Source organism: Saccoglossus kowalevskii, chromosome 5, assembly GCF_978046115.1.
Source record: "Saccoglossus kowalevskii chromosome 5, keSacKowa6.1, whole genome shotgun sequence".
Classification (NCBI taxonomy): Eukaryota; Metazoa; Hemichordata; class Enteropneusta; family Harrimaniidae; genus Saccoglossus; species Saccoglossus kowalevskii.
In genome coordinates, this window is record NC_140645.1 from 33,603,956 (window position 1) to 33,676,044 (window position 72,089).

Sequence of the window (72,089 nt, forward strand, 5' to 3'; positions counted from 1 at the left end):
GGTAAGGCTGCATGTTGACCTAATTTGCGAAAATTCGTGTCATAGTACTTCCAATCTCCTCCTCCAGTTGCTATTTCCCTGACAGTATCCATGTATTTCATAAGACCAGGTGTATCAGAATTAAACTTAGCTGAATAAATTGCTATGAAAATTTGAAAAGCAGATGACCATTTTGCAATTAAGTCAATGGGTATCTGCTTTTCAGTAGGAATCAGGCGGAAAGATGGACTGTCACTCTGAGAAGGGTTCATAACTGATAATGTATACTGATCCTTGTCAAATTTTGACAACAAACTACCCAAATCAACAAACTCATTACACCAAATGTTGTTTTTAACTTTGTCTGGCACCCAAGCGCCCAATGGAACAGTTACACTTGTAAAATGACTAACTTTCCCTCCTTCCACCTGCTCCTGTACCAAATATTGTGGACAGGAACCTGTTATTACGTTAACTGTATTCAGAACAGCATTTTCAACCACTGTTGTAGTAGCTGGGATGCTCGTACAAGTTGTTGGTGTTGCAATAACCGATTACCCATGTGTGTTAGCTTGACTTGTTTGCATCGAGTTTGCTAGGTTGGTAAATGTCTCAATACCCTTGAGTAATGCTGAAGTAGACTGTTGAATAAGTGCTGCTGTTTCTGCTAATGCTTGTGATGTGCTTGGTTGACTCACTAGTGCACTAGGAGAAGGCTGTGCTGGCACATCCTGTGTTGATAGTGGTGTTACACCAACATCATATATGGCCGCTGTTGTTTCCATGGGAACAGGTTGCTTGGTTTTCCCTCTCCTGGTTGCCATGGTACGCTTCCGTGGTGGTGACACAACTTTTTTCAGTGTGTTACGCTTTCGCGCAGGTGCCATGATCTATGATAAAGATACTAAGCAGCATTACTGTTACAAAACATACTCTATGAATCTGTGCAGAGATGCACATAAACAGATGATACTATTTAGTGAACAATTATTAAGGCAGAAACTAGAGCAAGATGTTGAATCAACTGCCTACTTGTACTGAGCTAGGATCAAGCAAAACATTTTAATATTAAAGCACTCATGAAATAGAAATAGGATCAAAAGTCTGCAACATTTACAATATCAGTCTGTAAAATATAAAATAAAAGCAGAAACTCCCACGTGTGATCAAGATAGGATCAAAATTCAGCAAAAATTTAAAATAAAAGCAGAAAACTCCACACTCATGTAATAGAGATAGGATCAAAAGTCTGCAACCTTTACAATAAAAGCAGAAACTCCACCCTCATGTAATAGAGATAGGATCAAAAGTCTGCAACCTTTAAAATAAAAGCAGAAACTCCACCCTCATGTAATAGAGATAGGATCAACAGTCTGCAAAATATAAAATAAAGCAGAAACTCCACACTCATGTAATAGAGATAGGATCAAAAGTCTGCAAAATATAAAATAAAGCAGAAACTCCACACTCATGTAATAAAGATAGGATCAACAGTCTGCGAAATTTTAAATAAAAACAAAAACAAAAATCACACTCAAGTAATAGAGATAGTATCCACAGTCCAATAAATAAAAATAAAAACAGAAATTCAACCCTTAATTGCAATAGAGATAATATCAACAGTCTGCAAAATTTAAAATAAAAGCAGAAACTCATTCATGTAATAGTCTGCATTTAGCAACTACCTAACCACCACCAGTTAAACCTGTGCTGCCTTTAAAAACCTCCATGCCTGCAAGAGTGCCCCACGAACACTTCGATAATATCCATAATTACCCAATTTGTTCAAGTGAATGCCATCTGGTAACATTATAGTTAGAGAAGAATTCCATAAGCCAATATGCTTCCAAAACATGGCAAATGAAAGTTCCTCCAAGGCAGAATTTAACGCGTGATTTAAAATATCTACCCTAGCATTGTAAATATGAAACTTATGAAATGGTCTCATCCTGTACATGACTTGACTGACAATTATTTGTTTTACCCTGAATTCCCTATGCATTTGATGAACGAGGTCTACCATTTTGCATGTGATTTGCAATGGCTCCACGCAAAAGTCACACAGATCATTGGACCCTAACTCTAAGACCATAATATAACCCGGCTCACCACACCAAGGTCAAAGTTTACCAGCGACGATACCATTCATCGACCAACACCATGGACATAAATAACCATTTGACTCAAATCGAAAGTTGGTGACACATTATATTGCTGTTGGTCCTCATGCACAAAAGTTTTGAGTCGCCTTACAAACGAGTGTCCTAAAATAAGAACCGTTGGTTTTTTTTTGCCGCACACATCCTTCACCTTACACGTAATAAAATGGCGGTCGAATTAAGCAAAGGAAACCGCCGCAGACTACAAATTCAAAACGCTTCTAGGAATGAAATTCAAATGATATACCATACCAAACCACCTTCATTCAAATCTTGGATGTATTAAGGTTGATAAATATACCAAGTGAAGCGGAGATCAATAGAAAATGAATATTATTTCCACAATTTACCACACTAAGAAAGACCACTTACATTTCTGTTGTGACGCCTTGAAGATGGAGTGACGTCACACCTCGCGCAACAAGAAGTGACATCACATTACGCACATCAGCTCCGTTGATGGCGCACTATCGCTTGCGTTCCAGACACAAAGCCTATTGCTTCCGCAATACGTTATTTCTAGCTATACAACAAGAAATACGCGCATACAATTATACAAAATAAACATATTGAATAAATTCCGTAACACTTTGAAGTATAAAGCAGATTTTTACAAATCAGTAATGTACTTTCCTCTAAGCTTGTGTCAATTCTTTATATTATATTCTTGAATATCATAATATGTGTGTTGTTTGGGATTGTCACTTCCTGAAAACAATTTACCGTGTGTTGCCCGTTGTTGAATCGTCAAATTTTCATTGGTCAGTATGTACCACGTGCAGTCATATTATTTGACTTGCCAGTGATTTAGATTAATGTATGAACATATAAACAGTTTTGTATGTGACTCAGCCATGTCCAATGTTTACCCACATTTCTACAGTACATTTTTCACGAAAATTACGTACCGGAATGTTTGGCATGTGATTCACCAGGAACGTTGTACACGCAGCCGAAATACCACCGTTATGACACACATTCCACATTGCCGATTTAATATTTAAGCTACAACTGCATATCGTTTATTCTGTTCTTGCAGGACACTACACTATACTTGAAATAAAAAAAACGCACTACCCATTAATTTATGAAAATGGCACTGGGACAGGGATATTTATTTGAATACCACCTCGACTTAGCATTGCAATAGACAATAATATGCATCAACAATCTGTTGGCCTGTAACGTACCTCTGTTGGTCATCAAATGATCAAAAAGTCAAAATATGAAGACGTTGCAGCATTCATAACATGTTCTGCTGTAATGCAACTATATTAGAATATGCACAGCGACAATATCTCTATTAAAAACATTGCTCACCGAAATCCTACCAGTAGCACTGAAAAGCAGTTTACATAAATTTCCAAAATTTCTCAAAACACAATTCGCGAAAGTTTTTGTCTTCAAATTTTCAAATACATGTAGTAGATCAGTATTATTAAGGATTATAATGTGTTCAGATTGTACTAGTTTTCGCATGCAACTTCGATAGATTAAATATACCATAGTAGTAACAAAATTGCATTATTATTATTATTATTGTTACTAAAACTCTTTCATAAATTAATTAATTAATTATTGTTTTGAAAACCAATGAACATATCTAAAAATTTGTTTCTATCATATGTGTTATTATATAGTGATGAGTATTACTGATATATCCCGAGATTTGATTACACATTTGAAATGGAAATGGCAACTTTGATTGAATTGAAAATTGTAATGATGAAACTCTACACTAAGCTCGTTCTTATTCTGTTATACCTTATTATACTACCAAAGTGAACAAAAATAATCATGTAAGCATCAATCGTTCAGTCCTGAAACTTTCCATAATATAGGACAATATGATACCATCTAAATGTCACAATTTGTGTGCAGGAATCAAGCAAACTTAGCGATTTTCTCTTCCAGGAAACCTATAGTTTTAAAATGTAACTAGTCAAATACTAGTCAAATATGTTACAGAGCAGGGGTCGGCAAGGTTTGTTTGTGTCAAAACACTTAGTAAGGTTAATACTAAAATGTTAAAACCGATACATTGTGGGTGACCAAATAAGACATTTTTGGGGGCATTGTTGAGCATGTCGAGTGACCACCATAGTTGTCTTTGATCTCCCAAAATACGTAGATTATATATTCATTAATTCATATTTTTGTCTCGCCTCACAATGTTTTTTGTATGACCAGTTGTTGTATAAACATTTTGCATGTGTACTCGTTTTCCTATTCTAGTGTATTGTAGCGGCTTTTCAAAGTAATACAGTTGCTGTATGATGTACATTGAAATGCATGTTCAATTAACAGTTTTTCTTATGATAATACCCAAACAATACTTTCTATGGTGGTAAAAAATCAAATAAATAACAAAATTAAAATTAAAAAAGCCAACAAACCCTCATCAAAGAGACAAAGTATTTATATCTACTAATACGTCTACCTTATTAATATTCATTTTTAACATAATCGCTTGGTCTATGTTTGTCTCAAAGCAAAAACGGCAAACACAGATTCTCGTTGGTGGAATACTATTTATAATTCAATATTATAAATTATTTTACTAATTTTCACTGAAGTAAGAACTTTATTATTTTAAAAACAAAACAACACAACCATACATTTTGGTAAGGATGCACATATCATTTCAAGCCATGAGATTATCTTTCTGATATTAATAGACATTGAATAAATTTTAATCCTGCAATAACTCACAAAATATATTGAAATAACCAATTATTGTATCAATTAAAAAACTAAATTTTCTAATCACAAGATATAGAATGTTATATCTGTTTATATCTGCAATATTCGAAATTCAATAAAAATTGTAGCACCATGCGTATTGTCGTAAATTTACAAATCCTGTGATGTATTCAAATTTATCAGGGTGGTTGGAGCATGCATTTACATATGAACTTTGACCAGGTCAGGCACCTCCGCAAACTGCGTGCAGTATGAGGCTCCCACTTATAACGAGAACGGGATGCGAATACAGAACGTTTACACTCTACCACACTGGCACACCATGAAACCACGCACACACTGGTAATCAGAGTGTAATGCCGTTGCCATAAGCACTCGAATCTCAAGATTTATTAACAAATCCGTGGAGTAACACACGTACACACAGATGAAGGAGATTAGGGTCAGCTCTCTGTATGCATGTAATGGAGTTGTACATCTACGTGTATGTTTAAACTTCGAAAATACTCGCTCAATTGCTACCTCGGAAATAAAACTGAATGAGTGTAAAACTAAACGCTGATAAATGCTACGTGGCAACGCGTAGACTGACGAAACTCTGCTCAATTACACACAAAATCCCGCGTTATGCGGGGAGCGCACTATAGGAACTATGTAAACATCCATTTCCTGTTATACTGCGTACCGTCCGTATTGAGTGCTACACAACATATTACTTTGACAAGATTTTGCTGTGACAACCATAGATTATCAATATTTAAAAGTTTTAAAATAACAAATTATGTATTACAAGTAAGTCGTAATTGTATTTAACTATCAACATCTCATTTATGTGAACATTTTTCTTTTCTTTTTTGAATTATTATTTAACAGTATTCACTCATCTTTACAGTTCTGACAAATGATATAACATTAACATTATTTTCATTATTATTAGTATTGCACTTTTTTCTATTATAAATTTTAAAACATTTTTACTTGGTGAGAGCTTTGCGCGGGGTAATATTGATGGGGGGAAATAAGTTCGGTTTGTGACATATGTCGAACAGGTAAAATAAAAAACAATACGAATCACAACTGTTCTACGTCGTACTATGGTGATTCGCACGTTATGCATGTGGTATTTTGTGGGATTATAGTTGTGTTATTATTGAATTATTGGGAAGTGTAATAATCACATAGCCAAGTGTACATTCTGGTGGCGATTGTGAACTTGACCAAACCGAGGACAATAGCTATACTACAGAAACCCTTACTGAAATACAAGAAATTGTCTGTCACATGGTATATTTTAATTTGTTTCTTGAGAACTAAGCAAAATAATGACGTTCCAAATCTGATAAAACATTCAATCTGAAAACAAGCATGTTGGGAGCAAACCCCAATGAATACAGTCCGCTCCGATCATTGAGTGAAATATAAATTTAAACAGACTGTTTTAAGGTAAAAATGCAGTTTACCTGACATGTATTTTAATTGTCCAAAAAACTATATCATTTCGGAAAGCTTATTGTATGCATTTTACAATTTTGTTGGTATTTTTTTTATTGACACTGTAGTTTGAAATATGCACAAAAATGTGCTTTTTTGGTCAAAAGTGATTTATTCATTTTTCTTCCACATAGACAGATGTGATGGCATCATAATATATATATTCAAGATTATTCGAAAATGGTAAAGCACAAATTAGGATCTGCTTATCTACAGGCAAGTGTACATTAATGCTTGCAAATCACATGTAGAACGGAATGTTGAGTTAAATGCGCGTACGTTATTACGGGGATTACCTGGTGGATCACAGTATATAATTGCTTGCATTGGTCGTTTTGACCATGAGACACATCAAGCAAATAACTAGGACAAGTCTAGTCACGTAATCACTGATAAAATCTCTATAGCTCATTTAAATATTGCTGGTTGGACTGAACATAACAGTTTTTGAGAATTGAAATATTATTGAACAGCAATGCAGATATTATTTCCATAAATGACACACAATTCTGGTAGCATTGATATTACAATTAATGGATACAGACGGTATGGGTTTAACAGGTCGCATTCTCATATCGATGCACACCGGTGTTTTTTTTTGGGGGGGTATATTTGTCAAAACAACCAATATCACCCTTTGATAAAGAATATGAATTAATATTAGCATTGAAGTTTTAAATAAGTGTACTAATTATGCCTTTTTAATCTTTTCTTGTTACTTAGCCCTTGGAAATTTGCCATGGGGTAGAGCCGCAGTTATCTCGCTCAGTCGATTGTATTCCTTAGATGATATTGATAGTGTTGTTATGTGTGGATATCTCAATACACGCATAGGTAATTTGAATGACTATATAGTAGAGGTTGATGACATAAGCACAAAACAAGTGTTGGACAAAACAATATATCAACTCGGTCGCTCTTTCATTGAATTTTAATCGATTCAAAACTATGTATATTGAATGGTAGAATATATCCTGAAAGTGATAATTTTACTTCGATATCTACAAAGGGAAGAGCGATTGTAGATTACATTATTATTCCCCACGATTGTCTAGATCAGTGCGAAAATTTTAAAGTTAAAACTATGTCGTCGTGGATGGAAGAATACAATTTAATACCATTGTTAAATAGTACTTGTAAGGTGCCGGACCATTCTCTTGTCTTGTTTGATTTTGTACCTCGAATAGAGGTGAGCGATCATTATTTGAATAGAAAAGAAAACATAAATCACCCGAGTAAATTTGACATAGAAAATATAAATTAAAATATATTACTTCTGATTTTTTTGTGTTCGGAATTGAGTATACGTACAACAGATTTAATAAGCGGTGAAATAAGGAAATGTCGACTAGGACAGGAGAGTGTTGATGCGGTTTACAACCAACTCTGAAATTGTATTATGAATGGTTGAATACTAATGTGCCATACATGGAATGTAACGTGAAATCGCGTAAACGCCTACGTCATCATAAACCAAATTTAAAATGAAGAGTTAAATAATTTGTGGAAAAAGATGCACGATTACGTAATGATTTTAAAGCTGCTCAACGTGTTTTTGATAAAAGATTGTGGTACTATAATCGCCGTTACTGGAAAGATAAACTTTATGAAATTGAGACAGTGTGTACTCGTGATTCTAGCATTTTCTAGAATCACGTTAAAAATTTAGAACCTCCTAAACATAAAATATAATTATGGACGTTTTTGATGATGAAGGTGGTATTGTATCAGATTTTAATGAGGCTTTGGATACTTGGCGAAATCAGTTCTCTTCACTGTATAATAGTAATGGAGAGGATTATAATCTTGAATTTCGGAATCGAATGATGTACGGAAAGATATTTTAGAACAAAGATTGAGTGAATCTGATTACATATGAAACCCAGTATTAAATGGTATTATTACATATGACGAGATCCGTAAATTTTAGTAAGTAATACAAACATGAGGAAAAGTCCTGGGATTGATGGAATTTCTTATAAGGTTCTTATGTTATTTCAATTCTCAAAGATAGAAAGTCTGATATAAGTATTCCTACGAATTACCGGTGTATCAGATTGCAGAGTACGATCTCTAAATTATATAGTACATTTTTGAACTACCGACTGGTACAATATTTAGAAAATAATAATATTTTAGCCGATGAACAAAATGGGTTTAGGAAGCATAGATCTTGCCAAGATCATATTTATGTTCTAACATAGATTAAATGAAAAGTCACCTCCTTTTGCAGCATTCTAGGATTCACGTAAGGCATTCGATTTAGTTGATGGAAATGCACTGTTATAACAACAATTTATTAATGGAGTTGATGGCAAGGTATATTCTTCTATAAAATCTATTTATAACGAGATGAATGCGTCAATCAGTCTTAATAATAATCTGACTGCTAGCTTTAGGACGACAATAGGGGTTAAACAATGTGATAACCTGTCCCCAGCCTTATTTTCATTATGTATAACGATCTCGTGCAAGATTGTTGTATGCAGACGATGTAGTTAACTCTTCAGATCCTGAAAGTAGTTTGCAAAACATGTTAGACCAGTTTAATACATGGTGTTATTAATGGAGACTAACGGTTAATTTTGTTAAATCAAAAGTATATATAACAATACATAATGTAGTCAATATACGATTAGAATAGATGATAACATTATCAGTTACGCTCGGCGTTATAAATATCTGGGGATATTATTGGATGAAAACCTATATTTGTCGGGGAATGCAGATGCTTTTAAATTGGCTGATGCTGCACATAGGGTTATGTGTGCTCTTATGTCGAAATTTAAATTCTTAAATAATATGGGGTTCAAAACATATACTAAAATATACAATTCTACAGTTGTCCCAATTATAGATCATTGTTTCGTATCTTGGGTTATGATAGCTGCCAATGTTGCGATGCAATTCAAAACAAGGCACTTAGATTCTTCTTAGGAGTGCATAAATACGCTCCAACTCACAGGAAATACGGGTTGGTCTACGTGTAGTTGGATATTGATGACATGTTCTTATGCAATGTTGAGGCATTAAAGAAAAGAAAATTGAGATTTCCATTTAAAACTGGCATACACATGTTAATAATAAACCCAAATTACGTAATTTTATTAAATTTAAATCTGAATTTGGAGAAGAAAGTTACTTATCATTAAACTTGTCTAGGGTTGAAAGATTCATTTCGGTATACGTTATTTGTAAATTATGTTCTTAAAATGTAACAGAGGATGAAATACAATTCATACTGTATTGTCCATTGTACACATTTGTTAAGTGATATAGAAATAATAAGTTATTTTATAGTGAACCATGTTAGATAGACAGCAAAATATATTACAAGATCATTTCAGAAGAGACGAGATAACCTGTTTGTGTAGTACATTAGTTTATATTATATTTCAAAAGCAATAATGCATACAATATGTTTATTTGACACACACCCTCTATAAGTGAGTACATATACGTGACTCCAGTGACTTATAAGCCCACTGGGCTGGCTGACAGATTTTTATTTTCAAGTTATGTATGTATTGAATATGTTATTGTTGTCACACGTTACTTTAATAAACAATACTGCTACTATAGTGTATTATAATATTGTTTATTATCACATCTCACTGTTGTTACGCATGCTGTGATTGGTTGAGACTCGGTCACATGACATTGGAAAAAGATTGATATTACATGGTATATTGCCCGCCAAGCGGATATTACATGGTATATCACATGGGTGACGTCACTTAAATGACTGCCCATCCCCACTGCACATAACAAATTGTCGTTCGATGATTTCGTTTTTGTTCGCCGTCGCTGTTATTTTTTGGTCGTAATGGCTTCGAAGAGACATGCAGAACTTTCACCCTCTGAATTGGACAATATTCTGTTAGAGAATGACGGTAAAAGGACCAGGATGGCAACAAGTAATGCCATTTCCACATTTAAACAATATCTGGGAAGCAAATTTGGGTACGGCGAAGGCGTCCTGGAAACGTTTACAACAACGACGCTCGACACTGCACTGAGAACGTTTTACGCCGAGGTACGAACGCAGAAGGGAGAAGTATACACGACAAAATCATTACAGTCACTTAGATATTGAATACAAAGGTATTTTAACCAACCTCCAATGCGCCGAAATTTTGATTTAGTTAACGGAGATGAATTTGCCGATAGCCGAAAGATGTTCACAGCCGTAAGTAAGCAGCTTAAAAGTCAAGGCAAAGGGAACGTTTGCCTCAAGCCAGCAATTCTTCCCGGCGATCTAAGCAAACTAACAACATACTTCAGTAGATATAGCACAAGTGCTCCCGTCCTTCAGCACAAAGTATGGTTTAGCATTATGCTATATTTTTGTCGCAGAGAAAGAGAAGGTCAGCGTGACTTACGAGGAAGTCATTTTATGGTGAAGTCGGACGATAACGGTAGCAAGTACGTTATTCAGGTGGGGAGCGAAGTGAGCAAAAATCACCAATGCGACGACGATGGTGTGTCTGGTGGCATCATGTATGCAAACAACAGCAACCCTCGACACTGTCCTGTACGTGCTTTTGAGCTGTACCTTTCCAAAGCCAACAGACGATGTGATGCTCTCTTCCAACGACCCCGTGATAACTACTCTGCTGATGACGATGTATGGTTTGAAAACAAACCTATTGGGAAAAACACCTTGTCAGAAATGATGGCTCTGATATCCAAGCGCGCCAGTTTAAGCCAGCGGTACACCAATCACTGTATTCATGCTACATCAATCACGATTCATAGCGAAGCTGGATTTAATAATCGTCATATCATGAGTGTCAGTCGTCATCGTAATGAAGGTAGCATCAGGAGCTACGTGCGGGATACATCAATTGAACAAAAAAAAAGAAATGGCAGAGACATTAGCATCTGCAACAACAACGACTACATCAAGCGCCAATGCCATCGGTTGCACAAATGTCCTTAACCAATCCGCGATAGAAAACGTTACCACAGCCAAGACCCCGAGAGAACGCCGAGAAACTGACTGCTTGCTACCAACATTACCACCACCACAAGGTGATCAGTTAAACAGCGATCTACGTCTACAGCAATGCATCAATATGCCATGTTCGTCAGCTACATCACTGTTTAGCAATGCAACTATAACTGGAGGGAACTTTCACATTTTTATGGGACAAAAACAGTGAGTTTGAATTGAGACGACGTGCTCCCCCGGCGAAGTGTTATTTTAGTACTTAAACATTTTTTAATAAACTTTTATCATAAAGTTCACATAATATTGTTGTTATTAAGAACGTGGCGAGAAACTATGCATGTTCTTGTTTAATGTAGTTATACAGTTGATACCGTGGCGATATTTTAAAATGTTAAAAGTCATGTAGTTATTTATTTCATAAACAGAACGAGCATGCATCTAAACTATGGTTCTATTAAATAAAAAATTATATCAAATATAGTTAATATTGCGCATGGGTGATTTGAGTGTTCGATGTATTTGTATTGTATAGGGTTTCTGTTCGATGTGATAAAATAAATAACACATGTTCGTGAGGGCAATATCACGATTTGTTTCGGCGAGGGCATCATCAATATTATGGTCATGACCACCAGCCCGAGGGCAGGCAACAAATCGTGGTATTACCCTCACGAACATGTGTTATTATTTAACTATTCCCGATGCATTCGGTGCATAATTTCTGTTTATTTTCATGAACCCAGCTATGGGTAAACACTTCCTTCGTACATACTACGTTTAGTGACAAAGGTTTTTATTTGCATACTGATTTGCTGATTATCCAACTTGATTATATCATGTACGATCGCATTCCAAGCACAATCAAACATTTTCACTATACGGTATTTAGAATTCAAATCATGTCAATTTGTTTTCATTCACCAGAGACTGGCAAATATTCTTGTTCGCACGCTCCGAACGCGACGTGTTATGTGGTATCGATGCGTACATATTTCAAAGCCTCTATGTGGAATGATAATTTCGGAACAGAAATCGTGACAGTGGCATTGTATACATGTATGCATGAACATGATTCATATAACGACATCGCTTACGTACAAAAAACTGTAATACAGAGTGTAACACACGCTAGTAAACTCTCTCCACATACTACATAACAAAACAATAAAACACGTGAATCTTTGTTTAGGATCGCTAAATCAATTCCTGACTTTCCAGTTGTCTTGTTCACCAGAACACCACTAGAAGACGTAAGAAAGTACTCGGATGACAGTGGCTTTCGGAGCTTTGATTGGTGTTGAAATAATACAAGCATTATTTGCAGATTCGGACCTACTGGCATATACAATGGTTAACTGGTATTGCATTGGTATTGGTGTTCTTCCAGTACAATAAAAACAAATCTGGCGAAATATCCTGACTTTCGGACGTTACTCTGGCAAGGAAAATATTTTTTTTTTAAACTTGCTTCGCACATTCACTGTTCGTTAAGTCTGCCTCACCAGGGATAAAATCGCAAAACACAAAATTGTCACAATTAGTGATAATTGTAGAAGGAAAATGAAATTCGTAAAAGTGCCTGTTCATCTAGAAACAGTTCTGTCAGTTCACGCAAGACTTAACATTGTTCTATTTTTATAGAAGAACCTTCCCAAATAAAAAAAATCTAAAATTTAAAAAGTGAGGAAAGTAGAAGCAACTTCATTAAAACGAAATTATTGAAGCTAGAAGGATCGCTGACCGCAGAATTTATGTTGAGATAGTGGATAACAAATTTTCAGATGATGGGCCATATTCTACCTTTGTCTATGAAATCAGTTACCAATGTTTAGGCACCTTTATTGTAATGCGAGTATGAATATAACATAATGAAAATAGAAAACATTGATCAGAGTTTGTTTTTGTAACAGTAGAAGATTTACAAACTGAGAATATTTTACATATAGTTTGTATTTTTACACACATAAGTATTATTAGTGATGTTTTTTTTTTCAATTCCTGGTAATTTGTGAAAACTGTACGTATAACGGTTTTGAAAAGTGGGGCGGGGCTTACTCGTTATTTCAATATTGTCAGGCTCCAATGAACGATTATTTAGTTTATCTGCATGTTCTACAAGTTCAATAAGCTTAGCCTTTCGTTTATTACTGCAAGTTGGTGAATTACGAAACTCTGAAACTTTCGTCGAACCCCACTCGCAGTGCGCCCACACACGTCCAGACCCTGGAATGGTTATGTAAATGAGAAGCCATTAGGAACTCGAAAGTCAGGCATTCAATTTGTTTATTTGGGAGACAAACATTTCTGGCAAAACAAATTTCATAAAAGTACCCTCTCCATAGGCATAAGGTAAGACTTGTATATCCCTTAGCAAACAAATGTTGTCACGATGATTTTATTGTTGCAGCTATTTAACATAACAAAAGGACTTAATTAATTCAGTTGTGTGATACCCTATGTTTTGTCAATTTCTAGGAGATAGTCCACAAATTCGTCACGTTATAACAATTTTCGTAGATCAGATCACAACAACGAGTGTGAACAATTCTTTTGTGATTCACATAGAAATGGTCTCAGCTCGACTGGTAATGTTGGTGGTTTTGATCACACTAGGCATATTTTGTGCACATATGGTAGAACCAGCTATTAGCAGTTCTGTAAGGAGTTCACACGAAAAGAGATCTATAAGAAGAAACACTGATGACAGTGGCAGCTGGGATGAATGGGAGGAACCATCGTTTTAGGAAGCACCGGAAAAAAAGACATGGATGCGCATATATGTATTGAACATGATATGAGTTATTATGTGAAAGCGAGGGAGCAAGATAGATAAATACGTCATAATCAGGCATCGTATATTTTACTCAAACGAAATATAGTATGTTGAGCGCTATTTTGATACTGCATATCATCTCTTAACATTGTAGTAATTCATATGAAACTATGAATGAATATCATCAAATGAAATCCATTCAATTGATCATTGTTGTTTTCAATGTAAAATGAGACATAGCGTTGCCTCAGGAAATTCGCCTTTAATACACCAGTTGAAGTCCAAATGACTTTGAGACGTCTTGTTAAAGCTCTGGTTAATTATTGGGTTTGAATATACTTAATGCAACAAGTTAACATTGTTATTATAATCGCAGGGTGTTTATTTTCAACTACGAAGTGAATACATGACAATTACAAACACATATCATGATAGTATATCCTGGATTTGGTTGAACATTACTATCTATCCTGAATGGATTCGTGTTTTGTAGTACAGCAGTGCGTTTTGTCGACTATTGCACTCATTAATTGCCAGTTTCGTTTTTGTTAACAGATTATAGTACATGTAGAAGTGCATTCATATGCATAATATATATAGATACAATTCAAAGATATAATGCATTATTATGCCCTGACAAACTAGATTAGATCTGAATTGATCACATGATGTGTAAATATGACTGATGCTATAATTTGCACTGATTAAAAATTAGAATATGTGAGGGATAAGCATTCAATGTCATATAATTTAAAAATCATATTTCTGAATTTGATAGTCATTCCATCACATTTTGTGAAATATTGTAAGATTAAAATTTACTCTAATATCTATTTTTACTACAATCGGATAATCTTCTAGGTTTGAATGGTATGTGCATCCGTATTAGTATTTATAGATGTGTGTTTGTGTTTAAAAATGTAAGATTAATGAATAATGATGTCTTTTTAGTGAAAATTATCAAAACAGTTATATGACTATTTATTATTATTTTCCTGTTGGACTGTTGGTTTGTTTGTGGTAATTTTTATGACACCAAGCGATTATAATAACAGTGCATACTAATAGGGTAGAGGTATTAGTGAAGATAAATACACTGAGACGTGGGTGTGCGATAGTGTGACATTGAGGCCAAAATTCGGGATGTGACCACCAATATTTTAATATTTTCGGTGTAATACTTTCAAATTATCGAAACATTTTAATTTCACATGTATTTCAATGATTCATGTACTAATATAAAAAGACATTACACTCAATACACTCGAATGGGAAAACGAATAATCAGGCACAATGTTACTAAAGCCCCTTTCACAATTGGTGCCAAACAGACTACAACGGCTTGCGACTCGAAATTTTCCCCGTTGTCCGACTTGTTGTAGCCGTTGTACCACTTATTGTACGATCCAGATGCGACAAAATTGTCGCATCTCGGTCGGGAGAAAAACCCTGCTGCTCCGATATTTTGAGCGACTGACGCGATGAAAAATAATTGCACGACAGGCAGTACGAGTGTTGTGCGACTTTGCACGCACTCGTAGGACCCCGACCGAGTGTTGCACGAGTATTTTCATGTCGTACGATGATGCGTCCCGTTGTACCACCCTAAGACTATTGGAAGACCTTCTTGCCCCCTTTGCAACGTTGTACGATTTTTTTTCACCCCAATATAAGCTCGAGAACTCCTGAGCTTTCATCCCAAATGTCTGGACCATCCATACTGTAAACATGGCTGCTGCTCGACCAAAAGCTCCTGGGCTTCACCAAATTCATCACCCTCGTCACCAGCTATGACCGAAGCAGTAGCTTTCTCCTCGGCCACGGGTATAGGCTGGGGCCCTTCCTCCTTATCAGGCTGATTTTTCCTCTTTTTCCTTGACTTATTTGGGGCCATGCCGATGCTTGTATTTTGGTTGTGTCTTGTTCACAGTAGCAGCGTCTCGTCAGGCATCAGCAGTTGTAATGAAGAAAGTCGCATCGCGTATCGTATTTATAGGCCAACATCTCGCGCGACAGGTGGTGCGGTGTGTCGCACACTGGGTCGTAGCCTTGTACGATCGGTTGTAGTAGTCGTACGATATATTGAAGATAATATTAGGTAATCGTAGTCCTAAATAACTATTAAAAATAGCTAGACGTTTCGAGCAATGGCTCTTTATCGATAGCATAGAAGCAAGTGTGATAACGTACAGGTAGAACATAGGAACGTAAGAACGCGCATGAACTATAAGTTAGAATCACAAAAAATTCCACAATAGAACAAATAACGCGCCTTAGGTAGTGAGCTCAACAAATGAGTTGAACTGTTTGTTAATACCATGGGGTTCTTTAGTTCCAAGGCGGAATATAGTTTCCTCCTCGACACGCCTGAGCTGATTTTCGTCGCCATTGACAACACATACACCAGAAATAGACATATCTGTAATATTATGTCCACTAGAATTAAAATGAAGTGAAACCGGATAATAACGATTTTTCTGTCTAGTTTGCCGTAGATGCTCAGCAAACCGATCACCCAGTCGACGAACTGTAGAACCAATATAAAGTTTCCCGCATCTAATACATGAAATGCAATATACAACATTCATAGTGATACTGGTCGTAATGATACTCTGGATCATTATATAAGTGTGTGTAGACGAGAAATACATACTATTAAGTTTAATAATCAGAAATGGCAAAATAGCAATATAACTCGTCAGGAACGTGACGCTCTTAATTCTCTTAAGTCACGACGTGATGAGATTGTTATTAAGCCAGCTGACAAGGGTGGAGCAGTGGTGGTTTGGCGTAGAGATTTGTATCTGGTTGAGGCAGAGAGGCAGTTATCGGATACAGACTCCTACCGGGCACTTGATGTGGATCTTACGAATGAAATACAACGGGAAATAGGTGATGTGGTTAATGGCTATATTGCTAAAGGTGATTTGCCGATAGAGGCCAAAAATCTTATAGTGCGCAGACCACGGACATCAGTCTTTTATCTATTACCTAAGATTCACAAGGTAAACAACCCTGGTAGACCCATTGTCTCAGCATGTAATTGTCCGACTGAGCACATAGCTCGATACTTGGATTCAATGTTGAGACCTATTGTTGCGTCACAGCCTACGTATGTTCAGGATACAAATGATGCACTTAGGAAACTAGAGTTATTTCGTTTCACACCGGATATACCCAGATTTTTGTTTTCTATGGATGTAAAATCCCTTTATACATCTATCCCGCACACTGATGGACTGTTGGCTTTACAGCATTTTCTGAATAAAAGGACAGTTAAGGATCCTCCTACGTTTGTGTTGGTGCGCTTAGCGGAATTAGTTTTGAACGGGAATTGCTTTTCTTTTAATGGTAAACATTATATACAGAAACGAGGTGTGGCTATGGGCAGTTGTTTTGGTCCGAGCTATGCATGTTTATTCATGTCATATCAAGAGGAGTTAATTTTTTCGTCCTTTCAAGGCACTAAACCTGAATTTTATGTCAGGTACATTGATGATGGATTTGGTGCCATGTCTGGCAGTCGGGATGAGTTATTACAGTTCATTGACTTTGTGAAGAACTTTAATCCCGCCATACAATACACACATGAGATATCAGAAATAACACTACCATTTCTCGATATTTCTACTAAGGTAGATGGTGATCGCATTTCTACATCTATCTACACAAAACCTACTGATTCACATTGTTATTTACAGTATGAATCATCACATCCTACTAGAATGAAGGACTCCATACCTTACTCGCAGTTACTCCGGGTACGTCGTATTTGCAGCGATGATACTGATTTCCGTAACCAGGCGAGGATTTTATGTGATTATTTCAGAAAACGGGGTTATCCTCGTAATGTCACTGGGAAAGCATTGGCCAAGGTTGTGTCAATGTCAAGAACTGATTGTATTGGTTCTACGGTTTCCCGTGACAATCAGGATCGTGTAATTTTGGCACTTACGTACCATCCTTTAAATGTCAGGATTAAAAACATTATGTACAAACATTTTCACATTTTACAGACCAGTGAGGAGACAAGTTCTACGTTTCCACTAATGCCTACTACTGCCTGGCGCCGTGACACTAATTTAAGGAGGTTATTGGTGCATACGGGTGAAAGGGGAGACCCTGAGAAATATGGTTCTGTCCCGTGTAATCGTCCTAGGTGTAATACTTGTCCTTTTATTACAGACACTAATCGTATATTTGGTCCCAAGGGAGATGTTGAGGTCAAATATCCGTTCAGTTGTATCACTATGAATGTTGTATATTGCATTTCATGTATTAGATGCGGGAAACTTTATATTGGTTCTACATTTCGTCGACTGGGTGATCGGTTTGCTGAGCATCTACGGCAAACTAGACAGAAAAATCGTTATTATCCGGTTTCACTTCATTTTAATTCTAGTGGACATAATATTACAGATATGTCTATTTCTGGTGTATGTGTTGTCAATGGCGACGAAAATCAGCTCAGGCGTGTCGAGGAGGAAACTATATTCCGCCTTGGAACTAAAGAACCCCATGGTATTAACAAACAGTTCAACTCATTTGTTGAGCTCACTACCTAAGGCGCGTTATTTGTTCTATTGTGGAATTTTTTGTGATTCTAACTTATAGTTCATGCGCGTTCTTACGTTCCTATGTTCTACCTGTACGTTATCACACTTGCTTCTATGCTATCGATAAAGAGCCATTGCTCGAAACGTCTAGCTATTTTTAATAGTTATTTAGGACTACGATTACCTAATATTATCTTCAATATATCATACTTATCAGTCCGAGCAGCGTTTATTTATTTATAAACTACTATTACGATTTTTCTATTTGCTGCTATCTTACTAATGTCATCGGGTAAGAATTTCCATCAACGCCATGCACATCGTTTGTTTGTGGAGAGTACTAGGGGTCTGCCGGAAAATGTAAGAACTGTCGCGGTCAGATTTTGCAAGGCGACTTTTGGGAAGACTAGATGTACCAGCCACATATTTTTCATTGATGCTTGCCTTCGGAAAAAAGTGATTCCTGTTGGATTTAGACTTAACTTCAGAGCGGCAAGTAGCAGTGTATCTAACGCTTTTCTACGACACTGTAATCAACGCCTTAATAGGTGTTCGCGCAGCCTGATGAATTCTACTATTCGGGACAATGTTTTTAAATGTAAGCTTCACCATAAACAGCGTCTCGATTCATTGGATTCATTATATTACCTGTGCCGACCAACCCAGATAAGTGCAATTTTTACGGCTGTTCATTCTCTGAATATGCGTTTATACCATGCTTTGCGGAGACGCAAATTAATGAAATTGAACAGACTCTGTGCAGGTAAGTTTGAAGAAAAGGGTGAGTACAGGTTGCCTTTTGCTGAGCGCGAAAATGTTCGCCGGGTGGTCACTATCCCTGAGGACCTCCCTCTTAGTGTATCCGAACGTAGCGTATTGAGTCGGGGACTGAATTTCATTCCGGTTAAATCTAGAGTAAATGAATTTCAGGTGAAACGCGACGCTGACAGTTTTTTTCGCCGACTTAGACTGAAGGAGTACCATGCGCAGGACGCTGATCGCGATCGCGATGAAGCTAGCCAGGACATGGATACTATTCACAACGCTCGTTTATTTGGAGCACCACCATCTGTGTCCTATTGGACACCACCACCTGGTCGTAATGATACTCTGGATCATTATATAAGTGTGTGTAGACGAGAAATACATACTATTAAGTTTAATAATCAGAAATGGCAAAATAGCAATATAACTCGTCAGGAACGTGACGCTCTTAATTCTCTTAAGTCACGACGTGATGAGATTGTTATTAAGCCAGCTGACAAGGGTGGAGCAGTGGTGGTTTGGCGTAGAGATTTGTATCTGGTTGAGGCAGAGAGGCAGTTATCGGATACAGACTCCTACCGGGCACTTGATGTGGATCTTACGAATGAAATACAACGGGAAATAGGTGATGTGGTTAATGGCTATATTGCTAAAGGTGATTTGCCGATAGAGGCCAAAAATCTTATAGTGCGCAGACCACGGACATCAGTCTTTTATCTATTACCTAAGATTCACAAGGTAAACAACCCTGGTAGACCCATTGTCTCAGCATGTAATTGTCCGACTGAGCACATAGCTCGATACTTGGATTCAATGTTGAGACCTATTGTTGCGTCACAGCCTACGTATGTTCAGGATACAAATGATGCACTTAGGAAACTAGAGTTATTTCGTTTCACACCGGATATACCCAGATTTTTGTTTTCTATGGATGTAAAATCCCTTTATACATCTATCCCGCACACTGATGGACTGTTGGCTTTACAGCATTTTCTGAATAAAAGGACAGTTAAGGATCCTCCTACGTTTGTGTTGGTGCGCTTAGCGGAATTAGTTTTGAACGGGAATTGCTTTTCTTTTAATGGTAAACATTATATACAGAAACGAGGTGTGGCTATGGGCAGTTGTTTTGGTCCGAGCTATGCATGTTTATTCATGTCATATCAAGAGGAGTTAATTTTTTCGTCCTTTCAAGGCACTAAACCTGAATTTTATGTCAGGTACATTGATGATGGATTTGGTGCCATGTCTGGCAGTCGGGATGAGTTATTACAGTTCATTGACTTTGTGAAGAACTTTAATCCCGCCATACAATACACACATGAGATATCAGAAATAACACTACCATTTCTCGATATTTCTACTAAGGTAGATGGTGATCGCATTTCTACATCTATCTACACAAAACCTACTGATTCACATTGTTATTTACAGTATGAATCATCACATCCTACTAGAATGAAGGACTCCATACCTTACTCGCAGTTACTCCGGGTACGTCGTATTTGCAGCGATGATACTGATTTCCGTAACCAGGCGAGGATTTTATGTGATTATTTCAGAAAACGGGGTTATCCTCGTAATGTCACTGGGAAAGCATTGGCCAAGGTTGTGTCAATGTCAAGAACTGATTGTATTGGTTCTACGGTTTCCCGTGACAATCAGGATCGTGTAATTTTGGCACTTACGTACCATCCTTTAAATGTCAGGATTAAAAACATTATGTACAAACATTTTCACATTTTACAGACCAGTGAGGAGACAAGTTCTACGTTTCCACTAATGCCTACTACTGCCTGGCGCCGTGACACTAATTTAAGGAGGTTATTGGTGCATACGGGTGAAAGGGGAGACCCTGAGAAATATGGTTCTGTCCCGTGTAATCGTCCTAGGTGTAATACTTGTCCTTTTATTACAGACACTAATCGTATATTTGGTCCCAAGGGAGATGTTGAGGTCAAATATCCGTTCAGTTGTATCACTATGAATGTTGTATATTGCATTTCATGTATTAGATGCGGGAAACTTTATATTGGTTCTACAGTTCGTCGACTGGGTGATCGGTTTGCTGAGCATCTACGGCAAACTAGACAGAAAAATCGTTATTATCCGGTTTCACTTCATTTTAATTCTAGTGGACATAATATTACAGATATGTCTATTTCTGGTGTATGTGTTGTCAATGGCGACGAAAATCAGCTCAGGCGTGTCGAGGAGGAAACTATATTCCGCCTTGGAACTAAAGAACCCCATGGTATTAACAAACAGTTCAACTCATTTGTTGAGCTCACTACCTAAGGCGCGTTATTTGTTCTATTGTGGAATTTTTTGTGATTCTAACTTATAGTTCATGCGCGTTCTTACGTTCCTATGTTCTACCTGTACGTTATCACACTTGCTTCTATGCTATCGATAAAGAGCCATTGCTCGAAACGTCTAGCTATTTTTAATAGTTATTTAGGACTACGATTACCTAATATTATCTTCAATATATCATACTTATCAGTCCGAGCAGCGTTTATTTATTTGTAGTAGTCGTACAACGGGTCGCTAGGTCGCGCGACATTTGGCGCTATAAAACGCATATGTCGTGCGACTTGGTCGCATCATCGTTCAACCGTTGCAGCCATTGTACGACTGTTGCACCCGGAAACATGAAAATAATCGCACGATTACGTCTCACGACTGTTGTATCCTGGTGCAGTGGTCGTTAACCTCTCATACGATTTTATACATTGCTAGCGACTCAAAGACAACACTTCTACAACAGGACGGAACAAATATTTTCGAAAAAAAAAATTATCGCACGAGTGAGGCGCCAATTGTGAAAGGGGCTTTAAACAACTGGTTATACAAATACATGGCGAGAAGAGACTTGATGCATAATGATGAGTATATAGTTAACGTATTTTGGTGATACAAAGGAAATTATAATGGTTCCTCTCAAGAGTACATGTTTAACAAAAATAGATGGACATATTTTGTATTCCTCATTTTTATTTTGCATTTTTAATATAATCGTTAGGTCTTCTTTGTTTCAAAATAGCCCCACTAAAACAAACCAACACACAAATCCTCGTTGGCTGAATAATAATTATATTTCATCAATATAAATTATTTTAGTAATTTTTGCTGAAGTAAAAACATTAACATTATAATTTTAAAACAAAATCAGAAGATTATCGTTCTGATATTAATAGACATTAAATAAAATTTAATCCTGAATAGCTTACAAAATATATTGAAATGGCCCTTTATTGTATCAATTAAAAAACAAGATTTCCTAATCACATGATATAGGATGTTATACCTGTTTTTCTATTGCATATTCATCATCCTCCATGGTTCAAATCTATAGTAGTTAGTGAGAGAAATTACACATGAACTTCGACCATGTCAGGTATTTCCACTAACTGTGTGATGCAGCAGGCTCTCACTTTTCAAAATAAAAGAAATTCTAATATTTCAACAATTAGAGTTAGTCACTAACCATGTACGTTCACGCTCAAGCAAGATGAGAGACATGATGTTGAACTAGTCTTGCACTGTGAGTTTTTTAATGTCTGTAGTCTTTAAAATACCATTATTTACACAAATAAAACGATTTAAAAAAGAACTGCAGAACTCATGTCTTCATATTTTTGAGTGGGCCAGCCATGTTTTCAGAAACAAAAGTCCACATAAGTTTTCTATTTAATTTATTTTATTTTATAATATTTTCACTGAATTCTTTAAAATAAATTTACCATATACAAATTAATTTGTTGGACACTATTTCGTCTTAATATTTTAAAATCATTATCAGGACATTTCAGGACATTCAAACAAAATATTTTAGAAAAATAACAATACAACGACTAGATTTTGCTTCCAATTCATATTCGAATAATGCGAATAATAAGTAAAAAAGCTTGTTCATTTATTCCCGACATCATATTTAATGGCTAGGTCCCAGGATCTACGACACCATCATATCAACTTTGATTTTGACTATACCATTAAAGCTGCAGCGTGTCTAAACAATGATCCAACAACCAACAAATACACCTTTCACCTACAACAACAATTTTAGCCATAATTAAACAACAAGAAAGCAACAAATATCAGGCTGCATCCTGAAATGAACCAGATAGCACATTGCAACCTGTCATTGCAAACATGAAATCCCCCCAATACATCTTACATCATTAATTCTTCTTATATTCATTTGCATGTATGTACAAGTTTAGCCAATAGATGCACCTTGATTAAAGCATTCTAATCAATTTTGAGTGAGGGCGCTATTAACTAATGAAAGGAATATTTTAATATAATTAAACATATCTAATATTACATCCAGTGAACATCAAGTGATACATTGAAATAATAAAGCAATACAGTTCACTCACGTCAAAAAATATTGGAACAGGACCTATAACGTGTATCCATGAGGCTTGCAGGCTAGCAAAAGCTCCACTTCTGCTATATACCATTTTCCAGCTAGTGAATCACATCCAGTGTTGAAATTCAAAACAAATATTAAAATTAATTCATAAATATTACAATCAGTGAATATCAAGTGATGCCTTAGAATAATGAAGCAATACAGTTCACTCACCTCCAAACATATTGGGACATGACCTATAAATTGTACCCATTGGGCTTGCAGTCTAGCCAAAGCTTCATTTCTGCGATATTACATTTTTCAGCAAGTAAATCACATCTTGTGTTGAAATTAAAATAAAATATTAAAATTATTCCATAAATACCACAAGCAGTGAACATCAAGTGATGCCTTAGAATAATAAAGCAATACAGTTCACTCACCTCAAAACATATTGGGACAGGACATATAACTTGACCTGTGGGGGTTGCAGTCTAGCCACAGCTTCATCATTTCTGTGATATACCATATTCTAGCTCATGAATCACATCTAGTGTTAATAATAATTCATAAATATTACCAGCAGTGAACATCTAGCGACGATTTAGATTAATAAGGCAATACAGTTCACTCACCTCAAAACATATTGGGACAGGACCTACAACTTGTACCCTTGGGGCTTGCAGCCTAGCCGCAGCTCCATTTCTGCAATATTCCATTTTCCAGCTAGAGAATCACATCTAGTATTGAAATTAAAATAATATATTAAAATCAATTCATTAAGATTACAATCAGTGAACATCAAGTGATGCTTTAGATTAATGAAGCAATAACAATCACTCACCTCAAAATGAAATAGGACAGGACCTACAACATGTTACTAGTGGCTTCAGTCTAGTCGCAGCTCCATCTAGTGTTATTATTTATTCATAAATATTACATATTCCTCACATTCCTCGCAAGGGGAGCAGCCTGATTGAACGACAAAGAATTTGCCTGGCATGAGATTTGTCTTCAAATACTATGGTACCAAAGACTTTATGATTCCCGGGAATCAGAATAACGCCACATGCGATTCTGCTGTGGTATAAACTTGAATGTCTTATGCCGCGATGATTCCAGCACCCTGTATGAACTTGAGGTTAATAAACTTTGATGAACGGGTCAAAAAACTTGATTATGCATTTCTGTTATTTTGCATAACATTACTGTTGTCTTAAGGGTATTCAGTTGTATAACTATGATGTATGACACCTGATGTGGTAGTTTCTCGCAATTCTTTTGGTTTCGACCAATTACAAATGAGTAGTGTAAACAAAGTGATGTCATCTTGATTTACATATATTTCCCTATAAATTGAACAAGAAATCGCGCCCTGGGGCTGCATTTTGGATGATCCACCAGAAGTACGGTATACAATAGATAACGTCACCAATGAACTCGTGATTGAGAACTTACTCTCTGGTCGTTCTAGTGTCAGCTATGGTACTGTACAACGTTCTCGTGATGTGAGCCACCCCTGGAAACCATGCCGTCTGAAGTTTGTTGCAACGTTTGTTGCTCCAGTTCGACATCGTTACGTCCTGTAAAGTATATCTATCTTACTCGTGCAAACAACCAGGTTTCAGTTTCCCCTGCCTTACCTGCATATTTCATCTGCGGTTACGTTTATCAAAACCGTCTAAAATAATTAGGCAATGCAGTAATATTTAATTAGCCGATTTTGTGAAGCTATTTGTAGATTTTTGATTCATGGTTATACCCATACTCTCATTGTGTATTTTGCCAAACGTTTGGTTAGATTTCTTTGTATTGCAGTTAATTCAAATTTGGATTTATTTAGTACTGTGCGTGTATGATGAATGTGTTTGTTCCCTTATTTATAAATTCTCTATGGTTCTTGGATGTCCAATTGTTATTGGCTTGACATCCGAACATTGTTGTCTTGTAACGATAACCATCTTAATGATTTCCAATGCCTTAATGACCCATGCAAAGGACCCACAACAAGTGATATATATATATATATATATGATTATGTCAAACAAATTACAGTTTGGCATCTCTATTCACTTTGTATGAATTATTTTTGATTTAATACAAATATATATAGACCTCTTGACACTAGTGAATAGCATCTAGTGTTAATATTAATTCATAAATATTACAAGCAGTGAATATCAAGCGATGCTTTAGATTACTGAAGCAATACAGTTCACTCACCTCAAAACATATTGGGAGAGAACCTATAATTATACCCATGTGGCTTGCAGTGTATCCGCAGCTCCATTTCTGCGATATACCATTTTCCAGCTAATGAATCACATCTAGTCAGGTGTAACTACCATGGTTCGCGGAAAAAACATATTAAACTAAAAGGCATGCCATGCTAAAATGGTAGGAAGTTTGCAGATGTTGCCCCAGTTAATACAATGAATCTTACTTCAGACAAAAGGATATTTAGTGTTTCACGATCCATGTACTCGTCTGCTACAAAGACGAATACCTTTGCACATTTAATCTGATGCTATTGTGATCGAGTTTCATTTCATTGTGGGAAAATATATTAGTTGCTCAAAATATCTCTCGCGCATGCGTACACAAAGACCACCAACTTTAACATAATGCAAAGTAATAGATATAGTATTAATATACACAATCCCGTCGTTTGAAATACTAGCATATGTGAGTGACTGAAGGAGCTGATATTTCAACACTGAATAGTGAGTATGTGTATTCAATTGAATTTATTCTACATGATTACACTTCAAAACAATAATGTAACATCTCAATTCTATCTATAGTAGCCTTATACCATGCGAAATTTCCGTTAATTGAACGCATTTGTGATTAAAGGCAATCAATATTCTAAGCCTGAATTGGATCAAGTTTGAACAATATACTTGTCATTCACATAGATATGGCCTCAACTCGACTGGTAATGTTGGTGGCTTTGATTACACTGGGCACATTGTGTGCACATATGGTAGAAACAGCTATCAGTAGTTCTGAAAGGAGTTCACACGAAAAGAGATCACCAAGAAGAAACAGTGATGACAGTGGGAGCGTGAATGAACCAATGTTTAAGAAAGCACCGAAAAAAAGATATGGTCTTGGCCATTATAATGCTCCATAGCATCTCTAAACATTGTAGTAATTCATATGAAACTATCAATGAATGTCATCGAATAAACTCCATTCAATTGGTCGTTGTTGTTCTTTTCAATGTAAAAGGAGACATAGCGTTGCCTCAGAAAATTCGCCCTTAAGACATTAGTTAAAGTCCAAATGACTTTGAGACGTTTTGTTAAGGCCCGGGTTCATTATTGGGTTATAATATACTTCATGCAACAAGTTAACATTGTCATTATAATCGCAAGGTGTTTATTTTTAACTATGAAGTGAATACGTGGCAATTACAAACACATACCATGACAGTATATCCTGCACTTGGTTAAACTTTACTATCTATTCTGAATGGATTTGTGTTTTGTAGTACAGCAGTGCGTTTCGTCGCCCATTGCACTCATTATTGTTAGTTTCGTTTTTTTGGACACATTATAGTACTTGTAGAAATGCATTCAAAAAGTAAAGCATAAAATGTATGCATATAATTCAAAGATATAATATTCATAATATTCATGTTGCGATTATATTATGGTGAGTTACCGTGTCGGTTGACCGCTGTTCGCACTGCAATGAGACTCGTTCTCCCGTTCTTCTCTGCTGCTTGACTACGCATCTCAGCATAAAACTTTCGGAAAACATTGGTGAGATCTGCAACCCCAAATACTCGAGTTCAGGCTTCTTCCCAGTTGATCTTGGCGTTTATGTAAAATTTAAAACTGATGCATATTGAAATGCATGCATGTAAAAATATGTCTACATTTATAATAATAGATAAACAATACTTACTATGGTGGTAGAACATCAAAGAAATAATAAAATTAGAAAGCCAACCTATAATTTGCAATCAACAAACGCTCGCCACAGTGACGAAGTATTTATTTTTACTAATACCTCTAGCTTGATCCTATGCATTTTTAATATAATCGTTAGGTCTTCTTTCTTTCAAAATAGTCCCACCAAAACAAACAAACCAACAAACAAATCAACGACAAAAAATCATATCCTCGTTGGTTTATTAAAAATTACATTTCATCAATATAAACTATTTTAGTAATTTTCGCCGAAGTAAAAACATTAACATTATAATTTTTAAACAAAAACACGGACATAAATTGCAAGCCATGAGATTATCTTTCTGATATAAATAGACATTGAATAAATTTTAATCCTGCAATAGCTCACACAATATATTGAAATGGCGCTTTATTGTATAAATTAAAAAAAACTAGATTTTCTAATCACATGATATAGTATGTTATACCTGTTGATGACCGGCATTTTCATCCTCAATAGTTCTAATCACTGAAAATTGTAGCATCTGGTGTATTGTCTTATATTTACCTAACGTGTGGTGGATTCAAATCTATACTAGTTAGTGAGGAAATTTACATATGAAAATTGACCAAGTCAGGCATTACCACTAACCGTGTGCAGCCGGCGTCTCAAACAAACATATGTTGCTACAATGCATTGCACTTTATCACAAGATCATTTGATGAATTTTACAAATATACTTGTGTTTGTTGCAGACCAGTACGCGAATCATGTACAATTAAACGTCCTGTTCAGTAAAGTAGATATATATTTAGTGGCTTAGTTGTATGTTTCCGTAGCTCACATTACAAAAGCGTTTGATGTCAGTATGTGCGGCACTACGTAAATGATAGTTGAAGACGTTTTTTGGTACGATTATGATTTTGGTTCCTTGCGGTCGACTTAAATATCACGGTAATCATTTAATAACTAGTTTATGTTTTTACCTAAGTATGGTTTGCCTTATATTTTCATAAGTTGCTGTGCTATTTTCATTGAGACCTCATCAAATCGTAATTGATATATCACCCATATCAGAGCTAGGTTCAGCAATGACGAAGAAATCTTGTTAACTCCATGGCTAAACATATACACCAGCGAACAGCTGTTCACTTTGTATAAACAGACTTTGGCTATATGTCCATATTAAGCAGACTATTTTAAAAGTTTAGATAAACTATGATCAACTTAAATAAAACAACTCTTCAAGCAGCAAACTGATGCATATGTAGAATATCGCACAGGGAAATTGACCCACAGTAAAACGCACAACCAGATGCACAGACCGCTCCATACCTCCATGGTGTATAAGTGAACACTGTGTATATTTGCCAACACAACAAGAGAACGAGTGATGCGTCCATACAAATATGAATTGACGAATATTTTATTTCAATCCCAGTATTACATGACAAACGATTGACTTCAATAAGCAATTTGCTGTACCTAATGTATACAGCGCCCCCGAGCGGGTAAATTCACATTTGTATGAAATTTGTATTCAAATATTGACAGCAGTGATAAACTAACAAGTAACCTATTAAAAAGCAACCTACTCAGCTCGAAATGAACAAAATGACAAGTGATTTAAGTATTACTTTCATCACCCCATCCAAAAGTCTTATTGTGCAAAAATCACACATCTAAACACATTTAGGGACCATTTACAAAAACTTTGCAAGAAACCGCCTATTATTAGCAATACATTTGACATCGACCCGTAACATGCCACTCACACTGTTAACGAATCTATAACCAATGCATTCAGTTTCATTGAAATCCATAATCGGATTAAAAAACTCAAAAATAACATGACGTGTTGCATTGTCAATATTATAAACAAGTACTTAACAAATGTCCTGGTGAAATGATCTCATTAATTGTTTTGAACCCCGGTGTTGTTCACAAAGACTGGTGCATTAGCATGATTAGCCCGATATTAAAAAAAAGTCCGCCCTAACAACTACAGAGGGGTCTATCTTCTGCGCTGTCTTTCTAAATTATTCACATCTACAATTGATAACAGGTTATCTAATTATATTGAAGGTATTGGTATTTTGGGGTTCGAACAAGCGGGTTTCAGAGAAGGTTATTCTACGCTTGATCCCACTTCTGTACTACATGCTAGAATTGTACCAATCCTGAACAAGAAGTCCTGAACAATTATACTGCGCCTTCGTTGATTTAAATTCGACCTTATTAACCGATCTTCTCTGTTGGTCAAAGTGACCTCGCTGAGTAATATGCAATGTGAATTACTATATTAAATCATGTGTTAAAATAGTTAGTCTCGTATCAAGTTTTTTCCCGTGCAATATTGGGGGTCGCCAGAATGAAAACATTTTTCCTTGGTTGTTTGTTATTTATTTAAACTATTTTGAATACTTTTTAAACCGTTATTACGAAGGACTAAGTGTGATATTGACTGACATTAATGCAACATTAGGTATTGATGTGGAAACGTTCAATAAAAATCCTTGTTCTTTTATATGCCGATGACACTCTAATGGCAGAGTCACCTATCGAATTGAAATCTGCGCTAAACGCAGTGTACGATTACTGCAAGATGTGGTACTCGAATGTTAACTCAAATAAGATAGTATTTTTTTTCTTCCAGAGTTGAGCTTGGGAATATACACCAGATCAATTTGGTAACATTTTGGAAATAGTAAATGATTACATATACCGATTTTATAACAAAGTAATTGCAAAATAAATGCATTAAGGATAGTCTGTCGCGGGTCCTCAGGCCTATTTTTTTGTAATATATTAAAGAAATGCCGCACGCATTTCAGCAAAGGCAGGAGGCCAGAAGACTGTTCATTTCTGCATAGTTTGTCTTGATATTAATTATGCATGCACAGTGACGTCCCTTGGTTCTAATAATAAGCGGAGCATGGCTCGATTCACAAACTGTCTTGAGATAAACAAAAAAAAGGTCACTGATCCATGTGTTGTTTTCTTTCGCTGTTCTTATGTGCTCGTGATCAGCAGATATTTTTAGAGTTTTAAACCGGAGACCAACACTAGTAAATGTCAAAGCGTACTGCAGTATCGCATATGTTGCTGGTCATCGTCAAAGTGAATTAATTGTGATCGGGATGTGTCAATCGAGCCTGTGATTGGCTGGTTGCTTCCTGACGTTGCATGAGCTGTCAATCATTTTATGTTCACTACCGGTGGCAAACCACTCATGATCGCCTCCAACCATCGCTGAAAGTTCTTGCAAACATCCTCAGCGTTTGCCAATTTAGTATACAAACAAATTAGGCCTGCAGAATGATGACAGTCTACATTAAGACAGGAATGATATGTGTAATCTGTTGATAAAAGCGAAAAAGCTTAATTTGTCAATCGATATTTATTATGACATGTTTGACCGACGAGTTACGCCCATTCTTGTATATGGCAGTGTATTTTTTGTGAAATGTATGTTGAAGTTGAAAAAAGTGCAGCAAAAAGCGTGGTTTTTGGTAAGATGGGTAAGTGACCACTGTTTTGTCTGTCAAACAAATGAATGAAACATGTCTGAATTCACCTTATCAAGCAAACTATCCAGCATAATGTTCAGGCTTCTAAAAAAGTATGATGATGACTTTAAATTAAAGACGGTGACAAAAATTAAATCTATTCTTGATCAATTTGGATATTCAAACATATGGCATGATTTTTAAAATCTTGATAAAAATGGCTTGAAAAAGTACAGAATGTAGAATGTATGATTTGGAATTACAAAATTGATTCAATGATGTCTATTCAAACAAATTAATTCAAAATATAGGATTATTTAAAACAGAGCCTGGCATGGAAAGATATATTTCCGTCTCGAGTGCGACACAACATATTAGTTTGACATTGGTTTGATTTTGACAAGCATATGTTATCAATATCTGAAAGTAGATTTCCAAATAACCAACTCTGTAATACTTGTGCTCCATGTGTGGCTGCTGACCCGAGTATTGAAATGAATACTGTTATGATATGTCCAGCATGTAAAGTAGCTGTAAACAATTTATTCTGGAAGTATTATAATGCGAATACGAGAAAAGTGTAATTATATTTAACCATCAACATCTCATTTATCTGTACACTTTTCTATTTTTTAATTAATGTTTAAAATTCTTTTACATATCTGATTGCGGAGTTGGCATACACATCATAACGAGTCTCCAAACTTTTCAATAAATGTTGTTAATATTGGTTCCATAAAGTTGGATGGATTAGTTCAGTGTTTTATCTTGGAGAAAAATAACTCCCAAAAACACTTGTCTTAGAAAAGTCAAATACACTAGTGTTTTTATATAAAATAAAGGTGTTTTATAACATAATGCACATGTTTTTAATTGCAATTTTAATGAAAAACGTGAAAGTACTGCAATGTTTACAATGTTGTGGATACAAAACCTCTCTTGGGAAAAATTATCATATTCGGGAGGAGATATTATCAGAGCTCAATATAATATTACGATGTATTCATATAAGACAATATAACAATCTTGGTGCATGCTGTAAGTGCGGTCATTTTGATGACGTATGTAGAACAGGTAGAATGAAACAAATTACATGAAAAATGAATGAATGAATGATCGCCGATGCACAAATTGACACAGACCATATGAATATAACTTTATCCTTTAAATATTTTTGGGAAGTCTAATTATTTTACAGACGTCGGGTTCAAATAATATTGTTATTATTAATTGGAATAATGAAGTAAATTTTCATTGGTGATGTACAAAGAAAGTGGTAAAATATATACCTGGAATTTCAAAATACTGATTTACAAATTTATACAATACAAAATTATTGAAAAGTCTGGAGACTCGTTATGGTGCGTATGTCAACTCGAAAACTGAGGCTGAAAACTGACTAATTATGCAAATAAAGTAATTAGTATGCATATATTTCAGTGCAAGACTAATAAGGTCTGTGCAATGTTACATGATATATATTTACCAAACTTCATTGAAATGTGATTAGAACCCAAAAAAATATAAAAAAATATGCTAATTAGGTAATTAATATGCACATATCTTTATCTAAAACTTATGCCCATTGTACTAGAGCATCTGTGTATCAAGTTTCATTAAATATGATGATTAGTACTTGAAATACATAAACCGCAAATAAGGTAATTAATATGCACGGACATTATTCTATTATCCTATTAATGATTTATTATACTATAGCATTATCACTACCAGTTAATTCCACGATGTACCTGAAACAGATTATTCACAAAAAAACGATTAGCATCAAGGTCTTATATCATATGTATAAATGCAATGCTGTTTTCAAACATGAATAAAAAAAATATTTAAAACATAACTAATGCTGCATCTTAGTAGCATTGTGGTGTTCCATAATAACATTGACATCACATAACGGCGGCCATTCTCTATAATAATGAATTTGAATATGTTCGCTAAAGTATGTTGTATACAACGTTTCACCCCAACAACTGTATGTCTGTTCAGTAACAATGATATTTGAACTTACTTACTTTATATCCTACACGACATAAGGGGAAACACTACACTGGCACAGAATTAGCGACAGACTGGGGCTGTGTCTAGACGTCACGTCCTTTATCAGGCTAGATCACGTGATACAGTGTTCAACACTATGATAGTTGCCTTATGCATTTCAGGGCCTATTACGTGAAATGTAAAAGCTTGTAATTTCATCATAAATCTATGTGTAGTTTAGATAAAATTTATGCTACATTCCAAGAAAACAAAACAGATAACTGACAAATAACCGACTGTACAATCGTTCAAAACGAACAAAAAACTAAACAAATGCATTAAAATGCATATTCAGTAACAAATTGAATATTGACCACAGTACACATGAAGTTACTCAAAAGGTGTTTAACAGACAACTAACATTGATGCTATTTTAGATCAGGTGTGTAGAAGCAATATGATATTTAACCACTAGGGAAAATTAGGGAATCAATTTTTTAAGCGAACCGTGTAAAGTCGTGTCGACTAAAGTAAGTACATAGCTGGAGCTGGAAAAAGTAACTTTGGTGAGTTAGAGACCCCTTTTAATGAGTAAAACAAGGAACCGTGCCATTACAATGAGTCATATGTCAACGAATCACATTTTGACTTGAAGAAAAAAATAGCTAACTCCGGGGCCAAGTAAAAATATTCTAAATTGAAAACAAACAACGTGACATACAACAGACTGTAAATGTCGGCAGCAAAGTGGAATAATGCAGTCCATATTTGCAACCAACCCTTTTTATTACGAATTCTTATGCGAAAAGTAAATTAGACACTTATAATTTACGTTGAGCAATTTATTTTAATTGTGAGAGTTTTGAATTAATAATTCCGAGACAAATTCACAAGTACACCTTATTTATAAGATGTGTCGTAGAACGACACTTGCGCCCACGCGGAAATTTAGTTCCAAGCGATGATAACAACACACGTTAAAAACGCTAAGGCTCATTGGTAGATGTTTGTTTGTAAACAATGGCAAGCTATTGCCATTTGACGCATACGCAGGTTACGACTCCCCCGCTTTAAATGTAAGTAGTGTGTATTTTATGCAGATGAGAACCACAAATGAAATGACAAACATGTCCAGCTGCAACAACGTAATGTAATCTTGTCACTTACATATATTCTGTTATTATTTGTAGTTTGGTAGGTATTCCGCACACCGATGACGTTATTGGGTAGTACTGCTTAATACAACATTGTACTGCCTTAAATAAAACATTTATTTCCTATCAGCGTTTATGTGCAAAGACCCAAGTATATCGTATTTATTTATTTATTTATTTATTTATTTATTTATTTATTTATTTATATTAATATATATATATATATCATTATATATATATGATACACCAGTATACCAAACGTTATTTTAGTGTAAAAGCAGTAACATATATTTATCTCTGATATCTCACTAAAAACATCGACTCTAAAAATAAAGGAATGAGTAATTGTAGAATGAGTTATATTTTGAAATGTGATTAAAGTTATAAATCTTGTGTCATATTTCCCATTGTCCCGGGATACCACGCTAAGACCTACGATCTTGTGAAGAAAATGTTGCGTGATTATACACAATATGATCGCTTGTGATCTGTGTTTAATACTATACATTTTTGTGTGTTTTAAGTCTAAAATTGTGTCCTGTTCTTTTACGAGGATTCGAAATTGCAGTGTAAATGCAGGCTTGTCATCTTAAACGTAAAGGATTAAAGTGCAGTGAATGGAAGCCTCTTTTTATGTCACAATGCCGTGCAAATTTTTTTTAAAGTCCATTACTGTAACAGTACTGTTGGAACCAACAATATTTCTATATCATTGTGTAAGAAACCACTCAGAAATTAGTGGTCATGTGATAAAAATACAGAGATTGAATAATGAAAGTTATATTGAACTGTGGCGTAAATTTTAGCCTCCGATGCAAATTCTGAATATATATATATATACAAAGTCTTTGAAATTACATAGCACACATCTTTTATGGTTTTCGGGTTAACCTAAATACTGATGAATGTAGTAGTAAAATGAAACATTTAATTCTTCAGGCAATAATGAATATACAATCCTGCGACATAAACAATATTATATTCATATTAGGAGAAGGTGAGATTCTTAATAGAAATAACTATGATAAGTAGAATATCCTGAGTCTGAGAACAATTTTCGAATGAACACTGCCCGACAACAGTAAAACAAGCACATAAATTATGAATGTTTTCAAGTAAAACATACACGTACAATAAATTAAATGACAAATTGTCTTAATTTACAGTGTCGCCGGAAGACATTCAGCAACAATGTAAGCTGTTTTACAAACACCAGAGACATCAGAAAGATCATGCGTATTTTGCAATCGAATCTTGCTTTTGTATAACTATACAATAGTACTACTCGTATTGTTGCTATAATATAAAGGCCTTATATAATTACTCGTATTTATGCTGTATTTGTAAGATATGAGAGTATTATTCATATTTTGCTGAAACATCCGAAAACTATACCAGCTTTCATAGGTATAGCAAGCACTTAAACTTCAATATAGATTCCTACACTAAATTAACCAAATTGAGTCTACATCAAGTATTGGCGAGTTGAAACAGATCGTTTGCGTTAAGTTATTTTAAAAGCAATTTTTACTCTCTTGCTGTACATTAAATCTATCTTTAGGTCCTGTTTATTCATTATCCCATTGCATTTATTAATACTCTTTCACTAAAGCTATGTTAGTGTGCTTTCTATGTGACCAGTTTGCTATCGTACCTCTGCATTCATTTAAGAATAGATCAAAGAAAATCCAAAGTAAAAGAGAGATCATTAAGCAACAGAAAACAAATCAAGCAGAAGGTCGGCATAGCAAAAATGCAGATGTACTCAGTCTTTGAGGTGAACGAAATCCGTCTGCTGTTCAATCAATAAAAGATCAAACCATGTTGGCTGACACTGCAGAGCGTTGCCTCATCCCGCTTGACCATGGATCATGTTATAAGAAGTGGTTTCCACTAGACAGAACGGAATAAAGGCAAAAGTTCAAGTGTTACTATCATCAGTTACAGTGTGTGGAACGACCCTTGGTGTTGTTGAGGGTGCGCTGTAACTAACCTGATTATGTGAAAGACGTTGAAGCATGTTGTAAATAATGTGATCACTGTGAATAGGGTTTATTTCAGCTGACCGTTTTGGTTGGATAAATCTGGACTATCTGTAATAAACCAAAATTTGGATCGAATCTGGCTTCTCTACGTGCAGGTGTTATCAGCTAAGTGAGTCACAGTTCCTGGGCACAACGCCAGTGCTCACATAAATATATCCTCGTTGGTGGGGTAAGAAATATATTTTAACCATATAAATGATTTCCCTCATTTTCGCTGAAGTAAAAATACCGAATAAATAATCATTATTTATTTTACTCACCTTTTAAAACACAAAAAAACACGACAATAAATCTCAGTATGGTTGTACATATCATTCCAGGCCACGAGATTATCTTTCTGGTAAAATACACATAGTAATAAACAAAGCAAAATACGATGAACTGTCGACTTATTATTAAATTAGCAATTTATAAATTTGATTTTCAAATCACTTATGATATAGAATGAAATACCTGTTTAGTCCCGGCATATTCAACATCAAAAATGGGTTTAAGACTACAAAGTGTACTATGCAGCGTATTCTCGTAAACTCACAAATTATTGTGAGGTCTATTCAAATAATTCTAATTGATGGCCATGTATAGACGAAGTAGGTCAGTAAACTGTTTTTACAACATAGGTCTCGCTTATAACGAGAGCGGGATGCGAATACAGAAGTATTGTTTGCTTAACACTGCATACAGTTGATACTGTACTGATTGAATTCATTTACGCACGTATAATATTGTGACCATGTTGCCAAATTTAAAAAATAACGCAAATATAGCAATAATACAGCGTTTTAAACCGTGTTTAAAAATTAAACCGGATTTATGCAATAATAACAGAATGAAAACTATAAAATTCGATGAATTTCAATTAAAAATGATATAATGGATATGACCGGTTTATATATAATTTATTGAAAAATACATACTACATTATCTAAATTACATAGAAATGCATCGTATATATGGATTGGTTAGAAAAAAATAAACATGCTGAGATTAGGTAAAAATGAGTCTGGATAGACACATACATACACAGGATTATACGATGAAATAAAAGGAGCAATAGTTAAGAAAAATACGAATGCTTAGATCGGACGAACATTTATACGCGGAGATATTGCATAGAACACGCGAAGAGTTGTTATCAATGACACCATGTACGCACGTTTGGTTCACACGCCTTGGAAGTATTTATTATGAATAATCATATATATTACAGCAATTATAAATACATTGCATAACAATTGTGGGATAACTACGTAAAGCTTTAACTGTGAGACACATCACTGGTAATCGCGTGATCGCGTCAACGACTGCAACGATTTTAGCTGGTCGCATGTTTAATCTGACACGCCTTAGAGACTTACGATAGAATTTGTAAGATTTGTAAAAAAAGAATGTGGGAAGTGGTCAGCGAGGCATTACCTAAGCTGACCGTTTTGATGAATAAAGTTGGGCTACCTTTAATGAACAAATGTGGGTATTTCTTTGAGGCACGACACTAGCACCTTCATACGAATGAGTCATCCGTACGCTCGCTGAAGTCCCCTTATCATACATATATACATAATGGGTGTCTTCTAAGAATATATAGAGAGCTACATTGGTTATTGTCCGACATTGAGACTACTATACACATTAACTGAGTCAAATATCACCAAAACATACTCGTATACATACTCAAAACATATTAAACGAAGTGCAATCCAACTACTACTCAAACGAAATTGAACACTTGAGGTCGCTGTTCTGAACTCCTACAAATAGGTCGCGGGCAATTGGAGTGACAATGAGACTGAGATATTAAGTAAAATATATTTTCCACTGAGCTTTAGATTTTATTCAGGAGAAAGCAAACAGAATTTTGTTCCTAGTATATTATACCTTTTATAAATGACATTGCCTAATTACCATTAATATGTTAATACTAACCAAACACCTCGTACTTTGAAAAAAATAAACTCCTAAAAACGTCGGTAAAGTCACTTGAACGATTTCCAAGCTTGTTTATCAGTGCAACCGATTTGTTTTTACATCAAAGTCTGTTTTAACATGTGGGGCATCCAAATTAATGAGGCTATTGGAAACTACAAAATAAAGGAATGGGATAGCTATAATTCGGTAAAATCATCAGATGAGAATACCAAAATCAATGGCTGCGTGACTTTTTGTCTGACACATTAATATGCAAATGACCAACCACTTGGGTGTTTGTAAAAACTCATTGCGTGGTAGAAGGCTACTGATAACACATTGTAACATTACTGATTCTAAAGTACATAAAGTACGTTCAAAGTATTCACTTTTTTGTAGCATAAAAACGGTTTCCACCTTTCCTTATTGTGACACCCTGAAAAACGAGTTATTTCCATTCCCCTCAGAGTTAAACAATGACTAAATCTCCTATTTTACGCTACGACTCGACACGGTATTTTATGCTTCACGCGTTTATTTGCCTTCAATTACTTTTTGGTGGTTGGCACTGTCATCTTTGGAATCTTGCCGATAGCGTCTCCTTTTCAATTCACGTAGCTATCGCCGAGAAAATTGGAATTGGAAATTTGTCAACTAAAATGCCGGAAATCAAATTAGTATAACAATGCGTTTGACCTTTGTCGCAATTTCCCTCGATTTGCTTCCCATACCACACACCTGTACCACACCACATACAGCTAAAACATTTAATATTTTGTTATAATATCTGTACGATTAGAATTTACAGATCAATCATTATTTCTATGTCAGGATTACAGATTACTCGGGCCTAGAGTACTCAGCGGAAAAAAACAAAAAGAGCGAAAAAGATGAAATAAATATTGTGACAAACCACGTACGGGGGGTACTCATTCGTAGTATTTCTGGAGAAATAACATTTTCAAGCTCACTTGCGAGAAGTTACATGTCACCTAGCAGAAAACTAAACGAACCGTCATACACCTCGAAGTCAGCGACAACAAGTACTACAGTACTGCAAGTGCATCGCGTGGGAAGTTAAACATGACCGCCCCTATGCTATACTAGCGTGTTGTGTGATTGATCAAGCTTATCGAATGTTATTTAGGGACCGCAAGCGTCTGCCCCTCGCATGGCAACTGAATGCTAATATCAGTGACTACATTTAAAGAAAGTCTTTGCGAACTTCCATGAAAACGAAGATACGCTATCTAACTGGTAATAATTAAATTCACTTAAATATACTTTGTATAAACATACGCATGTCAACCCCGAATTATGTGAGTGTCCGCCCTAACAACAATATTCGAGTGATGTAATAAGCTCTAAAATTTATTTTTATAATTTTGTTTTCTATTACACAATATCTAATCTGATCAACAATGTGATCTAGGATATTGATTAATTATTTCATTATTATCGGTTCATAGCTAATATTTCTGAAACGTGTTGCCATTGCTGTCGGCCTGGATGATTAATAAAGTTTAGCAGTTATTGCGGTTGATAACTATTATATCAGTACTGATCATTTGAACACTCTACCCCGTTTTATATAAATTGCATAGGGTTCTTCTCCATTTAAATTTCGACACATTGTCAATTGTTATGCACTCGCACAGGATACACTGCATGTATGTAAAATAGTGTCAGTGTTTGATGGTTGTGTGAAAGTTTATGTTGTACCACGGTTAGTCGTATTTAACCTATAATAAGTAACGTGTATGCAAATGTTCCCGAAAAAATCAGCCAATAGCATGTGCTTCAAATATGACGAGTATACGCAAAATATACGTAGATCTGTGCCGATTTTAATTATGTGCACTGGTTTGTTGCGTGACCGTATACGCTACGTATACGTAGTCCTGCGTAAGTATTAACTCTGTGCACTGGTTTATCACGTGTCCGAATATCCTACGTATACGTAGTAATACGTAAGACAGCATTGTTCTGCATTACGTGTACGTTAATGGGTGAACTGTATACTTCCGGTCTGCGTAAATATACTGCTGTGTATATTTACGTATCAGTATGTTCCGAATGTGTGAATATACACGTCCAATGTACGAGTGAGCTGATTAACGTATATCTTCGAATATCGGGAGTATACGCGTGCGAATACGCAAATGTACCCGCCGTATGTCAACGATTCGGCCCAGTAACCACACTTGCACAGAATTAGGGACAAAGTAGAGGACTAGATCACGAGATACATTTTTCAACAATATAGTGGTAGTTTTGTGCATTTCAAAGTATATTTATAGATTTTTCGTGAAATGTAAAAGCTTATAATTCATAATAAATCCACGTATAGTGTAGATAATGTTCACACTGGCATTCAGCAATATAAAGTTAAATCTACAGAATGGATTATTATGCACAGTTTTATCAAGCATATACATATTCTGTTGTTTTTTTATATGCTGTAAATCCAGCAAAATCGATGCTGTAATAGTTTTGTTTTTACCAAATCTGGACAAAAATAATTTGAAAAAACTTCAGTGCAGTTTGTGTAATGTAATTGTAATAGACATCCAAATTATTAATTGTAATGATAAAAGCTTGTGTAGTGAGCTTTCTCACTGTATGTCATGTTTAACATATTTTATGTTGTTAGTGATTGTCAAATGGTTTACTAGGTACCCAAACATCAGTTGAACGACACAATGCGCGAGCACTGTATGTGTGGGTTCTTTCGGCCAACGATTGTTGTTTGAAATAATATTATTCGCAAAAAAAAATTGAAACTAACCTCGCATGATGCGGGTCATAACGTATACGACTAAAATATGGCGATAGACGTACAACATTAGTCGCACAGACACAGGTGTATGGTGGTATTGTATATAATTTAATGTTATCAGAATACAATAATTTGCATGACGCAATACATATGAACGGTAGTAATTTTGAGTGCATGAACGTACTATTATTGTATGAGTACATGATTGGCAATGATATATGCAAAAATAACAATACAATAATAATATTAGTGCAAAATTTATCATAATTAGCATGCGTGGATATACGTTGCGTATTCCCCGTACACACGTCGAATGTACGAATGAGCTGATTAACGTATATCTTCGAATATCGGGAATATACGCGTGCGAATAAGCAAATGTACCCGCCGTATGTCAACGATTCGGCTCAGTAACTACACTTGCACAGAATTAGCGACAGAGTAGAAGACTAGATCACGAGATACATTTTTCAACAATATGATGGTAGCTTTGTGCATTTCAAAGTATATTTATAGATTTTTCGTGAAATGTAAAAGCTTATAATTCATAATAAATCCACGTATAGTGCAGATAATGTTCACACTGGCATTCAGCAATATAAAGTAAAATCTACAGAATGGATTATTATGCACAATTTTATCAAGCATATAAATATTCTGTTGTTTTTTTTATGTGCTATAAATCCAACATAATCAATGCTGTATTATATTTGTTTTTACCAAATCTGTAAAAAAAATTATTTGAATAAACTTCAGTGCAGTTTCTGTAATGTAATTGTAATAAACATCCAAATTATTAATTGTAATGATAAAAGCTTGTGTAGAGGGCTTTCAAACTATATGTCATGTTTAACATCTTTTCATGTTGTTAGTGATTGTCACATGGTTTGCTAGGTACCCTAAAATCAGTTGGACGACACAAGGGGCGAGCACTGTACGTGTGGGCTCTTTCGGTCGACGATTGTTCTTTGAAATAATATTATTCGCCAAACAAAATTGAAACTAATGCAGCGGGTCATAACTGGTATGGTCAGACACTGGTATGTGGTGGTATTGTATACAATTTGAACTTATCAGAATACAATAAATTACATGACGCAATACATATGAACGGTAGTAATTGTGAGTGCATGAACGTTTTATTATAATTGTATGAGTACATGAATGGCAATAATATATGCAGGAATAACAATACAATAATAATAAATGTTGTACGTATTACTGTGTACATATTAACAAATTGGTGGCAATGATGTGATATCCTAATTGAGTGTGTATGAACGTCTACTGGAAAATTGGTGCGACTTGCTTCTTGTTACTTGTATCCAGTCCGGATGTCACAGGTCGTGATTTGCTTATCGCGAGGTGCCTTCAATTATTTCGATGGCAATATTCGTTTTACAAATATATCTCTTTACTGGTTTCTATTGCCATGTAATAAACCATATATCACCATATTTGTGCTGCAGACCTCGGAACAGACCTCATTGTCTGAGAGATTGTTGGCGGGCTATTTACTAGTCCATTGTAATGACAAGGACCCCATGATAATACATATAAGCATATCTGACTGATGAAATTTATTTCATTTAGCTCTGCTTGAGAAAATATTTAAGTCATTTCAAATCTATCCCCCAATTTCAATATATATTTACATGTAGACATTATGTTTGATTGAAATTGCCAAAATCAATTGTGTCACTACTCGCTCATATACATTTATAACTCAGTTTTACCCTTTTGCCAATTGACCTGAGCATTTCAAGATCAGTCTGCTGTGCAGCCTAAGCCACTTCTGCTATAACATTTTGATTTGTCATTTCTGAAATGGCGTTGTATGAGCTTCTATTTGTGGTCTAGTCTCTACACTTTGTACAAGGCGGGCTTCTTCAGCCAAGTTCAAGAAATCTCCAGAAAATATTCTTGCTTTGTGTAACACCATATTCCCGGGGATGGGCACCTGTGGAACCTTCAATGGTGTTCTAAACACCCATTCCCAGTGAGTACTGATGTTCTTATTCTCCACTTTACCGGGGAAAGATTCGTCGGAACCGTCTATTTGTTTTCAATTACTTTGTTTCACAAGGTTGTTTTTTATCTGGACAAAGATTCCATGAGTGTTGAGCTACCTCTCTGGATCCCACCTTTTAAAAACCACAATATGTGTAGGCGTCTATTTATAGGTACCCGTTGGGCACTACCTTGTTCCGCCGATTGCAGAAATTTGTCTTTTCTGATTATTAGCAGGTTTTGCAAGGCAAGTGTATATATACTGAGAAGGTATCATTATATAAACCTGGACAGGCCTGACATGGTCATCTTTTTAACACTATTCTTTATTCCAACACTCATCACACGGTGACAGGAACGACAAATTCACATTTAATATCAAGTTGCGAGTCATTTACCGGTGTACACGTTATACATTGTATATTGATTGGTCAATCATTATTTGTTCGTTTCAAGCACGCTTTTAATTTAATAATCTTTTGACTGGAATGTCCACCACAGAAATAACCCCAGCTAAACATTCAAGTATTCACAAGTTTAATGCCCTTCTGTAACACATTAACACTGCACATGATTCAATGTCCTCTTGCTGTCAAATCATTGTCAATGCAAAGTAACATAACATGAATGTATTTGTATATGTAAAATTGCAATATCTATTTATTTGCATCATCTACCTATCCATCCATATTACTGTCATATCCTCGCTATATATAATACAAATAACATGCCCTGTGACAATATGACAATGTAAAATAAATAACCAGTTGTCTTTCAGTCAGAGATTATCAGAGATTCGTTTTTTAAATAGAAAATATTGTGTTTAGCTTAGCCCAAGTTCTGTATGGTTCAAATTTTTGGAATTTGCATTTATTCGTATTGTGACGTCATCACAATCTCATACCTCGAATATAGTGAGTGAAATATAAAACAATGGATGGTGTTTTTGTTAAACTTGTCTTTGATATCAGATATAATTGCAACAATTTTGAGTTCATTTAAACGGTATTTTATAAGACATATTTAGCCCTTATTTGTAATTTATGATATTTTGGATTATTTTTGTGGGTCCTTTGGAAGCAAATACTAGTAAATGTACGAATGCTCAAATTACAAGCAAATTGTGTTTTTCTGGAACATGATTTAAACATCAATTGTATGCAAATATCTTAGAAGAGCAAAAGTCCGTCTATGTCAATTTCTCTTTCATCTGACTCGGATTTCCTTGAATTTTTACTTCCATTAACCTCATAATCAGACAAAATTAAAATGGTATATTGCAATTTATAAAGTGATTTATTACAACTCTTAATAATTACTTGTGTGATATTTTGATCAAGCTATGTAGCTATTTTAGTTTCCGCCAACCCTAAATTTACTTAAATTTAAATATATGTCATTGCCCTCTTCATTGCTTTGTCGCCATCAAAGACTCACTTATTTCTGGGTTATCAAATTTCTATTCTCACTTTTCCGATACGTCAATTGGTGTGCGTTAGGATCACGGAGAGTATTTCGCGCATATTTGGTGCAAGGGCAAGGCGTAAATAATTGTGCTGATATTTGATGTCAAATATTCAATTTATGTTTCTTTTCTAATATTCATTCACAAGCTTGGAACAGTTTTATATATGAATAAAACGTATTTTTTCAGTGATAACATTCGCTCAAATATAACAAATATATATTTTTACATATTTTAGAAATCTCGTGTAGGTTTTATTCAGCAGACTAATGTACAGTTCAGACACATATGCAAGAGGTACGTCAAAATAAATTATATAAACATTTATTTAGCACAATGATACGTACTCACAAGCACAAAATAGCTATTGACTATTATTCTAAATATTTGTAAAAACTCAGTCGATATATCTCATATTAATCCAATACAATTCAATCCAATTAAGACGCAGTGTCGGATTTACTCCAGCCATTACTTTGTTCTCGTGCCAATGCCAGAGTTTGAACCTATTCAATTCGAAAGCTGTCTTTATTGCCAGGTAAATGCGTAGAGTGTTCTCCTTGTGATCCAACATTTCAATCTCCGATAGATGAAGCTCAAATGCCACTATTTTGATATCTTTGAGAATATCACTTTTGATTAGTTGATGAAATATATAGTGTTCGCCAAATTCTATGTCGATTTTCAGAATATCGATGCATTTCTATTGGAATGAAGATATAATAAAGAGTATTTAGCTGGATTATAAACATGTTGTGGAACATGCTACAGTACATCCGAGTTCCAATCCTGCCTGGCGTTGAACAGAAAAATATATTGACCATATCCTTGGTGAATTTAGCACATACTAGATTGGAGGCCAAGGCAAAGATTAGTTAGCTGACTTGATGCGACTTGGAGGACACAAGGTATCGATGTATTTGTGTTAGATTGGGGTAAACTTTAACCTGTGCAAAGCTTTCAAAACACGAACGCGAAATTGAACGCGCTATGCTAAAAAAATAAAACTTACTTTTTCATGGTGTAACATTTTTCTAATGAACGATAAACTTCTGACTTTCCAATGTTGTGTTCCTGATACTAGATTGTCTATATTATCGTCATACAAACCGATATTGTAGAACCATATACGTTCTGAATATTTAAAATCTACTAATCCAATTCTATGAATAATAATATGTAAAATAAATGTCGTCAATTGATAATTTATAATACTGAACAGAAACCTGCTTTGAAGCAGTGCAACAAGTAAAGCAAATTATAAAAAAAAAATGTAATTCACTTTTTGCCGAGTGCCCTTCAAATTATCAGTGGCATACATAGAGAAAGCGTAGGCACTATTTGAACCCCAACCAATTGCAAATTGAACTGATGGGTATATGGTCTACATGTTGATTCTCAAACATGGAATCTAAATATGTATACACGGACCGTTAGCGACCATTTCTGAACAAAAGCAAATGAATAATTCTTGATGTAGTAAATGATGAGCTTAGCAATAATTTCATATATCTTCACCAAATAATTGGGGTTATTAATAATATATATATTTAGGCGAGGAAATAACTAGGGACTTAATGCATGTGTAAATCTCTCTGTATGAGTTGCTAATAACTCACAGCAATTGAATACATGTTCATGTTTAAAGATTAGTGTCGTTAGCTTGCTGAAATTTTTAAACGAAAACGTAACACTTACGTGGGATCAAAGCTGTATACATTGCATCCATATTTAGAAATATCTTCATCAAAAGACCAGTCGTCCCCAATACTAATAAATTATATATATGTATTGTGATGTAAATATACCCTTGCGGTTTACAACTTAACATAATACGTGTAGATTGCATAGAAAATGCTACGCCGTTGATCAGTTGTCTGGCTTGGCTTTGTTTTCATAACGATGTTCGCTTTTTGTTATATACAAATAAATATGAATATATAATATGGGTATGGGTACACTGATCTCTTCTTGCTGATTGTCAGATCTCGATGTCCTCACGACTTCGAGACGCATTACTCATGAATGAAATTTGTGAGAATTATGCGAAATGTCTGAGCAATAGAGTTTATTGATATCAATCTTACCAAATGGTGTCAGGGAATATAGAATATAGCTACATGCCCGAAAGGTATCCAACTTTTAAAATAATTCAGGCACTTTATAAGCCAAAGAACACAACAGAGATGACTGACAAATAACCGACAGTACAATGCCTCAAACGAACGAAAAGCTGAACAAATGCATAATCAGTAATAAATTCATTATTGACCACGGTATACATGAAGTGACTCAATGTTTTAACAGACAACTAACGTTGATGTTATTTTAGATCAGATGTGTGGAAGCAATATGATATTTAACCATTACGGAAAATTAGGTAATCAAATGTCAAAGCGTAATGTGTAATAATCGATCGTAATAGATGTGTCGTCTCAAGTGAAGGCAGTATGTTAACGTAAACGTACATATGACATATGACCGTCAAGAATATAATTGACCACTTGCTTATAGCCACAACATATTGTATCGCACTGCTGATTGACAATTGATCGGATGACGTACAGCCGCGTGACCCGGATACGGTGATTGATATCAGAAGTGTGATCACAACATGTGAAGTCATGATTGAGGACACGATGTGAGGACAGAAGTCGTGTAACAATGCGCCATGGCATAGTAACAGTTTTGTGTAACAGGCTACATTCCAGTTTCCGCGCGTTTATGCTTGTGTTATTAAATGGCGAAATCAAGTGAGTAAGACCCATTTTTGATGAGTGAAACACAGCACCATGGCGATGCAATTTGTTGCATATCAACGATTCAAGTTGTTGATGAAGTAAAAAATAGCTAACCCTGGAATCAAAAAAGCCTGCAACTGACTGGACACGTCGACAGCAATGATGAATATTGTAGTCCATATATGCAACTAACCGTTTTTATTACGATTTCGATGCAAAAAGACAATTGAACACTTCTAGATACTTTACGTTGAGCAATTGATTTTAATTGTAAGCGGTTAGAGTTAATAATAACGAGAACAAAATGTATAAGTACACCTCATGTTTATGATGGTTCGTGGAACGTAAAGAACAGAGTGAAATGTGGTTGACGTCAAGATAGTGTGATATTCGACTGGGTTTGGCTACGACACATTCTCTTTTATCATTGCATGCCTGATGTAGTTACTTCATTTCAAACGATAACACTAAATGACCTACATTTTGTACTCCTGATTGATCCTGCACAATTCAAATCCCTGGCGTCACAAAAACGTGCATAATAGTATACCAGTTTGAATTAAAGTTTAGTTCAGTAATTGGGCAGAACGACCCATCAACTATCCCGGACACAAGGAACACGTGTTGCCATAGTTTGCAGAAATTAGAATATGATATGGAAGTCTACTGCGTTGCCCTATCTTCCCCTTCTTATATTCCATTAAGAACACGCTTGACAATATTATAACTGAACTTGTCAATGTAGGTGCATTAACAGTAATTGGAATGGTTCTTTTGTGTTTAGTTATACTAACTACCCTTTGTTTAATTCACCATATTAAATGTTAGAGATAAACCATAATGACAGTTTTTGAGAAGACACACGTGTGAGAGAGTGAGAGACTAGCAGTAATTAAATAAGCGAACTTATATTTGTACAAGCTCATGTGTGAAATACACCACTTCCTGGTATCAGTGCATAATCCCAACTGAGGCTGTGTTTGAAATAATATTGGAGAAACGAAATTAAGATGACAAATGTTCTTTGTATGCATTCATGATCATTATATCCATATTTCACTCACCCTACTGAATAGACCGTACAGTCATTTGAATCGATACCAACGTCCATACAAACATTCCAACCACCATCTATATCATCAGGTTGTCCAAATCTTATATCGCCTTTACACTGGTACGTCACATTTGTAATATAGTACCACAACTGTCCTATAGCTTGCTCAGCTGTGAGGTGGTACATTAAAGCTCCGAGTTCCATTTTATTCACGGGGACTAACCCGAGTGCTTGTGTCAGTGATTTCTTCTCTATACTTCCGTGTTTCACGGGTGGTTCATTCCACTTTGTATGCTACATAATTCATAACAGGAGTTAAATATTAGTGGTGTGTAGTATGTGCAGATACTAATAATTTGAAAAAACACAATAAGAACCACAAATGTAATGTCAAATTTAACCAGCTGCTACACCGTAATGTAATTTCGTCACTTACATATAGTCTGTTATTATTTGTAGTTTGGTAGGTATTCCGCACTGCGATGCTGTTATTGAGTAGTACTGTGTAATACAACATTGCACTGCCTGAAATAAAACATAACCAATTATTTTTATGTATGATATACCACAAGTTATTTGTAGTGTAAATAACATATATGTGGTTCAAGTATGAGCAACTGCTGAATGCGAGTTATATTATGAAATGTGATTATGAACTTTGTGTCATATTTCTCCTCGTCTCACTATACCAAGCTAAAACACCATCTTGTGAAGACAATGTTGTGACATGACTTACTATATAGTGTTTGTGCTATAAGCCTAAAACATGAGTCGTGCTCCTCGACTGTAGTCCAGAAATTGTAGGGTAAATACAGTCCTGTCGATGACATGGATTTTGATGAAGTCATCTTAAGGTAGAGATCCACTTTACCTGACATGTATTTTAATTAGTTAATTAGGCAACCAATATGATCTCCCTTTTCCACAAACTTTATATTTTTTTGAAAACTTATTGTATGAATTTTAAAATTGTATAAGTATTTTTTATGGACACTATAGTTTGAAAGATGCACAAAAATGTGTTTTATTTTTGTCAAAAGTAATTTGGTTTATGGTATATCTGTTTACTATGAAGAAAATTCCGTTTTGAAAACTATCTACCATTTGTCAACTTCGCTGGGCATCAGCTAAATTTCACTAATTCAAGTTTATGCGTAAATTAACACCCAGACTAGTTGTCTATACGATTGTCGTAACACTGTTTAACCAAAAACAATGCCCCGACGGCGTTTTGAAGATAAACACATTGTCAATCATTTGTAAAAATTTTAAAAGAAAAGCGTCTAGGAGCTATTTTTTTTTATATTCTGGGACGTGCACTAAACAGAAGCTGAGATAATTGCTAATTTGCGTATTTTATAGTTAAGTAAAAATATATGGCGACTTACATCGCCATTGGTTTTAACAGAGTTCCACTAATGATTTTAATTTCAAATTTTCACAGAATACAGATGTTCATACAATGCCATAAAAAATAAAAAAAGGTGAAATTTTTCACAATTTGCAAAATAAACTGCATCTCTACCTTAAGCGTAAAGAAAAAGGTGAAGTGGATGGAAGTCCCGTTTATGGTACCATGACGTGTACATTGTTTTTTTAAAGTCGATGTTCGCTCCAAGAATTGATTGGGTATCGTTGTGTAACAAATCATTCAAAAATTAGTGGTCATGTGATAAAAATAGTGCAAATAAATAATGAAAGTTAACTATGGTGTTAATTTTAGCGTCCAATGCAAATTCTGAATATATATGCAAAGTCCGTAAAATTACATAACACACACTATTTGAAGTTTACAGGTAAACCTAAATACTGTAAGTAGTAAAAGGAAACATTTATTACTTCAAACAATAATGAATATACAAGCCTAGAACTTATTCCTCGGCAAGTTGTTCCCTGGCAACCACAAGAAACACTGTTTAAATAAATTAACGGAGAAAGTATTGTATTCACGCGTGAAGAATTTGAGATTTATTTTATATATGAATGTGATAAGTAGAATGCACAGCCTGCAAACAATTTTCGAAATAACATTCAAGAGTAAAACAACGACAGAAATTATCAATGTTTTGAAGTAAAACACACATGTAGCACCAAAAGTAATCAAATTAAATGACAGATTCCAAGACATTCAACAACAAATAAGCTGTTTGACAAATGCTAGAGACATCAGCAGAACATGCGTATTTTGCGATCGTATTTTGCTTGCTGAGGATAAATATACGATAGTACTACTCGTATTTTCTGCTGTATTTATAAAATATGGGAGTATTATTCGCATTTTGCTGAAATATTAAAATATAATGATATTACTCGTATTTTTCGTGTACTATGAAAATATGATGGTGTCACCCTTCCCTCGTCCGCACTGCACACAAGACCTGGCTAGCCACCTGAAAGGGACTGGCAAGGGGAGGGGGTTAACAGAAATTCGTTAAAACCGTTTTAACCGCAGGGGTGTCCGTATGTGTATCTTTGTTGGTTTCTACGGTATCCAGACAGCACAGCCGCTGCACAAAGGTGATATCCACAGGCATGTAGTAAAACAAATATAATCATAAATCAATCTCACAAACAATTTAATTACATCAATGGTTATCTGCATATATCAATATTACATAACACAGAAATAAAACACTAACAAGTATGTTGCTATACAACTTCAGTGCACACGATCACTGTAACTGGCTTAACAATATGAAAACTAGCGTAAACCCTCACTAACAGTAATTTGTTCTACCGGCCACACTAACGGGTTGTCATCCCCCTAGGCAAAATACAACATCAACTCTTACTAACTAACTGAGCAGTATTTATGCACGGACCACTGTTATCCCGCTATACAAACTACAATAGACTGTCGATCGCACAAGCCAATCGGTCAACTACTGTACAGCTCAGAACACAATCATGAAAACAAGTATTATATTAAAATGAAAAACAACATAAACATTGCATCACAATATGTGTAGGAACAATCTATAAACTCCAAGCCTGGTATTCAACAAATTCATAGACTAGTTAAAGCACAAATTCCATGAAAGAAATACACTGCTATCAAAAACTGAGAAATGTCTATTACTATATACTATGTACAGTAAAAGTACATAGAGAAACATCCACAACGCAAGTACATCAAAAAACGACAAAGTATAAATCTACACAAACAAAACCTACAATCGTGTAGATAATGAGATATGTCACAACAAACAATCTTACGATTCAATAATTGCTATGCGTTCACTCGTCTATCATAGGTTACTATGGCAACGCTCCACGAAAAGCCGCCAAATAGGTCGCCACAAAGTATCCAACTTTACAGGACACAAATCGCCCTAACACTAATAAAACGACAAGTCAACAGACAAGAACAAACGAAATGCCCTAACTAAAATTTAGTCGGCCGCAAATCAGAACAAGTGATGGCACATGTCAATTCGCACTCACACAAACTCTATCACACATGTGTAAGCCGAAATACTGACAGTTCAAGCCGTGAAGTAAGGGAAAACAACTTTAAGAGTCAATAACATGTTTCGTACTTTAAGAGTCAATTCCCGAACTCACGAACTGCGATAAATGTCACGCTTACCCGACCTTCAATGAACTGGTGCAACTCGACGTATCCGCGAATGTCGATAGTCCTGCCGTTGCAACCAATGCACGCAATTCAACTAGACAATAACACACGTCCCGTGGACAATTCCACTTCAATGTTGACACACGTCCCGACGACAATACTACTCCAACGCTGTCAACATCAGCAGTACCGCACCTTCCGACGACTGATCATCAAAGTCCGGTCTCACCTACAGCAACCAAGGTTCAAACGATAGCATGTCCAGTATGTTTTCGAGAGAACTCAAGTTACTTCCCCCACGTCGACATGTTCCAACGCAACGGTACTTTTTCTTTTCTCTTTCTGACTAGTCCTCCTATTTTTAGAAATCTCTGCTAGGCAACCTGCCAGCCAATCAAGAGTAGTCACTGCTGACCTACAAGCCTTATCGAGCACGACCTTAGTTTGGGTGTGTTTCCTCTCAGGTTCGTCTAGTGCTGTTTCTTGTAACTTCGGATTCTAGTTCCTGCGTATCGACCGTTGTTATGCAAAGGTCGGCGAACTATAGCCATAATTAGATCGGTGGATTGCATACTGCTCTCACTCAGCAATCCCACACACAGCGCTTGTGACACCTCTCATTAATAAAATACAGATGTAAATATATTTGAATAAATCACTTATGTCACCAAAACCTCAGGTGTGACAATGGCAGTATTTTTCCGTCATATAAAGATATGCGAGTATTGCTCGTATTTTATTCTTTGATAAAACTAAACGAGACGGAAAAGTTGGACCAAGACATCTGATCAAAAACTATAACAGCTCTGGTAGGTATAACATACATTAAAATTTCATAACTGATTTTTAGACTGAAATACTCAAATTGGGCCGACGACAAGTATTAGTGAGTTGAAACAGATCACTTGCAGCTATTTTAAAAGCAGTTCCTACTATTTTTCTATATCTATTTTAGGTCCTATTTATTCATGATACCATTGCATTTAATAATACTCTTTAACTGAAGCTATGTTAGTGTGCTTTCTATGTGCCCAGTTTGCTATCGTACCTATGCATTCATTCATTTAAGAATAGATCAAAGGGAATCCATGGTAAAGATAGATCATTGAGCAACAGAAAGCAAATCCAGTATAAGGTCGACATGACAAAAATGCAGGTGACCAAAATCCGTCTGCTGTTCAATCAATAATGATGCTAACCATGTTAGATTACACTGCAGAGTGTGGCCTTATCCCACTTGACTTTCAGATGTCGACTAAAAAAACTGGGAAAAATAAAGGCAACAGTTCAAGTGTTACTATCATCAGTTACAGGGTGTGGAACGAACCTTGGTGTTGTTGAGGGTGAGCAGTATCTGACCTTATTATGTGAAAGACGTTGAAGCATGTTGTAACAAATATGATCACTCAATGTTGGCTCCTATGCATGGGGTAAGGCCACTGATGGTAGCATGTTGGCATCCAAAGCCTTGGATGTATTAGCCTCTGACTTTACTGTATTATAACCTGGCTCTTGTGGCAGGGAAATGTTCTAGTTATGACAGAAGTCTTCGTTGAGTGAACCAAAGCAATTACCACCGTGGGTAATGTGCCCCGACGGTTTCCAAGGTGTTGCCCAATATAGTAACATACTAGTTAACTGGATCACAATTTTGAAAGACAAGTAATATGAGAGCTTTGCACAGATGTTAATGTAAAACTAATAAGGGTTGCGCAATGTCCAAAAGTATCCATGTACCAAGTTTCATTGACATTTGGTGATTAGTATGTGAGATATGAAAGGAAAAAACAAAATACTAATTATGCAAACCAAGTGAGTTATATGCACGGATATTGACCCAAAACTAAACAGATCTGTGCATTGTTCTAAAGCACTCGTGTACCAAGTTTTATTGTAATGAAATGATCAGTACTTGAGATGTCAATAAAAAGGTGAATATTTATTCATCATTGTGCAAATTACTTTAAGTCATGTGTATGGATTTTCCCCCGAAACTAATCAGGTCTGCGAATTGTCTCAGAGCATATATGTATTCAGTTTCATTAAATCCAATGAGTGGTTCTTTAGATATCAGTGAACAGTAATGGAACACCTAAAATTAGCTAATTATCACGCAAATTAGAGAATTAATATGCACGGATTCACACTAAAACAAATCTGCGCATTAGCCCATACTATATATGCATCAAGTTTCATCGATAACCAACATATTGTTTTCTAGATATTAGTGGAACAGATGGACACACACACACATACAGACACATTAACTCCACAGAGTCATATTGAGTGCTTCGAAATACGGGAGTCAAACAGGCAAATCAACCCCAGCAAAAACATATCCTCGTTGGCGGTGTAAAAATTAGATAACCACATGATTTTTCATTTTCGCTGAAGTAAAAACAATGAATATTGATTTATTTTACTCACCTTTTAAAACAGAAAACAAGACAATACATCCCAGTATGGTTGTACATATCATTCCAGGCCATGAGATTATCTTTCTGGTAAAAATACAGATAGTAATGAACAAAAAAAAATACGATGAACTGTTGACTTATTTTAGCAGTTTATAAATTAGATTTTCAAATCACATATAATATAGAATGGAATACCTCTTTATTCCTGGCATATTAAACATCAATAACGGTTTTTAGACTACGAATTAGACTAAAAATTACAACATGAAGCGTATGTCGTAAACTGACAAATTGTGCGCTCTATTCAAGTCATCCTAGTTGATAGTTCATTTACATATGAACTTTGACCAGACGAGGTAGATCAGCAAACTGTTTGTACATTAGAGGTCACGCTTATAACGAGAGCGGGATGCAAATACATAGCATTGTTTTGAAGGCAAGTATGTTTTGCTTTACACTACATACAGTCGATACTGTACTGATTGGATGTGTTTACACACGTATAATATGGCCATATTGAAAAATTTAAAAATAACTCAAATAAAGCAACAATGCATGAAGGAATGTATAAATAGACAAACCGGTACTCATGTTGGCGATCCGCTCCACTTAAAAGAAAAAAACAACAACAAGCAACATGTTTTCGGATGTTGCCATGATATAACATGAACGTGAAGTAACGTCGGTTTAAATCTAAAATCGGACCCGTATACGAAGGTCGAAAAATACATGTAGTCTTCAGAAGTCGCTTCACCTTATTGTATTTTTTTTTAAATCCTTTGATTGAACGCAGCATTTACATTGAATTCAAAGTTGCGTTGGGATTACGTTGATACATTGTAAACAAGCAGTTTAAACAGTGGATGGCCAGGAATTAGTGACGGTATGACCTGCCTGCCCAGTATGCTATTACTAGTGAAACGTTGCACCAAATTTGACGTCCAATTTCTCGGTTATGAAATAAAAATCAAATATATAAATTGTGCCCACACTCGAGCTCAGTAGATTGAGCCCGTTTTTGACTGTACACTAATCGATTTAGTAGTGGTAACTATGTAATGCTTTAACCGTGAGACACATCCCTTGTACACGTGATCGTGCCAACGACTGCATTCATTGGCTGATCGCATGTTTAATCTACCATGCCTTAAAGACTAATGATAGTTAGTAAGATTTGTAAGAAAGAAATAGGGAAGTGGACAGCGAGGCATTACCTCAGCTGACCGTTTTGATGAATAAAGCTGGGCTACCTTTAATGAACAAATGTGGGTATTTCTTTGAGGTACGACACTGGCATCTTCATGCGTTATCCGTACGCTAGCTGGAGTCCCTTTATCACGACAATGCTTTCATAACACACGTCTGACCTCAATAATAGATATACATAGCGGATGTCTTCTAAAGATATAAAGGTGGTAATTAAGAGATTCAGAAAGTAAGGGTTGTTAAACTCATAGACAGTCGCTCAGAAGCCAATCTGATTAAAATAAGATCCTGGTTGGCTTTATTTTTTTTATTTTTTTTATATATAATTACTATAATTATTTATTTTAATTATTTTTTAACGTTACCATTATTTTGCTGCAAGAATGGTTTTGTTCGTGAAAGCCACCTGGATCTGAACAACCCGCATAGAAACTCTCGTTCCAGTCTCGCAATTTACGAGAAAACAGCAGCCAATCAAATTTGTTGTAACATGTGCAAGATTACGCGAGTGTAATTGTTTTTGTTATGGTCGCCATTTTGTTTTTCGTCAGCGTGAAGATTTCGGAGTTGTTATTGGTAAGTATATTGTGTATTTATAATTTTGTTTCTTGGTGAAAAAAAAACGACAGACAACTTTAGTCAACTGACAGTGTATGTATGACATGATATTGTGAAAATTAAAGCAATTTTGTTTGTATTCATTCGTAATGATGGATCTAATTCAATCACTTTTTTGTTATTTTGCGTCGGAGGTGAGCTGCATTTCTGTAGCTCGGTTGGTTTCGCTGTCGGGTATTTCTTTCGTCGTGGTGTTAACGCGAAATCAGAGAGCTAAAATTCTATCCTATGCGAGTTGCTCTATTTTATCGACCTGAAATCAGGTCGGGCAGTAACAGCAGTTTTTTTCATTATTTTCGCCTCAAGTTTCTACTGTCGATGGGTTCCGAAACTTTTTCATCAATTATTTTGAGGACGATGGTCCGAAATTGGTCGATTTCACGAGGAAAACCGCGGAAAATAGGAAAACTACAGCGAAATCCCAGTGTTTGCCGCCATAATTGAATAATTTATCGTGACGTAACGTGAATAGGAGCTGTAAATACAAGTGAACTAATTATTAATTTTGTTTCTTTTAGTTTCAGATTGTTTCTGTTTGTTAGCTACTATTAGTATGTCATATGTAGTTTTGGTATTAAAAAGGAGTTTTTGAATAAAGCTGGAAACATTGCCAGTGGATACACCAGAAAAAAGTTTCTCCGGAATACAAAATGGTTAGCTATGCCCAGCAGAGCTGATATGATTGTTTTTAGCCTGTTAGAATCATTTTTTTGGTCAAAAAATAAAATGCAGTTGTATTGTCTACTAGGATCACTTCCTAGGTACATGGTTTTATAGTTCTAAATGTGTGTAGGAAACAAAATATAAAACTGTGTTCACAGCAATTAAGACACATTGGCAATTGTTAATAATTTATTAAAATAATATAACTGATGTCTCTCTCTGTGCATGTTTTCCCAGCATGGGGACAGATCCAATAAAGGAAATTTTGTACTACAAGTAATAATTCATATGCAAGATAGAGCTTTTAACTACAATTTCTGTAGTCAATCACAAATAACATGTCTGACTCATACTGAGAAAGAAAATGGGTAAAAAAAAGGTTTTACAAATTTAATTAGTTATTTATTATTGAAGTTTGTCAAAATCTACTTGGCATCGTATCAACTTTGGATTAAAAATATCTTCAAAATAAGAATTTTCACATATTCAGAGATGTTTGTTTGAATCTGTTGGATAACAAATACAGATCCTCATGTCACACTTGTAAATTATGACAATGTGATCAATTCTTGTTTACCACTGAATAACATTATGACAATGCTCATTATTCTTTAAATGTTTTTAATCAGATGACAATAAAATACAAATACAATGCCAATCTGATTATACCAACTTCACACTGATATTATCAATGACACGTTCAGTCCTCTGTACCAGTGCTTGATGAGCTATTCTCAATTATTGCAATTGACTATACTGTCACTGCTAACACTATCTGTATCAGCACAGTAATGAATAAGATGTCTTTCAATATAACTACTCTCATCTTTGCCATGTTCACATGAACACTTAGATACACAAATATCACATCAACTGTGATATAATACTTTGTCTTTCAATTGATTTATCTCCAGACTTGAAGCAAAATCTTCATAAAGTTTCACCCGTCTGCATACATTGTGTGTCTTAAGGTAGCGAGAAGGGAAATTTTCACTTTTTTCTTGATTTTTCAAAAATTGATAAAACGATTACTTTAGACCTTGATACATCACCCCAGGTTTACAAAAGATCGAAATTGCGAAATAACGTTGCTCAAATTAGTGTTTTAAAACACTAGCAGAAAAGACTACAACTGCCGTTTCGTGGATATTTGCATAATGTTTATCTTTAAAAGGTTTAAATGATAACATCTTATCTGTATACTCTGTTGTTGACGATTCTGATATAACGGGTGATAAGCTCCCAGTTGCAAACAATGCGTGTTTATCTAACGTCCATTGTCAGCATTATTGTCAGTCGAGACTTCGTCGGAGAAACATGGTCATACAGTACTCATTTCGCCCAACCTTCCGCTTTTACATCGACCGCTTATCGCTTAATTTCCGACCACGCGGTCTTGTCCGACCGGAAACCGACCGCATTTTAATCGCGTTTTTTTTTTCGCTCGCTCGCTCATTGAAAACATTGACCGCTCGCCCAAACACTGAAAACTGGCACATGGGTGGTCGAAATGGTGGTTTTGATAGTAAAGTGTGAACATACAACTAGTATTAACTATTATTAAATTATGTACGACACTTCAAATCTAGTAGTTGTATGACACTTGTATCGTGAAAGCAACTGAACTGGGACCTCTTGTTACGTGTTTTGGGTGCTTGTTCTAGATGTAATATACAAACTGTAGATGTAAAAGCCTAGGTAACTCCTTTTGACAGAGCAGAGAGAAACGAGGAAATGTTAGTGATTAATTCCAAAAATAACGATACCGAATCCACATCGGTCCACGTCTGGTAAAATTTGACATAAAATTTTTAAAATTAAGTCACGATCATTGAATGAGCTCGGTCTATACTGTATACGTACCGCAAAAGTGTTCCCACAAAAAATATTTTCGACTAAAAACGGCCACATGCCCTGAAAAAATCGAACAGAGCTTGACATGTATGAATAATTTATTGGGCTTAAAAGAAAAACGTGTCAAATTTAGTTATAGCCATAACTATTTGGTGGCCAGTCGATGAACAATTCAAAACTCGAGATTCACACGGAAGTCCTTCAGGGCTGAAAATCATCGACGCTACTCTGGTTTACTTTATTTCACAGCTTGCAGAGAAAACTGATTCGCGTGAACTCTAATGTATCTTAGCCTAGTATTTTCTTTTGAACTAAGGTCAAATTCCATCAGTTTGTCAAAATATATGTTTTTCAGCGAATAATTTTGAAGCCTGTCACAGCACAAAAAACTATGTGAATCGACGCCGGTGATTGGATTGTACGACGACCCTTCAATTAGCGTCAAATATGCTTTGTTACAACATCATTGATTGGCTGAGAGTCACCTGATCGGAGCACGACCTGGGTCACAGAACCATGTTTGTCCGTATTATCAACAGGACCATTTCTAAATACATTGTTAAAGCAGAAAATAAATACAACATGCATGAGGGAAGCTAAATACAGTTGGAAAAGGTGACACAACAAAAACCAACGCCGTGGTTAAGTTGTGTCGCCGGGTTTTATTTTCTTTGTTTTGAAAAACTATACATACAAAGGGGGAATCAACACGGGGGGAAGGAAATAAGAAAAACTTATTCTACCAGCCACAGTGTTGGCTACCGCTGGCCGCAGACAGGAAAATGCAGGCTATCCAGGCAGAGCCGCTAGACTTCATCCCCATTGATACGAAGATAAAGAAAGAGTGAAGGTCAAGGTGTCACGTTGTTCGTGACGTAAGAAAACAAAAATCTTGGGGTCATGACCTAGATTTTATCTCTCCGTCATTGGCAGAATCGCTGATTAATGTCTACAGTTCAAAATAGTCATTTTGACTGACCGGAGTCTATGGTGAGTAATTGAAAGTAGTGAATGGGTAAGGGTAATTGGGGTGGGGTTGAATAACATTATTATACATCTGTCACCGTAACGCCATATGTTACAGCGTGTTGTAATTTGGTGGTATTTTACGGGGTATTTTCATCATACCATATTAGAAAAGCGAATTCCAAATACGGAACGATTACGCGCGTAATCGTCCTCTAATAATAACAAAAACAGGACTGCCCCAGGGTTTGACCAGACCCCACAGAAAGAAGTTCGCTAAAACTGTTGTAAACGTTTTTGATTTCGGCATTCCTATGATGTATTCCTGGGAGGAAAAGATGTATAATAATAAGCTTATTACGAGGATACAACAAAGTATGCACCCAGATATCACACGATCGCATCAACCTTCGTAGCCCGTCGGTCGATACTCCTGCTGTACTGCCTTTAAGCATATTTTGCAGTATCCTCGAAATAACCCCATATTAGTATGTGGCTATTGGTGATGACGAGTATGTGGCTATTCTTAACAAATGAAAGCAAAATCGGATACAACCATCCGACACGTTCACACAAAATACCATAGTCATCGCAACTTGGCAGTGTAAAGTTCGTAAGCTATGAATTTATTTATTTACGTACCAAAAAGCCTGATTAGAAAATGAAAATAATATTAAAACTGCTCATATGGTAACAACGAACTGGAATTGCTTAAAGACAATAATGGAACTTGTACCTGTATTCCCTGCTGTTGGTTCAATGATCACGTCACCAGGTTTAATTAATCTTTTTTCCTCAGCATCTTCTATCATTCTTCTGCCTACTCTTTCTTTTTCCACCGGCATTGAAATATTCACACTTAGCCACTGAAACAAATAAAAACAATCATAATAAATTCAAAAACAGGAACTGATTAGTTTATGAATATATTGATAAGTATGCCAGTCTGTGGATACAATACAAATTGTGAACACTTTCCCGATTACACATTGCATCGCATTCCCATATTAGGGTTCTGAAGACCTTGAAATGTGCTGTCTCTATGCATATACTGCATTGACAATGGTCGCTAATTGGCCTGGGTTCAGAGATAGCTTTGACATAGTAATTAAAACAAATTCCATTCTCGCTTGGATTTTCCGCATAGCAACGTAAACGGTTTTCGTAGATGTGTCGGTGTATTTATTATTTTGTTACTACTGTTTCAATCTTAACGAAACGGTTCCCACTTAAGTTGAAATACTTCGAGCATGTTGAAGAAGACAACCCTTCATCTTTTTTTATAATTCTGAAGCTAACAATAAAGACGTATCTGCTATCAGTCGGCGGCATAGTTATTGATAGCTTTGATATAAAAGTTTGAAGATCGTCTTGTGTCTTGCTTGATGAATCTATTACCATTACCTCCATTACCTCAAACATTCTATTGTTGTGAACTCTCTGTTGTAAACTTTGACTTGGTCGGCTGATAAGACTGACACGAAGATACCAGGTTCGACCAAAAGAAATACACATTAGTTCATTACAGATAAACCTTACGGCTAAACCGCAAGACCGTAGGAACCGTACCAGCCATATCGGCTATGGCCGGACCACTTTTACACGTCCCTCCTAGCAAACGTCATCATACGCCTCGGGCCTGGACCCTCGATGGATGGCCGGACCAACTAATTGTTGCTTCAACGGCCTTCATTACCGTCAGCTGAGGTCAAGCCTCGCTGTCCTCTTCTCTCATTCTCCTGTTACCAAATGTTACAAACTCAACAGTAAAACTTTAAAGTGTGGAAGAGTAAACATGCAGTCAGTCAATGTAGTCATTGGCATGATCACGTGATTACAAGAGATGTGTCTCAAGGTTAAAGTATTGTTGTTAAAGTTGTTGCCACTACTAAATAAATTAGCAAACAACTTATAAAATGCCTGTAATATATGTTCATGATGTATACGCTAAACGTACAATTTGTTAATCCTAAACAATACTGCAACCACGTTTGAACAATTATGTGTACGTGATATCACCGATAACACTATCCTGCCGTGTGCGGCGAAATTCACGTGTATTACAGTATGAAAAAACAGTAGTATTCGAAGGCGGTTCGACGATAATTACCAAACAGATACAACCAGTCCAATAGGAAACAGCAACAGCGTTTATTACGTAGAGTCAACAAAACTAATAAACATAAAGAGTATATAGGTCAAATCATTTATATCACATATGATTGGCCAAAATTAACGACCCCCTGATTGGTTAATTATATGGCCTGTAAAATGTTGTATCGAAAGACGCGATTTCAGTTTCTGATACGAATCAAACTGTTCGGAGCCCGCGTACGATGCGGTCTGTGGTTTATCTTTTAAAAGAAAGAATGTAGTGTCTGTCGCAAATATATGTCTATTTTTTTCCATATTGCATCATGTGTGCGTTGATAAACCGAAAGTGAAATACCTCCAACGCATGCGCCTGATGATCATTAATTAAGTGTCGTCGTTTTGGGGTGGTAAATATAAATTAAAGGTATATTGTGTTGTGTAAATACAAAACACGCAATTTGAATTCACGACCATGAAATTATCAAAATTAATGTTCGGCAGAGTATCGCGTAATGCGATATAGTGAACACAAATAAGCCAATACTATGATTTTAAAGATCGTAATCCATATTTTGGAATGTCAGCTACAGTGTCTACCACACAACAATAGCTGGTTGATTTAATGATGAGTGGATTACAACTCTGCCTATTGTACTTCATAAGCGCTCTCTAAAAATACAACATATTTTCAATAGTTTTATGCAGACAATGTGTGTCATATCACCTCACATCACTGATGTCAATGCACTCAATGCAAGGCCAACTTTGTGATTATTCTGCAGTTGATTTAATCAAGGATCAGGCAACCAATACTGAGATCAGTGGTACTTACGTAATTCACATTTCAAAACAGCATCGATACCGAGTTTATTGATTCTCACCAATGGCGTGTTTCTAGTACGACTCAAAACATTCGGGAGTATTTTCTCTTCCATGGCAGGTCTGTAATGTCACAAGAAGCATGTCGGCTGAGATAGATCCACTGTTAGCAGTGCACATTGCAATTAAAGAACAGAAGATATCATTAGAAAATTATCAATATATATATATATATATATATATATATATATATATATATATATATATATATATATATATATATCGAATTTGCTGTTTTCAAGAAGAATTCGAAAATATAATTTTTCATCACAAATGACAAACATTTTTATCAAAATTAGATAATTGAAGATATCACCATGAAATGAACAAATATGAGAGAGGTCCACATATAGTAGCTATACATTTAATATCAAAAGAAATCGAAAATATCACTTTTTACCAAAAATGACAAAAATTTGAGAATTGAAGATATCATCATGAAATGAACAAATCTAAGAGAGGTCTACCCAAGGTACGTATATACCAAGTATCAAAGCATTCAGACTTGTAGTTTTCAAGAAGAAGTCGAAAGCGTAAAACATTGACACGGACGACGGGCGACGACGGACGCCGACGGACAATCACTCATATGATAAGCTCCGCTCGACAAAGTGGACAGCAGAGCTAATAAAAACAATTTATCACTGTTATTGTTATATTGTACCGAATGATAATTACAAACATTTATGTCGAATACTTTGTACACATTCGTTTTGTATGGGAAGCTAGTGAGATATTAAATGCGATATACGTGTCTCGTGTGCGATATGCTGTGCGTGTGTCACTTGGTATAAGTTGCCACGTAATTCATGAATGTGAACCACAGACATACGGGTTGACGTGAATGGCAACATTTGTGATATTATACTATTCATTGCCTGCCTGATAATTACGATTTGACTCGTATGGTGTACTGTGTTTGCATTTACCGATTAGTCCTTACGCTGTGTACGTATATATGTTAAATATGACGCAAATGATAGGCTTTCCAGTGATGACAGAAAACATGCTTTCTATACATTTCATTGTAGATTAATTCTCAATACCTTCATCACACTGCCCAGCGTAATAACATTCAGGGCATGTAGTATATATTCCACGCCTATGGATTTTTAATCAAACAAGATTAATATTGGAAACCATTGCCACTGATTTGAAAGTATAACCCATCTCTTGCTTGGCTATGATGTTATATGTTATTTACATAACAATGTTTTCTCATGATCAAAATTACAATAAAGACATTTAAAAGCGTGCATCTCAATATAATCAGCTATTATATGCATGTTTGTAATAATTTTTACAAGCACATATTCAAACACAAATGTATAAAACAAATATGAATGCGTCTAATCCTGATTTTACTTTGCATATTATACCACTATTCCACATATATATCATAATTTGTTACACTTATATGTCAATTAGCAAATAAAGTAATTGCCCAATGTTGCCAATATATGACATATGTAAATGCTCATGTACGTGTTACCATGTGTAATTTCTATGATTGTAAGACATAGTGGATACGCTGTTATATGACTAATCAGTTTAATAGTCATTACGGTGTATATATATATATATATATATATATATATATATATATATATATATATATGTACAAGTTGTGAAATAGTTCTACACTTAGCTATCAAGGAGCGCATGTGATGCGGCTTAGAAAATAGCTCTTATTGTATTTTGCCATGCCCAGTGTTTATTTGTCACATTTATGAATGACTTGTTATTTGTTCTAATTGATCTGTTTATTCTCCTTATAATCGCATGATTCATTCACATCAGTCAATTTGAGATACTGGTCACGCGCTCGCGAATTGACACAAGGGGTGAAAGGAAACCATGCGGGAAAAGAGAACAATTCACTGACGTTGGGACACGGTGGTAAAAACTGAAAGTCACTGACTAAAGGGAGCACTTTCATCATTGGAAAGTTGCTTGACTGAAGTTGTGGGTACTTAAACTGCGAGACGGCATCACTCCGAATTGCATAGAATGATTATCCGTGAGACTACTTGTCTGCGAATCCGGAAGTGGCAGTGTTTACATACGAAGTTTGTATTAGTTTGTTAATCATTTATGAATGACATTGTCGTGAGTACTTCTTTATCATGAAGATTATTGATGAGTGACATTACCGTGAGTACCTCTTAGTGTTAAAGCTACCATCGTCGACAAGTGTCGATACTGTGAATGCCTCGCGCTGTGTACGTTGTCAACAGCATTGTGTATTCCGCATATATATTGTGTATATCGTCAATGAGTGTACCTCTTATCGTAAAGAAAGTGAATGAACAATCTACGTTCCGTGAATTTGCTTATCAAGATTTCAACGAAAGCATGTTATGCCTGAATTTGTTATGAGTGCGTGACCGTGATGTGTGTGACGGTGCGTGGACGTCGACATTGCTGAACAACACGTCGTGACATTACTACCTTAGCAACGCCGAAGCACAGTCCTGTTGTTAGGACATCATGGACATTGCATATAGTAGTGAACTCTAGTTAATAATTGTATATGTTAGTGAATTATTGTGTCAATAATTGCATATTGCTTTTGCATATTATTGTAATTTTGCATTTTATTGTAATTTTGCATTCTATTATAGCATCTATACCTCAGACAATCACATGTTCATCTTTTATAAAGCCTGGTGAGTCTATATAACCAACTTTTAGTGCCATATCTGCTGATGATTTCCACGTAAAGCAAGTTTTACTTGCACCGGCTTAGTTGTCACTGTGATCAAGTACGGCTCTTTGTTCTACGGAGGTTATTACCATATTCCATTCAAAGGTCTATTGTTAGAACAGTGCCAAAAACGTGCTAAGATTGTGGTACTACTCGGGGAGTTAGTCAAGTGGGGGATGACACATTTGTACTCCCAACAAGTGAAGATCGTTTGAATGACATCAGCCGTCAACTAAGCTGTATAAATGAACTTACACTCAGTATGAGAGAAATGAAGGCTTTCTTAATGATATTGTAAAAATCAAAAAGAATTATTCATCACACTAGTAGAAAGGAATAAGAAATTGGAAGATTGTAACGCTAATCTTGTTCAGCATATTACTGTCTTAGAAAAGGCCAGTGAAGAACAAAATCAGTATAGTAGAATAGACAACGTAGAAATACATGGCATACCAGAAGTTACAACTGAAAGTACCGATGAAATATCACTTAAAGTTATACAGAAGATTGTTCCAAATGTGACATCAAGGGATATTGAAATCACCCACAGAATAGGAAAGATCATCCCAGCAGAAAAAAATGGCGCAATAAATAAAAAACCTCGGCCAAGACCTATAATTGTTAAATTCGCTGTACGAAGAAAAAGAGATGAAGTGTACCGTGACCGAAAGAAAATAAATCAGATAACCACAGTGTCGCGTACGACTTATTTACCACTTCCGTGTCACTGAGAATGTTCTAGAACAGTAATGTGTCTGGGTGGAATATTCTAGATTTTTCTTAGAAACTGGTTGAATAGGTAATAGAACACTGTAGGAGGCAATAGAAGGTAATGCAACATTCTAGAAATTTATAGTAAATTCCAGACTCATTATGTATGCTGATGTAATGGTCTATTTATAGACAGTGTGGGTATATATAGGGGAGTTGTTCAGCACTGAGTTCAGATCGGAGATCTTGTTGAATTGTATTGGAGTTTAAGTATCTAGTTATTGGAGTAGTGGAGTTTTACCGCGTTATTGTACTTGATGTTTGCAGAGTATAATAATACCAGTACCAGTTGAAACCTCATCTGTTGGCTCCGTGTTCGTATTTTATCATCGCCGCCAAGGAAGTATTTCTGTTACTGTTGCCATTTTGGTATTTGAACCATCACACCTGTACTATACCAATTACGGTAATATTACGTTGCGTGTGACACACAGACAATCAAGGGTATAGAGAAAAGAGTAAAATATATATCAATGAAAATCTGACACCAACTGGTGGAAATTTACTGACATTAGCCAGTGCTAAACGCAAAGCTATCAATTACAGATTTCTGTGGACAAGAAATGGTCAAGTCTATTTAGAAAGGCAGATGGTACACCACATATTATAATCAAGAGTGAGTTTGACATTTCAAAAATAGTTTAAATTACTTGTAAATATATACTATACTGTTTATATATATAACTAACCATGGAAGATGATAATGATCCCCAATTATTCAATATTCACTGTTCGTCATATACCATTCCCAGTTAAATATTGAATTCTCCAATTCACTCGACACATTCTCTATATCTCATTAATAGTCGGTTCCTTAGAATTAACTATGACAATTTTAATTTATTTTATGAAAATTATATAAAACATCAATTCAGTATTGTTGCACTTACTGAAATCTGGCAAATTAAAAGCAAAAAATATTTACAGTTTAACAAATTATTCTTATGAAACAAATTGCAGAGATGATATAGAAGAGGTGGAGGGATAGGCATTTACATTCAGAACTCAGTTCGTGTCAATAATGCAGAGTCTTTGTTTATAGAAATCTCTATTGGCAAACACAAATACATCGTTGGAGTATTGTATAGTCCCCCAGCTACACAAATTGACAGTTTTATCAGAAATCTTGAGATTACAATGAATGAGATCAAAACAATACAATGGCTGTATTTTAGTTGGAGATTTCAATATTGACCTGAATAACAATTCTAACCCCAAAGTGAACTTCCTTCTCAATACACTGTAATGTTTCCACCTAGAACAGTTAATCAAAACCCCAACAAGAATAACAAAAACAAGCCATACAATAAATGATCACATATACACTGATATATGCAAAACCGATATTTCTTCAGGTACTATTATCTCAGATCTTTCTGATCACCAGCCGGATTTTGCAGTTCCCCTCTACTGCCACTTCATAATGATAACAATTATATGTATTCCCGGGATTTCTCCAAATTCCAAGTGAAGTTATTTAGATCTAAATTCAACGACATTTTTTTTTTAAAATATGTCATGAGCATGCACCTATGAAATTAAAAAAAGTCAGCAAACAACGGAGCAAAGATAAACCTATAACAAGTTACTACGGAAAGCCCGACAACAATATTACACATATTTATTCAACTCTAATAAAGGAACTCTGAACAAGAACTGGGAAGTAATCAATGAACTCATTGGCAAAATCCAAACCGAAATTAGTTATACCAAACGAAGTCAAGCTGGATTATAATGGCGCACCAATTATACACACAAATTTAGAAAATATTGCGAATGACTTTAATGAGTTTTCGTTACAATTGGCGAAAAGTTAGCCAATAAAATAACTTCAAACAATAATAGCATGTTCTACAACTTTCTAGGGGAACGAACTACCCAATCATTATTCCAGTAACTGTTCATGATATCTAAACTGAAATTATCCGGTTAGATCTTCAAAAAGCGGCAGGTTGGAAGGGAATCAGTGCAAGATTGATAAGGAATGCTATGAGTGAAATTTTGCAGCCATTATGTTACATTCCAGACTGTCTTAAAAAGGCCCGAGTCATCCCATTCTATAAAAAAGGTAATACATCTAATCTGGGGAATTTTTGACCAATCTCTATCCTACCAATCATCAGTAAAATTATAGAAAAAAATGTAAATAAATGCCTGATGAACTACTTAAAAACAATATAATATACTGTACAAACATCAATATGGCTTTCGGGAAAAATATAGCTGCAAACATTCACTCATTAGCGTAATTCCATATTTGCTATTTGAAATGGATGAGGTAATGCAACAATTGGAATGTTTATATATTTTTCTAAAGCATTCGATACAGTGAACCACGGTATCTTAATTGCAAAACTTCAACATTATGGTATAGGGGGTTGCCTTGTCCTGGTTTAAAAGTTATTCGACACCAAGGAATCAGTATATTTGTATTTATAACACTAAATCCCCAACATTGCCAATTACATGTGGAGTACCCCAAGGTTCCATTCTAAGGCCCATACTATTTTTGTTATTTATAAATGACATACCACAATCCACTGACCATTTCAACTTCAGATTATATGCTGACTACTCCATTAATTTCCACACAGTTCAAAACAAATCTAACAAATCAACATAAACGCTCTGAATTGTGAATTTCAAAAGGTGGTATTGTGGTGTGATGCAAACGAACTTATTATTAATTCCGATAAAACAAATTACATGTCTATTGCCAATACACATACAAAAATCAAAACTGAGGGTGAATTCAATCTTAAAAGTGACCAATTGAGTGAAACATGTAGTATTAATTACATTGGAATTACTATTGATAAACATCAGACATCATATATCACTAGAAAAAAAATTCAATAAATTAGCAGGTATATTTTTTAAGCTCAGATTTTTAGTTCCACGGTCAGTATTAATATTGTTATACAACACATTTATTCTTCCCCACATTTCTTATGGATTAGAGGTTTGGGGAAATACATATCATTGTCACCTGCATTTTACGTATACAAAACATACATTGTTCGCATTATCGCCTTTAGGAATTACAATACACCCTCAGCACCTTTGTTTAAACAATTAGGCATTTTAGATATTTATAAACAACATTCTCTACAAATTGGAACCTTAGTGCATGATGCACTTTATGATAGATTACCACCAATTTGTCACAACGACTTCGCTCAGATTGAACATAAATATAACACAAAACACTACTACAAATGTAATCTTTCTCTCCCCAAAGTTAAGAAAAGATGTGGTAAATTTTCTATAAAATATATTGGCCCGAAAATATTAAACTAAATTCCGACTCGTATTATATCTATACAGACGAGAAACATATTTAAAAGAATAAAAAACATATCTTTTTATACATAGTTAACTTAGTGTTTTCTTGTACATAAAATGTATATAATATATATATTTTTTTTTCGCTCTTTCTCTGACAAGCCCTAATAATTAATTATTAGGACTATTTAAAAAGATAGGAACAGACTAGATTAGCTGTCACTTGACGGCTATTTTCCGATCCTATTCTCACTTACGTGCTTGCATTGTCTTTAGTTTTTGATTTTATTATTGTGTTGGTTATAATAAGGAGAATAAACTTATTTATTTATTTATTTGTTTGTTTATATAGTAGTTAACTCTTGTGGTCAATAATTGTACATATTAGTGAACTACTGTTGTCAATTGGTATATTCTGTTATTTATTGAACTTTTGTTTACTATTGACTGCTGTTAATAATTATTGTGCATTATTGCAAACTAAAATGTATGTTCAGGTTGCCCCATAGTATCCCCCTGTACAGGAATCCAGGTTGAATAAATAATAGTGACCTTATACATATATTAGTTTCGTTCTTGACCAATCATTGTGGTGTGTGATGCTTCATTGCATTAGTTTAGTTATCCAAATATCGCATCGGTCGCCCTGTGCTACATTTCTAAATTAATTTGGGGAATAGTGTCTTTTGTCAACTTGCAGACCAGAGAGCCTACCTTATATACGCGTGGTGCCAAATGCTGTGTTTTTATCTGGAGAAGGTAAATTTTTTGCACTTTACTCCCACTTTAGAAGTACTGTAACAGTGTTCACAATAAAACGTTCAGAGCGAAGAAACAACTTACAGCGGAATATGTTTATGTGGACTTTCTTATATATCACTTTCTAAGGTCCACGTACATTTAGATGGTGTATTTGGTAAAACCTGTTCCGTTTTTTTCCGTTTTTCTTTTTATTCATCGTAATAAGAGATGTATCCGAGACCGGGCAAGACAATATTAGGCTGAAATGAAACAAGAGACATTAAATTGTCAATAGTCTAACAACGCATGTGTACTACACGTCACATTTCTGTTGATAAACATTGATTTTCCCATAATCCAATGCACTCTTCTAAAGGAAATCATAAGTATGAGTAATGACCTGGGCGCGACGCGCCAATTACCGACGGGGACTCCTTCGATATTTTCCAACCAGCTAAAAATATACCTGATTAAAGCTTGGTAATGTCTCATCTTGTACTCGTTCAACATTCAAAGTCGCCATCTTTGTTTATATGAGACCAATACATTTGTATCTTGCGCATGCGTGGCGCGACGATGTCGCATACGACTTATTTACAACTTCCGTGTCACTGAGAATGTTCTAGAACTGTACTGTGTCTGGGTGGAATATTCTAGATTTTTTTAGAAACTGGTTGAATAGGTAATAAAACACTATAGGCAATAGAAGGTAATGGAACATTCTAGAAATTTGTAGTAAGTTCCAGACTCATTATGTATGCTGATGTAATGGTTTATTTATAGACAGAGGGGGTATATATAGGGGAGTTGTTCAGCACTGAGGTCAGATCGGAGATCTCTTTGAATTGTATTTAAGTATCTAGTTATTGGAGTAGTGGAGTTTTACCGCGATATTGTACTTGATGTTTGCAGAGTATAATAATACCAGTACCAGTTGAAACCTCATCTGTTGGCTCCGTGTTCGTACTTTATCATCGCCGCCAGGGAAGTCTTTCTGTTACTGTTGCCATGTTGGTATTTGAACCATCACACCTGTACTATACCAATTACGGTAATATTACGTTGCGTGTGACAGACGACTACCGCTCTTTAACATCAGATGCATAGGACATGTGGTTTGAAAAACATTTTTATTCATGGCGACTTGTGGCGTTGTATCAAGATCGTATGATATGTGACATACATTGACACCTGAGTAACATCTGCATCCACCACAAAGTTATTTTCAAATACCAAATGACGAGACCTTATTGACTTTGCAAGATAGCTTGTCAATGCCATGACCGCCGTAATCCTTAATTGACTGTAATTGTAATATTGAATTATCGAGTATATAGTCGTCAAATGACCATCACTGAAGATCGACTCCAGGCATGTCATTTACAGATCAGCCTAATATTATACAATTATTGATACATACTTCTCGGGCGGCTAAAGGATGCAATATACCTAAATGCGAACTACTCCACAAGAATGGCGTGCTCTTGTTATGTGTACGTGATCTACTTATTTTAACTCGTCAAGATTATAGAAGTATATCTATCCGTTTTAAGGTAGAGATGCAGTTTATTTTGCAAATTTTGACAAATTTCACTTTTTTTTCGCATTGTATGAACATCTATATAATATGCAAATTAGCAATTATCTCGGCTTCTTTGTAGTGCACATTCCAGAACTTTAAAGAAATATTGCTCCTAGACGCTTTGATCTTTTGTTTTGAAATTTTCACAAATGGTTGACAATGTGTTTATCGTCAAAACGCCATCGGGCATTGTTTTTAGTTGAACAGTGTTACAACAATCGTACAGACAACTAGCATTGGTGTTAATTTATGCATAAACTTGAAGTAGTGATATTTGAGCTGCTGCCCTGCACAATTGACAACTTGTAGACAGTTTTCAAGACGGAACTTTCTTCTTAGTAAACAGATGTACCCGTAAACCAAATCTGACAGGAAACAGAAGCATGGTTTAAAAGCTATTTTTTTAAATCACTTGTGACCAAA

At 35.4% G+C, this 72,089-nt stretch overlaps 3 protein-coding genes and 5 long non-coding RNA genes across 8 annotated transcripts; 3 read left to right on the top strand and 5 right to left on the bottom strand.

Moving 5' to 3' along the window:
- Positions 1-533: 533 nt before the first annotated feature.
- On the bottom strand, positions 534-2,553 carry LOC146746080 (uncharacterized). The gene is made up of 2 exons (XM_085498949.1): positions 2,511-2,553; positions 534-869 (listed from the first exon to the last, which is right to left on the bottom strand). Exon 2 carries the CDS (start codon positions 864-866, stop codon positions 534-536), a length of 333 nt encoding a protein of 110 aa, XP_085355075.1. The 5' UTR covers positions 867-869; positions 2,511-2,553.
- A 7,629-nt stretch (positions 2,554-10,182) lies between these two features.
- Positions 10,183-11,724, top strand: LOC144349510 (uncharacterized). Its single transcript, XM_085499681.1, has one exon. The coding sequence runs from the start codon at positions 10,456-10,458 to the stop codon at positions 11,272-11,274; it is 819 nt and encodes a 272-aa protein (XP_085355807.1). The 5' UTR covers positions 10,183-10,455; the 3' UTR covers positions 11,275-11,724.
- Positions 11,725-13,522: 1,798 nt separating this feature from the next.
- LOC144349512 (uncharacterized) lies at positions 13,523-14,257 on the top strand. The gene is made up of 2 exons (XR_013419984.2): positions 13,523-13,635; positions 13,852-14,257. It is a non-coding gene; the product is annotated as an uncharacterized LOC144349512 (long non-coding RNA).
- Positions 14,258-23,278: 9,021 nt separating this feature from the next.
- Positions 23,279-24,860, bottom strand: LOC146746081 (uncharacterized). Its single transcript, XR_014929569.1, has 4 exons — positions 24,588-24,860; positions 23,978-24,483; positions 23,769-23,859; positions 23,279-23,434 (listed from the first exon to the last, which is right to left on the bottom strand). It is a non-coding gene; the product is annotated as an uncharacterized LOC146746081 (long non-coding RNA).
- Positions 24,861-26,113: 1,253 nt separating this feature from the next.
- LOC144363079 (uncharacterized) lies at positions 26,114-26,951 on the top strand. Its single transcript, XR_013422682.2, has 2 exons — positions 26,114-26,466; positions 26,662-26,951. It is a non-coding gene; the product is annotated as an uncharacterized LOC144363079 (long non-coding RNA).
- A 522-nt stretch (positions 26,952-27,473) lies between these two features.
- LOC144363116 (uncharacterized) lies at positions 27,474-27,743 on the bottom strand. Its single transcript, XR_013422690.1, has 2 exons — positions 27,659-27,743; positions 27,474-27,520 (listed from the first exon to the last, which is right to left on the bottom strand). It is a non-coding gene; the product is annotated as an uncharacterized LOC144363116 (long non-coding RNA).
- Positions 27,744-44,819: 17,076 nt separating this feature from the next.
- Positions 44,820-48,542, bottom strand: LOC144363204 (putative methyltransferase-like protein 24). The gene is made up of 4 exons (XM_078014069.2): positions 48,317-48,542; positions 46,210-46,281; positions 45,524-45,674; positions 44,820-45,214 (listed from the first exon to the last, which is right to left on the bottom strand). The coding sequence occupies exons 1-4, from the start codon at positions 48,508-48,510 to the stop codon at positions 44,909-44,911; spliced, it is 723 nt and encodes a 240-aa protein (XP_077870195.2). The 5' UTR covers positions 48,511-48,542; the 3' UTR covers positions 44,820-44,908.
- Positions 48,543-48,621: 79 nt separating this feature from the next.
- On the bottom strand, positions 48,622-54,619 carry LOC146746082 (uncharacterized). Its single transcript, XR_014929390.1, has 4 exons — positions 54,496-54,619; positions 54,311-54,384; positions 48,743-48,831; positions 48,622-48,654 (listed from the first exon to the last, which is right to left on the bottom strand). It is a non-coding gene; the product is annotated as an uncharacterized LOC146746082 (long non-coding RNA).
- Positions 54,620-72,089: the final 17,470 nt, after the last annotated feature.

Excerpts from the sequence above, each read along its gene's own strand:
- LOC146746080 (XM_085498949.1), bottom strand. The coding sequence starts at position 866 with ATGGCACCTGCGCGAAAGCGTAACACACTGAAAAAAGTTGTGTCACCA.
- LOC144349510 (XM_085499681.1), top strand. The coding sequence starts at position 10,456 with ATGCGCCGAAATTTTGATTTAGTTAACGGAGATGAATTTGCCGATAGC.
- LOC144363204 (XM_078014069.2), bottom strand. The coding sequence starts at position 48,510 with ATGGAACTCGGAGCTTTAATGTACCACCTCACAGCTGAGCAAGCTATA. Across the intron at positions 46,282-48,316 it reads TGTACGGTCTATTCAGTAGG|TATTGGGGACGACTGGTCTT; the intron begins GTGAGTGAAATA and ends ATAATTTATTAG. Across the intron at positions 45,675-46,209 it reads GTATACAGCTTTGATCCCAC|AATTGGATTAGTAGATTTTA; the intron begins GTAAGTGTTACG and ends TATTATTCATAG.